This window comes from Larimichthys crocea, chromosome XXIII (assembly GCF_000972845.2).
Source record: "Larimichthys crocea isolate SSNF chromosome XXIII, L_crocea_2.0, whole genome shotgun sequence".
NCBI classification, from domain to species: Eukaryota; Metazoa; Chordata; class Actinopteri; family Sciaenidae; genus Larimichthys; species Larimichthys crocea.
In genome coordinates this window covers 14417395-14488333 of record NC_040033.1, presented here as the reverse complement: position 1 = coordinate 14488333, position 70939 = coordinate 14417395, and the positions used below count along the sequence as shown (strand labels likewise).

The 70939-nt window shown below is 40.8% G+C and overlaps 4 protein-coding genes across 17 annotated transcripts; 2 read left to right on the top strand and 2 right to left on the bottom strand.

Moving 5' to 3' along the window:
- Positions 1-29608: 29608 nt before the first annotated feature.
- tfap2a (transcription factor AP-2 alpha) lies at positions 29609-42919 on the bottom strand. 5 transcript variants are annotated; one of them, XM_019253036.2, is made up of 7 exons: positions 42776-42919; positions 37702-38121; positions 36404-36455; positions 34563-34788; positions 33644-33762; positions 31775-31916; positions 29609-30409 (listed from the first exon to the last, which is right to left on the bottom strand). In XM_019253036.2, the coding sequence occupies exons 1-7, from the start codon at positions 42806-42808 to the stop codon at positions 30121-30123; spliced, it is 1281 nt and encodes a 426-aa protein (XP_019108581.1). In that variant the 5' UTR covers positions 42809-42919; the 3' UTR covers positions 29609-30120. The 5 variants fall into 5 exon arrangements, with proteins under 5 accessions (XP_019108581.1, XP_010734452.1, XP_019108580.1 ...); XM_010736150.3 differs by lacking the exon at positions 42776-42919 and adding an exon at positions 40961-42473; XM_019253035.2 differs by lacking the exon at positions 42776-42919 and adding an exon at positions 39680-40221 and having other exon boundaries at positions 34563-34782.
- Positions 42920-46574: 3655 nt separating this feature from the next.
- Positions 46575-48876, top strand: tmem14ca (transmembrane protein 14Ca). 2 transcript variants are annotated; one of them, XM_027274481.1, is made up of 5 exons: positions 46575-46683; positions 47139-47223; positions 47803-47904; positions 48023-48110; positions 48389-48876. In XM_027274481.1, exons 2-5 carry the CDS (start codon positions 47148-47150, stop codon positions 48444-48446), a joined length of 324 nt encoding a protein of 107 aa, XP_027130282.1. In that variant the 5' UTR covers positions 46575-46683; positions 47139-47147; the 3' UTR covers positions 48447-48876. The 2 variants fall into 2 exon arrangements, with proteins under 2 accessions (XP_027130282.1, XP_027130281.1); XM_027274480.1 differs by lacking the exon at positions 46575-46683 and adding an exon at positions 46910-47057.
- A 222-nt stretch (positions 48877-49098) lies between these two features.
- mak (male germ cell-associated kinase) lies at positions 49099-61679 on the bottom strand. Of its 9 annotated transcripts, none has more exons than XM_027274471.1 (16): positions 61220-61679; positions 58840-59259; positions 57236-57290; positions 56708-56829; positions 55835-55917; positions 55522-55654; positions 55166-55337; positions 54271-54438; positions 53329-53592; positions 52954-53162; positions 52514-52653; positions 51792-51938; positions 50778-50864; positions 49975-50094; positions 49638-49736; positions 49099-49370 (listed from the first exon to the last, which is right to left on the bottom strand). In XM_027274471.1, exons 2-16 carry the CDS (start codon positions 58941-58943, stop codon positions 49210-49212), a joined length of 2064 nt encoding a protein of 687 aa, XP_027130272.1. In that variant the 5' UTR covers positions 58944-59259; positions 61220-61679; the 3' UTR covers positions 49099-49209. The 9 variants fall into 9 exon arrangements, with proteins under 9 accessions (XP_027130272.1, XP_027130273.1, XP_027130275.1 ...); XM_027274472.1 differs by lacking the exon at positions 55835-55917 and adding an exon at positions 56379-56458 and having other exon boundaries at positions 61220-61678; XM_027274474.1 differs by lacking the exon at positions 49638-49736 and having other exon boundaries at positions 61220-61678.
- Positions 61680-62516: 837 nt separating this feature from the next.
- Positions 62517-69812, top strand: plcxd2 (phosphatidylinositol-specific phospholipase C, X domain containing 2). The gene is made up of 8 exons (XM_027274016.1): positions 62517-63006; positions 63344-63480; positions 63636-63755; positions 64483-64536; positions 64679-64834; positions 65910-66020; positions 66347-66477; positions 68494-69812. Exons 1-8 carry the CDS (start codon positions 62904-62906, stop codon positions 68651-68653), a joined length of 972 nt encoding a protein of 323 aa, XP_027129817.1. The 5' UTR covers positions 62517-62903; the 3' UTR covers positions 68654-69812.
- Positions 69813-70939: the final 1127 nt, after the last annotated feature.

Below are 70939 nucleotides of genomic sequence, written 5' to 3'. Positions count from 1 at the left end.
ATTAGCTGATAAAACATGTGTGTAACTGTGTGGTTTTGTTGTTGGAGGCCTGAAAATTTACAGCACTCACTCAATTTACATTATGCGCTCCCACACCGGGCCTTTAACCCCCGCCTCATGTAAGCGATGTCTCCATCACAAAAGACAAAGAATCACATGACTGATGGTAATTTCTCTCATTAGACTGTTGTGAGATTTATGTTGATGTATCTGGTATTATTCTGATGGAAGATCTTTAACTTTGATTTTCCATTTGAATGTTGGTTACAGATATAATTTACCCTCAGGGGATATTTTGCGGTGGTGATTCTGGGGTCATTGCTGGAGGCAGACATGCATCGCCCCAGGCCATCTTCTGTGTTCACCTCTTTAGCTGTATAAGCCTCAGAGGCTCACAGCGTTGTGACATTATGAATTCTCATTTATGAATGAATGGGTTTTTGTCAATTTTAGGCTCATATTCCTGCTGAAAATAGTGAATACTTCCAAGAAAAAATATAATTCCAATTATTATTTCATCATCAAATCAAACATACGGCAGCTGAAAACAACTCAGATATTTTTATGGAAAAAGTTTCTCATTCTTCATCACCCAAATGTTACACCAACTTACTTGACCCCCTCGCTGAGCAACTCTCCCATGCATGTGTTTCAAGTTGCCGTCACGTTGGACCCACTAATGGGTCCTCTCTCTTTCTCTCTCTCTTTTTCTCTCCTCACGCTGTGCTCTCACTAATGGACAGATGGCATCCCATTGTTTACTGGGCCAAGGTACAATGCCTTATCGGCCATAGCAGCGGAAACTGGGCTAGCGTTTCTGCTTGACCCAGCTCAAATCTGCCTCCAAAAAAAAAAAAAAGAAAGAAAGAAATGGAAGGGAGGGAGGGCTGGACGAAAAAGGAAGGGAGGGAGGAAGGGTGGAGGGAGGGCTGGACGAAAAAGGAAGGGAGGGAGGAAGGGTAGAAGAGTGGTCAGCCAATGAAGATTCAAGAAACAAACAAAAAAAAAACTCCCTGTGCAGTATGATTTCTGGCCTTCTCTTTACACCTCTTTGACCCTGGGTAGTGTGTGTGTGTGTATTATGATGGTCAAACCTAACCTTCCCCCCGCTACTCCTCTCCTCACCACCCAGTAATCGAGTGAGCTGTGACAACCCCCATCATAAACTCTCACACAAACACACACACACACACACACACATGCCTTGGGGCTAGAGGTGATTTCTTGATGATGGGATCCAATCAGCTCAGAGCCAATCAGTAATGAGAGTTAATCAGCTGATCGATCAGAGAGGGGAGGTGCTATGACTTTACTGTGATGATTGGGTGGGTGAAGTTATGTGTTGGGGGTTTTGTTGAAAAAATAACAGATATGTAAGCATGAAACTTATTTTAGAAAAACCTGTGAGGGGACCTTTGTATGTCGCATTATTAAGGCACAAAAAATAAAACATAGGGGCGGTCGGTATCGTAGTGGGTTAAGTGGCCGCCCCGTGTGTGGAGGCTATAGTCCTCGCTGCAGCTGGCCCCGGTTCGAATCCCGTATTGGACGGCTAATTTACTGCGTGTCAGTCCCCCTCTCTCTGCCCCCTGCTTCCTGTCTATCTTCAGCTGTACTATCAATAAAGGCATAAAAGGCCAAAAAAATAATCTTTAAAAACAAAAAAAAAACATACAAAAGGAAACACATAGAGATACAAAGCTCAGATTAAAAACAATTTACAATTTTCCAAAAACATTTAATTTTCATATTAGAGCCACAGCCAGATTAACAATATCAGGGAGTAAGAGATAAGTGATACGCACATTAGCCCAAAGCTGACAAGAACCAGAGGGTTTCAGGTGCAACACTGATAATCCATGAGATCTGTAATATTTGCTTTGTTTTTGTTTTGTTTTTTCATTTTTGTTTTGTGCATATCTTTGATGCGAACATAACAGCTGTGTTGTTTCAGTGTGCCTATGACATCTATTTCCTTAAATCTTCTGCTAAATGTTCCATATGTAGGGTAGTGGTAATCACTACTCATGCTATTTATTCTAATATATAAACTGTACATTAAACTTATCTTATTTTCAATTCATGGTTGGGTGTACTGTTTTTGTGGGGCTTCATAAACTAATCAGATCCATTCTCAGATCTGTCGTGCTGGTGTTGATACCCAAAAGAGCGATCTGTACATCACTACCACTGAGGGCCACTGTCTCAGCCCCTCAAACTCCCAGTTCCTCCCCTCCTTTTAACCCCTGAGGGTCTGAGACCTAGGGAACTTTTAATTATCCACAGCCCCAGCTCTCTTCTCCACTGGCCACTGAATGGTCAACAGGCTTTTTACTACTTACCGAGGCATCAGTGCCTGAATAATAATAGAAAACAATGTCAGCGTGCAGGGAGAAGTGTCTAAGGGGGGGCCAGGCTGAGAGAGAGAGACAGAAAGAGAGAGATAGGGGTATCATTAGATAAGCCTGTCGGTTAATTAGCCCTGCTTCAGGAGGAGGGGACCCCCCTCCTGATGCCAAGAATGGCCATCAGGCGTTATCCGTGGTCGCCTATTCTTTATGGTCCTTTGCAGACTCCACTGACGAGGCTGTTAAGCAGCATGGAGGGCATATGGTGCCAGGATGGAAACACACTGTTGTCAGTCAGTTGCACATTGACAGAGGGAAAAATAAAGTTTTATGTTGTTGCAGAGGCGGGACTGAAGATGTTTCGCTCCAGCTGCTTGTTAGCCATGGACTTTAAGACAGCAACACCGTCAGTGATGGAGGTGTTTGGACTGTTCATCAGGTTAGCCGAGTCCTTAGAGATGACGACACAGCCTGTTCCTACCAATGTCTGGATTCACAAGACCTACAACACATTAGCAGGGGAAATATTTCCCAAAGAAAACTACCAGAAACTGCACTGTGGGAGATGTTGAATATGTCATGAGGTTTATTTAGATAGAATTATCTCTTATTAAAAGGATGACTTGAAATACCAAAAAGCATATTTTCCCACTTACTCTTATAGTCGTATGTGGCAGAGTTTTATTTGGCAGAGTTTTCAGATCTACATTGGCAGCTGTACTAAAAACTTCTTCTACTCCCAAGCAGAAGTGTATTCATTGTATATTAGCCAGGAGGTCTTATCACATGTAATGACATCATTTTTTTCTGGAAGGAGATGTAAAAGTGTGAGATGTAAGTTTTTCAAATGTAATTTTTGGATGTTTCAATCACCAAAAACTAAATATTCAGCTTCATTGTATTCTACTGACAGCGTAAGTCTATGTGACCCTTTAAGAATCCAATAAACGCTTCACTTTAAAGGGTTTTTTTTTTTTTTACAAAGAGTTGAGTTGAGTTGTAGTTCTGATTCATATTAGGCTACGTAAAGACTTACGGTCAATATTTATCAATATTTAGTTTGTAAAAAATATGTTTCCCACGCCAGAATTTGGTCCAAATTATTTTCCAAAACCAAAAGTTGACCCATGCACTCAACCATATTATAGGCACAAGAAAAGAATTACAGAACTCACTCCCAAAGAGGAAGTGAAAGAACAATCCATAATGCATTAATTCAGTTGAATACATATTAAGAGCTGTGGACACTCCTACCTTGTTTTTCACTCCCTCGCCAGCTATTTGCATTGCATCGTGTGGTGCTCATTTAGTATTTGTATTAATGAATACACTGGCTTTTGTGCAGTCGGTTCATAATAGTCCACTTTTTTCCAATTAATCACAAAAGATTTTGGTTTGGCCTGCAGCAAATTCAGGGAGACTCACAATAGTAAGCAAGAGCCCATCTATCAAGCACAACTTCTAATTTCTTTCTTTCTTTCTTTCTTTCTTTCTTTCTTTCTTTCTTTCTTTCTTTCTTTCTTTCTTTCTTACACTCATATCATCTATATAATTCTTTATCCTTTATTCTTACCTTCTGTCCAGCAGTCTTCACACACTCTTTCCTTCTACCCTTCCAATCACCCCTACATTTTCCTCTTCTCTACCTCCCTCTGTGAGCTTTACAATCTTTTGCCCCTTGCTATCACCTTCTCCCCTGTTCACGTCATTCAGTCCCTCATCTATACATCCATGCCCCGAACCCTCTCTAATTTTTTTTGCCATCACCTCTTCATCCCTCTTCTCTTACACCCCTCCTCTCCTCCCCTCTCTCACAGTGGTGGCTGGGCAGGCCGAGCCCTGGGGCAAGAGAAACAGCGCCCAGATCTGCTCTGTGTCGTGTGACTAGTTATTTTTATCTCAAGTCACTTTCTAGGCCCAAACAGCTCCCTCTCCATCCCTTTCTCCTCACCCTCTCTCTCTCTCTCAAATGCACTTTATTTTCATCCTTGTCTTTATTTTGTTGTTATTTTTTTCACGTTTTTGGCAAGGGTCCTGGTTTACTCACTGTACTCTATTTACTTCTACCAAGCAATGTAAGATAAGACGAGTGGGCAGTGTTTATGTGCATACAAGCCTGTGTGAGTATGTGCATGAGCATGTGTGTGGGGTAAGATGATTCAACTTCCTCTTTGTCATTCACGTTGACAAGCATAAACACAAACCTGCTTTCTCTGCTGGTAAATGGGTAAGTGTTCCTTAAAATCACAGAAAATAAAAACATACAAATATATTTCAAATGAAGAAATCCCTCATGTGTCTACATATACAATTTCAGTACAAAAAGCATATCAGCATGTTAGTACAACTTTCATACCGTAGCAACATTTTGAACACTAGAATCAGCCTTTCTGGAAAACACCTTGGAGACTTGTCCTGGAGAGTTCTGGGCATGTTGGTTAGAACAAAATATGTTGTCAGGAAAGAGGACACACACAGAGACGCACACACACACACACACACACACACACGGTCTGCTCTTCAGGAGGAAGCCCATTGTGTGGAGAGGAGATCGATGGAGGGGTCAGGCCATGTCAGAAGAGGTAAAGCAGAAACAAGCAGAAGATTGTTTTCTGCGTCTCCCGCTCCTCCGCTGTCTAGAGACCCCGCTGGTCAGTGCTCTGCACCAGGGTACAACCTTTCAGCTCAGGGAGGAGACACTGTTCACTTGCAACAGCAAGTTCTTTTTGTGCAAATGTACAAAAATAAATATCGGCAGATTACTTCAACAAGCATTTGAAAGCACCCTGGTGCATAAACATACGGTATGTTTTGAGCACACAGATCGGTTTACCTGTTGTACAGAATTTTCACCTGTTTTCTCCTATATATCTGTTTTTAGATTAAAGCAATGTGGCAAATAAATGTTCAGTATAGTATGATTTTGTCAAACATGAACTTCACTACATGTTCATATTTATGTAAGTTTTGATACTGCTATACAAGTGAAGGCTATTTATAGTGCTAATATTCCATGAGCCGAAAAAGATGGAGTAAAAACTAAAAGTTAAAAACCACTGTTTGCCTGTTTTTCTATTTCTCTGAATCCTTCGCCCCTCAGAAATAAGTGACTGTGACAGTAAGTACATATTTTAAACAAATTATAGGGTTGAATCTTGTTTTATAGCAGATGGAATCGTTTAGACAATCATCATTCATATCGATCGCACTATCCATCTCAATAAGGACTTTGAAGGAATGAGTTGAATAAAAACAAAAAAAGTGGCATTTGGTATCAAACCATAAAAATAAGTGACTCCATTAACTTTCATGAATCTGTGACAAGTTGCAGAATGATAATGAAGTCAGTTTAGAAGAATGTAAAAAAGTAAAGTAGTAAAAATAGATCCAAACAGACCAAAAAAATATTATACTGTCTTTATCAAAACTGATAATTCCTGCTGTCTCTTGCTGTTGTTATCCATCAGCTGTTATTTTCGGATGCTGGCCCCAACTGATAAGTGTGGGAAAGGAGCATGTGGTTCTCCACAGCAGTCCTCCAACCTCACCCACAATGGTCTGCTTTGTCCACCTCACTTCCCTCCTGCCCTGTCTTGGGCGCTACATAGGGTTGGCATTGTGCTTAATAAAGTTACAGTGGCCCTAGGACGTCTGACTTCCCTTGATAGCAAAAGCCGGCACATCGGGGGCGTAACAAGCTGGGACAAAAGACCACAACTGCCGCTTTGCCACAGCCAGGCCAAGTGTAGCTCAGCAGGACTATGGCCAGAACTGCCAAGTGAGTAGCAATAGCAAGCCATGAAATGCAATTATCTTTTTAAAAACCTAGCTGCATGGTGAATTTCTGATGTATTTAAAATAGAAGAGATTTTATCTGGAGGGCAGATCATTGACGTTGCTAATGAGTTAGCCCTGGCTGGCACCAAACCAAGCTAATGATTCACTGTGGCTTTCTTATGACCCTACAGTTCTCACATGTCCCGTGTCACATCTTTTTATGGCTGGGGGTAGAGGGGATAGGAAGATGCAAGCAGAGCCCTCCATGTCAGACAAGGTGTTGAAGGTTTGTTTAACTAAACAAGGTAAAAGAGTCTAAAAGCAAGGGCGATCAGCATTATTAAATTCATTGTCGTTTTGTTGTCTCGTTGACGCTCATGATTAAGGTGTGACACGTGGAGCACTGATGATGATGGATAGGCTGGGGGTTAGTTAGGGTGGGCAGATTGTTTCAAGACCAACCTGTGGATCATTTGCCAAAATTTGCTGAAGAAAAAAGTCTTTGTTATCAGCATAGGTTTTTTTGTTACACAAAAAGTAATTAATCGCTATTTCTCCAAATAGCGGATTTCAGTGTTATTATGATATTCGGAAAGAAGTTATTGCAAAAAGGTTTCTGTATTTAAAAAAAAAACTTTTTTCATATTTTACCATTTCAATGTTCATCATCCAGTTCATTAAACTTTTCAGTGTTATCCGCCAAAAAAACCCCAACACTTTTTATAGATATCATATCATATAATCTTTAATATTCTCACAACACTTTTTATAGATATCATATCATATAATCTTTAATATTCTCATTACTAGTTAAACTGAATTGCTGAACTGCTTACTTAATCTTACCTTATCCTAACAAAAAACATAATTAAGCTATGTAAAACTATATCCTCTCTTTGTATAGAAAACTCCAATTTATCCGAAAATTACCTGATGGAAATGACTTTCTTTCTTTTTTTTTCAGTTCTCTTTTAAATTGCTTAGGAATTGCTTTTTTTTTTCTTATTGCTACCGTTATCCTTGTGGCTCATACGCATTGCTCATTACTGGCAAAGTATTCCCACATGAATCACCCTAAGACATAGTTTGTTTGCTGCCTATACAACTATCTTGCTCATGTCACAGCCAGCACATGGCCAGCCTCTGACTGATGGCATGCTCTCTTTCCCCAGAGCTGCTGAGTCCCCTGGTAGTCTCATTCCCCCCTGCCACAACGCTCCCTCAGGGTGTCACCACCAGTGTGTGTACGTACGGGCGTTAATGTGTGTGTGTGCTGTATCTCCCCTGTGCAGGTAGCTAACTGTGACAGCTCAGTCCACAGGTAATAGTCAGGTGGCTGAATGAAGGACCCCCTTGGGAAGATCTCCATCCACCAGACCCCAAGGGACAGAGAGAGAGAGAGAGAGAGAGAGAGAGAGAGAGAGAGAGGGGGGGGCTAAAAGATACACTAGAAGAGGGAGGTGGAAAGGTCAGCCAGCGAGGGGTTTCAGAGCTGAGGTGAGTGTTCCCCCGTGACTTGCCCACAACCACCATACCCAGGCTCTGTCCCCACCGACATACAAATGCTGTGTGTTTATGTGTGTGTGTGTGTGTGTGTGTCCATATTCAAACTGAGTGGTGGTCCTGCCTTATTCTTAATGCACAGACAAAGAGTGTGTATGGCTGGCCGACATCTGCCTGTTAATGGTAAGGAGGTCAAGATCTGACAAGAGCATGATAAATTGCTGCTTGATCCTCTATTTCCCGCTTCCACTTGGGCCGTATGTATGAAGCTCTGGATCAGGGTGGCAGGCACCACGGTCATTTATTCTACGAGTCTGGGAACATTTGCACTCCAAATTTTTGAATAAAGTATTTAATAAAATATTATCTTAAATCTTAACATGTTATGCAGAGCTGTGTACAGTAAACATTAATGCACTATGACAACCATGCAGTCTGATCAAACGCAAATACACAAATGCTTGGATTATACTTACCTCACTCAGAGTTCACAGGCCATTCAATGGTAACTCACAACTGCCAATAACCATATTGCCAGACAAGACCAATCAATACTGGATGATTGATTACGTTCACTGACAATGTTTACATCGGGTGCCAACATTTTTCAAATTCTTGTTTTCTACTCTACATGGCAACAACGGTATGGTTACAGTTAAGCAACTAAAATGCCCATTTGAGGGTAGGGAGAAATGGTTTTGGTAAATAAGGCCGGTGTCCTGCATGAAAGATGCTACATGTCGAACAGGATGTCCATACCCTTACTTGTTACATATAGGTTAGGCTACTTCCTCCATTACTGCTGAACCTTGGTACTGGATGTAAACTATGATGTGCAGAATCATTCAATATGGATGCAACTCAAGGTTCAATGTTTAAAGCACAAAAAAGACAGTCCCAGTAGCAATACCAGACATATCTTTATATAATTTAATAATTCTATAATGATACTTAATTGCTTCCTGTAGAACACAAGATTTTTTTTTCTGACATCTTCTTATCCTGCTGCTTAATAACAGGTACAGACATTTTTATCATACACTTAAAGACGTTCATGAAATGAGGTCTTATCTTCCCTGATACCTGTGCACGGACAGGTGGTGATTTGAAATTGCAGAGCATTATAGCAGCAGGTGTTTGCAGGATTCTTAATAGCTCCCGTGTCTGAACATGTCTTGGCCTAACTGACAGTAAGTGTGCATTCAGGATACGGATCAAGGTGGATTTGCACGTATGCTCTTCAAAACTTTTTTTTATCTCTCCAGACAGACATACTTGGTGTGGATGTTGAAGGGAATGGGAGGGGAAGAAACTATTGTGTTGTCTGTTCCCCGAGCCAACCACACAATTTGAGTCAGACAGTTTACTTGGTCATGGAAACATTCCTACTCATGTGTCACGAGATGGCAAGACCTCCCTAATCTTGCACTGCATTACCAACGAACCCCATTAAGAAAACTCTTCAACAAGGCAACACAAACAAGATTCTCTTCCTCTTGACTCTTCTTGTCAGGGCTGCCCTTTATTACCCTCTCCAGTTTTTATGAAGGGAGGCCTATCTTTGGACTATCATTTGACATCATGTACACATTCCTCCTACCAGATGCTCCCTTGTGATATGCTGTGTGTGTTCTCCCCCTTGCTATGTAACTCAATGGGCTGCTTTCTTTCTTTGTAGCTTCCCCCTTCCATCCACACACAAACATATAGACCATGTCAGCCACAAAGTCCATTCAGCTGATGGAGACTGCTGGCTGAGGGGGTAAAAGCCACCACATGATAGTGGGTACGGCCCCTTGCAGAAAACCACCTTTTCTGTCCAAGGGGGGAAACAGACAATGCTTTGTGGACCATATAGAGGGAGTCTACCCCTTCTATTAAAGGCACTGACGCCCAGCTGCTTAAGCACGTCAGCCAAACTATGGTCCATTGTTCCACGCATGCCTGCTTTAGTCACATCCCTTCCCTGATAGGCCCCCAGTGATGATCAATGGCCAAGCCCTGCTGGAGTGGCCGAGGGTCTGTGGCACCCCACAGGTCTCAATACTGGGCCCACTCATCTTGTGACTGATCGCCCATCACTCTCCACCCTCTCCACACCCCTGGCCTGGAAGAGGCACTCGTCCAGTCTCGTCAATTAAACCCAAACAGCAGGTCATGGACTCCTTGTTACTGGTTGCTTCCTTTGTCAGACCACATAGAAACAACAAGCTGCATTTGTTTCCTCTGTGGTGAGCTACAGTTTTTATTGGCTGAGTTTGCAGGAGATAGGTGTATCAGTTCTTATGTTTTTCATCCTGTTCCCATTTTACGACGGCCTTTAAAAAGCTAATGTCTGTCATCTCATCTGTTTGGTGCAATTAAATTCTTCTTTTAGTGGTATTGAGAGGAGGCCTCAGCTAACACGTCCATCAGAAAAGGAGCTGCGTACAGGAGACATGCTCAGTTAGACCGCATGGTCATAAAGGTTATATTAATGGTTTATGTACCCCACTGCAGCATTGTTAATGGCAAATGGCATTTACTGGGTGCTGCAGAGGAAGGCCATTCAATCCACTGTATGGTTTATCTATCATGTCAAGAGCTCAATAAAAACCCTTCAGTAATATCAAAGAAGACTCAACACAAAGGCTCTACCCCTGGGCTAGGTTTAAACCTTCTCTTGTGTTCTATGTAACAAAATGAATAGTTTATATTTTCAAAATCCGTCTGAAATTAATCAAATTTAATTCCTCTTTGCGCCGTGCCTAAGTACATGCACCCGGACACACAGAGACAAACACACACATTGCAACAAAGCGATCCGTACACAGTGAAACAAACCCTATTAAAAGAATTTCAGGGGTCGTTTCAAATCTGGCTCTGTGAAATAGCTCACGCCTGAACCAGCGACTGATTTCATGTGCCCATTTGATTGTTTAGTGTCCCTTTATCGGCGATGATGTCATCAAAGCCAGTCCCCTACACTACAGGCAGGACCTCACTGGCTTTACAGTTAAGCAATCCCCACTATGCTGGCTGAATGCTGGAGAGGATAACGATAATGATGATGGAGGTTATCGTGGAGTAATTACTGTGCATGGAGGATTCCGCGTAGTGTGAATGAGTAAAACACCCAAGCGAGAGAGAGATTGAAAGAGGGGAATGAGGAAGAAACATTGAAGGGGAGGGGGTGTGGGGGAGTCGTATCTCTTAATGTGTCGCTTGATTGAAGTGCGTAAGGTTCTGAGCTAATTACATCCAGAACCGCAGCCTAGGAACAGATGCCACACTTGTGCATCAATAAATGCTTATAAGTAACTTATTTAGGGCTGCCTGCCATGCAAGGAAATGGCATGACTTAAAGCACAAGCGCCTGGGGGCTATTCCCCAGCTCTTTGTCTTGTCATCCTGCATCTTTTAAATCTATTCACCGCTTCAAAACAACGCAGTCAGACAGCAGGGCAGGCAGAAAAAAAAAAGAGAAGAGGAAGAAAAAAAGAAGATACAAATATTCACACTTTGCAGACAGTATTATGTTTGCCGTTTGAGTTGTCTGGCATCAAAGAAATGCTGTCTTCTCTTAGATTTGTGTGAATCGCTGTTTTTAAGGCCAAGCTCCTGTTTGATGTAATGCAGCTGTTCTTTAAAGTTTTAAGATAAATATGTTTTGACTTGAGTGTAAGAGACATACATATAGCTTGACAAGTCATTGCTATGTTTTATTTAGCTGTTGGTGTAATAAACAGTATTAGGCCGAAATGCCTGGAAGTTATGTGCCGTCGAAATTTCAAGGTGCATTCCTGCTTTATGATTTTGTGTGGTGTGAACACAAGAAATATTTTTGTTGTTATTCTGGTGGAGCATACATCAACATGCTGTCATCTTTACTGGCCGCCATGAGTGACAGATTCAAACAGACAAGTTGACTGCTTCGACAATTTCACAGTAGAGCACATATAGTGTAGAACAGAGTATGTAATCAAAGCCAGACCTTAGCTTTCTGCAAAGATAACATGCAATTAGTGTTGCCACAGCTATAGAGAGCTGTTGTTCAGTACATGCATTTGACTGACACAATACATGTCAGCATCAGTTCTGAATTGTTTGAAGGTTTATCCTTGGATCAGCATTTGAGTCATTAGCGTTGTGCTGAAGGTAACTTGTTTTTGTGTTCTGGATTTATCTTTCATTGCTGTGTCACCTGTTTTTATGTCTTCACTGTGTTCCTAAACATTTTCAGCTGATACTTTATGCAATGTCTCGTAACTTTTTGGGTGTGTGAGTTCACTCATGCTCAGCACTGTGTGTGTGTAAAATGCTCCTTGGCATACTCACAAAACTATTTAAAGCAGCAAAGCTGGAAAATCAACTGCGTGTAACATTAAAGGCCTCTGCACATTCTCAAGGATTTGCATACAGAAAGAAAGAACGTCTTCACCTCTTACTGTCTCTGCTACATGATGTAAGAGGGCGGGTCCCTTGAAATTCTGGTTGGTTTCGATCAGCTTGCACGACTGACCAGTGCTGGAAACGCTGCAGTGCCTGACAAAAATGCTAATGAAAACGGGAAGCCAGCATTTCCCCCTCAACTATTTGTTCTCTCTTTCTGAATGCAAGAAGCTGTTTTGCAATTGATGATTGTCCCAAAGAATAATTAGACAGGCTTGCATTTTTCATGAGATTAATTCATGGCTTTCTAATGTGCGTTTTGTAACCTCACACTGCATATATTCTGGGCCATATTAACATATTTGAAATATGTATGATCTTTAAGGAATATGCCATATGTTAGTAGCAGGCTCCGTACCATGGGTTTAACCATGTGAAAGCAGAATGCAAATGGCCTAGTTTGTTTTGTAACATTTCGTATAATAAGCTTGGAAATAAGTTTGCAGTGGAATTCGCACATTGACTTGCCTGTTCATGCACGTCATAGTCAAGCCGTATCTTTACAGTTTCAATTTATATGTACATTTGTATGCATTTGCATGTGAGCATACATTCCTGTTTGCATTAGTGTGCATGTATATTTGCACACAAACATATACTGTGTGCAATTAGTGAGTGTATTTGTGAACTGTCCCCTGCGTGGACAAACAAGCGGGCGATGGCAAAAGCAACAAAACTAACTTTTCCATGACATCACTCATCTGGTATTAACAGTGTTAACACGTCGTCCTGCTTTTCCTCTCCTCTCCAGTGCCACCCAAATTGGAGGAATATAGCAGAGAGTATGCATGCATGTTGCCGTTTTATAGGGGTACCAAGTGGCCTGCTGCCAGAACCTCTGCTTTGCATTTCCTCCCAGGGCTAATTTATCACATCCTTTTCTCACTCATACTTCTCCAGGGGTGCAAGTTCTCCTGAGAGAGGCCACTGCTGGGACAGACGAATGCAGTTGTGTCCAGCGGGACACAGCACTGCTCTTTACCGTGTCTTTGTTTTTAGGCTTCTTTTTGACTAAAGGCAGCAAAAAGTGAGTGGAAAGCTGGACCCTTTGCGTTCATCTGCAAGATTTGCAGGAATTAATTCAGAACACCGGTAACACAGGATGCACAGTCTAGAGAAACAGCATCTGTATTTTCATTAACACTCTATTAAGTCAATCTATGAAATGAAAAATCGGTGTATAAATACCTTCAAACTGTCAAGTAATCAGACTAGAGGCGTTGTTAGTGCCAAAGCAGCTGGAACATACTTTCTCACAATGTGGAGTGAGACTTTAAAACCAAGCGCAGTATGTGACGAATATGAAAAGACTGTAATCCAAGGTGTCTGATTTCACCTCCGGGGCAGGAGGTGGGGGTGCGCAGCCCTGTAGAGGTACAATATTTAAATGCCTCAGAAATTACCGCTCACTGTTTGTCAACTTGTTTGGGCAGTGAACAAACACTCGTGGCATATATACCTCCTTAGCCCCACCTCTCTCCTGCACCCACAGCTGCAACCACCACCCCCGATCGTTTTGATCTAATTTCCTCTCTTTTTTTTTTTTCTTCCTTTACCTTTCCTGCTGAAATTGATTTCTGCTTGTTTGGTTTGGCAGTAATAAGATCAACAGTAGGATCATGTTTCAATGGCACACTACCTTGAACCCCAGGCAAATGATTTGTCCAAACTTAATAATGGAAATACTTAGGATGTATTGGGAGATGTAAACAGTAGTTGTAATAAAACAGTGCCGGAAGGTAAGGGCTCCTTTAAGTTGCAAAGCCTTTCCACTTATGTTGGCCGTACACACCTCAGGCTCTCCCCAAACACTACGAATAAAATGTATCCCCATTTAGCCTGGCGAAAAGTCACCCAATAAAAGCTATTTAACTGGAGTGCAGTCTAGAGCGTGGCATGTTCAGCCCTCTGCAAAGTTTGACCGGCCAATGACAAAGCTGTCAACAGAACAGGAAACAGCTAATGCTTCACTACGCAGACAATTCATTTAGGCCGGCCACATACACATACACACAAGGTCCCAATGTATACTTGCTGTAATACTAAAGTGATGTTTATCCTCCACTAAGAGGAATTAACAAGAAAATCCCACAGCAGCACCGTGGTGAAGGATGATTTTCACCTTTGCCTCACTGTTTACAACTTCAGCATATATTTTTCTCTGACATGAGCCATATATAAGAAAGAACTATTTACTAGTAGCATATGCTGCTAGTCCCAGGCTAGTTTTGTTTAGTCCTAGAGCAAAGGTTTTCTCTATTGCCTCAGTATAAATTAGTATTTCATGACTTATTGTATTTAAAACCTTCATACAGCACCACATTACAGGAAAACCTCAGAGATTTGCTAAAGTAGCAAAGGTGGCAATTTGAAGTTATATTTAGCTTTTTCAAAAGGTATATTGTGCGTGCGTCAGTTTCTAATTAAACCCTTCAAGACTTTTGTTTACAGGCCGTCGCCTCACACCTTGTATGCATTGGCCCACTTACATTCCTCAAAGTGAATTAGATTAGTTTCACTGCATGCAGGATGGCAGAGTTACTCCCTGTCTTCTGCCGTAACCTGAAAATGTATCCATGCAGGAAACGCTTCACATCCTCTCGCCCCTTTCCCACGGATTTTGTCCTCCATTTTACAAAAATTGATACCCTAATGAAAACGCTTATGTTTAAAACTACACAACGAAGTTACGGACATAGGAGTTTCTCTTGTGTATTTCGTGTAAACCATGCTTTTTACACTTGTTCTACTCATTATGGCCTGTAAGCTTCTTTTTTTTTCCCCTAAGTCTGCCGCACTCAGTCACTGCAGTCACTCGAGCATAGCTGAAGGCCTGATATATAAATGTACCTTGAATCTTGAAGTCTAACCTCAAATTAATGACAACACCCTACTAACTGTGCAGAGTGTGAGTGGATGTGATTGAGGAGAGTTCAGGGCCCCAGAAAGTTTCTGCAGCTGCACTCTGTGGCACTTTTGACCCAAAAATAGACAGATTCATGGTGTGTTTAGTTCTGTATCATAACCACTGTTTTCTGCCACATGAAGTCCTTGTGACCAGGCCACAGAATTAAGATAAAAGATTTACGACTGCTGAGAGTTCTTAATAAGCTTTCTCGCTAAAAAAAAAAACACAATCTGTTCCACTCAGAGAAGCAAAAAATTCCAACATGGACGCGTTGAAAATTTGCAAATGAAAGCACACAAGACTCAAACACATGCACAAGCATGAATGTTGAAACAGACACACACAAAAAATACATATGCAAAACTCCACTTTCAGATATACTGTTGAAGTACTGTACAAATTTATTCTCCCAAGTTATTTTACAGCTGTCTGTCCACATTCACAAAGACCCCATTAAACCAGGAGCCAAAAGTCTCTCCTGCCTGTGAAGAATTAAACACGTTAAACAAATTGAATCTCTGTCTGTCCAAATCCAATTTGTTATCATGATGTTTTTATTTTCTTGTTACTCGCCACGAGTGACTCGAGTGAATCTGACACGAAAGATAACAGAGGAGAAAAAAACAGCCAACGACATCGGGTGGCTTTGTTGGTGGCATAACTGGTGTGATGATGATTGTGAGCCTGACGTGTTTATACTTAAATCAATTTGTGCTCTTGAAATTGAGGCATTGTCATGGCTGTTTTTTAATGTTCTTGCAGCACTAATTCTTCTACTTCTGTGGTAAGGACCCAATAAAAAGAGGCTTAGTAAGTGATCAGTCATAACAAGGCGAATATTCATCATTCAGATGCAAAGGGACCTGTGTTTCTTCTCAAGACTTGTTTTTCTCTTACTCGGTCAAATATGGGACCGAACAGGAAGAAAGTATATACCATGTGATTTGAAGCTGTCATCCACTGAGCTGTTTAGTTTTTTTAACCCTTGGTCGGGAGTAGAAATGGAAACTCCGAAAGTTGGTGGAAATAAACAGCAGGCGGACTCATAAAACACCTGTTTGTAGTATGAGGGCCTGAAAGTGGGAGTTGTTAATAGCCAGCCATAAATCGCTCACTCCATTGTTCTGTCACCAAGTTGCAGGCCTGTATTTCTCTGTGGGATTCATGAGGTAAAACTTTGTTGAAAGTATAACACCCCCCCCCCTTTGCTGCTTTGACATCAAACATTTGAAAGCATCAATCGCCAGGCGCACCTTTGAAACTGGAAAATGAACTTCTGAGCTGTGACACAAATCGCAAATCATGCAAATCGGCTTTTGAATTTCAACTTCTTTGTGAGTCATTAGCCTCTCTTCACATAATCTACAACAACAACAAAAAAAAAACGTTTCATAAAATTTGAATAAAATTTTGCTGTCTTCTTTTGTGGCACACATTTTGACTATATTGTAGATTAGTCACAGCCGTTTAATAGAAGCTTTTTGGTGGAATGCTGATATTGAGAATAATGTTTGCACAAAAAAACACACTGATTTATCAGAATTAAGCTGCTGTTGACCTTTTGTGAGGGCTTGGGAGCGCCAGCAGAGTGGGGTCTTTTTCCTAATCAGTCTTTTGACAACAAACACAAGCTGTTTGGGCCACAGAAAGCACTGAAGGTGTGTGAAGAGTGCATTCATGTCTGTGTCACCTGGACGGCCTGAGTTAAATCCCCCACCCCTTTTATTTTTTTCAAATAGACCTGTGGACGTCTCAGCCGTCTCATTGATACCAACCACAAGTCTGACAAACAAAGGAGGAGGCAGGGAAATTGCAGGCAGGGAGGGGGGAGAGCAGTCGCCACAGACAAGCCTGGACGGGACGGGAGAGAGACCTCTGGCCTTCCACCAGTCGTCCCTCAGAGTCTCTTTTTGGATGAGGGGATCGGCTCACTGTAACAAGCCGCACAAAGACAGCAGGAGGAGCAGAGGGAGGAGAGCTGAACACCTGAGATCAGACCTGCTGATCACTTGCCTGCAGTAAAGGGTCATCTCTGCATTCATCCTCCTTTTAAAGAGCCAGGCCTCCATTGTGAGGGAAAAACATCAAGGGGTTAAAGAAAAAAGAGAAAGACATATTGTGTCTCTGATTTGGAGTAGGCCCTAATGGCTTTTTGAAATCTTTGTTGCTTTTTGTAAGCTTGAAACATCGAGTATAATTGATAAGTTGTTGTTCCTTTGCTGTTTGTTTTTTTAAAGAAGTTCCCAGTTCATTTGATGTAATTTTATTCATTCTAAAACATATTTTAAAAGTGACCACTATGGCCCCTGCTAAATGAAGAATGCTAATACTTCTGCTTTAAAAGGTAGAGTAAAACAGGAAAGACGAGGGCCGCAGCTTTTCTACATTCTCTGTCTAGTTAATGTTGGGAGGCTCTAATAAAAAGCCACCATGTGCCAATTGAGCGCCTACAATTAACAGATTAGAGTGATAAAGAGGTTGCATGGCTGCGAGGCACGGGGCCGCCTCCCCGGGCCCTCGGGGCTCCGCGATGGGCAGGAGCAGAAGGAGGAGGAGGAGGAGGGCGGCGGTGGTGGTGGTGGTGGGGGGACTACTGATGAAGGGCCCAGATAATCTCTTCCTCCCTCCTTCTCTCTCCCTCTTTCTCCCTTTCCCTCCTCCCACTACCCTCCCCTCTCACTTCTCTTCCCCTCTTCCCCGCCGCCGCACCCCACCCAATCCCTCGCACTCTGTGCCCTGGAGCACCTTTTCGCAAATACCTGCTCAATATTCTAGTTGGGGGTGCAGCAGTGATGGTGGTGGTGGTGGTGGTGGGGCATGTGGTGTGTCTGCAGAGGGGAGATACAACACACAAGAAAGCCGCTTGAAACAAAAAGCGGAACATCTGCTAAAGCGATTGCGAGGTAAATATGTTTGACAATTATTGTTTACAGTGACAGTGGTAACAGTTTCAACACCCAAATCAAAACCCCAACCATTTCTCTATTTGCAGTGAAACAGATGGGCCTACAGCGATCCATTAGCAACCTGTCAAAAGCTTTATTCTCAACTTACTTTTATGTCTTTGCTTCTTTGCTGTGTGACTGAGCAGCGGCTCTATTTGGGCATAATGATTATTATCTATTAGCCCAGCATAAATCAGATACCTACTGCTCATTGTGTATATGATTTTTTTTTTTTGTCTTTTTGTTTTGCTCTTTCTTTACTTTCTTCTCCTGCCAGTGTTTACGGTTCAAGGAGAGCTGCTTGAATCCACGTTTGTTTCTCCCTCTTCACATATTATTGTATTATTGATGGCGATACACTCCATGTTGCACTTGAAAGAACCTGCGTAACGATTTTTTTTTTTCGCTGGCTGTTGTTTTTGTTTGTTTGCTTCAGCTGTGTAAAATCTAATACATTTGGGGCATTTCTTATTATTCAGCAGTGAGTGAGATTATTCAACAATACAAATTATTAACAAGTTGCCTCTTTTATCCCGCTGTCTATATTCTCACGCTACCTTGAGAGATCAACCCAAGCCGTTCCGAGCGAGCATGCCGACTTTGAATACCATGATGTGAGGATCCTAAACAAATCAATTGGCACTGGTGTTGGAACAAGGGAGCTGCAACCGTGAGACCTCTTCCTCCATTTTTATATTGTTTGACACGAGCCGTATAGCATGAAACACAACGCAGAATACTTCATGCTTCAGGAAGAGGAAGCAAGTTCCATCAGCTGCTCGTGGAAGAAGATTTGGAAGCATGTGCACGTCACCATGCGTGTGTCTGTCACCGTCTGCCAAGCGTACATCAGCAGAGACCGAGGCGTTATCTACCGTTACCCCTGTCACCATTTTTCCCCAGCACTGTACTGCTCTAAATACGCTCAATCAAATAATGTGTTGGGAATAATTAACCCCAGAGCCCCCATTGGTTCTAATTGGCACCTATTAGAGGGCTGTATGATTCCTTGATAAACACTGAGGAGAGTGAGCAAATGGCAGCAGTGGTGGGCGGAGGTTTGATTGGTAAGCAAAGTGCGGGAGCGATGCATACCGGGGGTAACCAACATTTAATTATCAATGAGGTTTTCGCAACACTTTAGAGAGGCCCCGGGCATCGTTTCCTTCAGTAGTAGTAATGGGCTCTTTTTAATGGAACTTGTGTTAAACACGGTGCTGCCACTGCAAAGCTTTGGCGTTCAGCCCCAACCCTTAGTTGTGGCTGCTTTAATTTAGGTGACTACTGAAAGAAGACGGAGCTCATTTGGGTTACACACTTTGAAAGTGTGTACCAGGGAGAAAGATGAAGAGGATGCCCATAGTCAATTCACACAGGCTTCTCGTTTGTATTTACTTCTTTAGGACAAGAGAAATGATTCATCTATTCAGTTTGTGTCCATGACGCTCGGAGAAGTCTGCTAGTTAACTATACATTTCCTTGTAATCAATGAAATACCATGTTCTGGTCTCTTTTCAAAACACTACAAATTGTACAACAACAATTTTAACTTTTGAGCCCAAGCAGTGTAGCCACACTGTTTTAAATCATGTGTGGTTGAGTGTCACTCTAATGTCAAACTCCGCCCGCTGTCACCACAGGTCGTTAAAGTGGTTTCCCAATAAGACCAGTGAGAACTTTATATATGTCGTTTGATTTTTCAACCAATGCGAGCTCGACCTCTATTCTATATTTCACCCATTCGTTTACACTGTAGTGTCAGAAAGGGTGTTTTCTCTTTTTTCTTCTTTTGAACGTGTGTTTTATAAACATCTTGGCGGGTCATGAACCGTTGTCATGAGGGCTCAACATGTTACCAGACTCGCTATGTTCTTTGAACATTGTGAGTTCAAAGCAAATAAACATCCTCTATTACAGCTCATTTGTGCCCTTTTTTGTCACATTCAATAACGCACGATCTGAGGAGAGCCTAATAAGCTATTTTTTAATAAAGGATTGGAAACAGAATTCAGAGTATGTGAATTTTATTGTGAAGTTTTTTTTGCTGTGTGCTTATGCAGACAAGATTTAACCAATAAACACCCTAACAGTTAATTGTGTCTTTGTAAAATCATGCACAGTTTGTTTGAAACAAATGTGGAACTGTGGAGAACCAGGAGAAACCACAGCCGACTGAATGTCAAGCAACTGAAAAAAGACAAAGCAACCACCACTAATAATCAAAGGTGTTATCAATTATCTTATTTTACTTTGAATGAATGCTATTTTAAGAAGGCTATGTGTGATTCTGAGTTTGGACATGAGTACCCTTGGAATGGTTGAGGTACTGGCTTGGGCTATGGCCTTCATCCGTGGCCTAAGGCTCGATCCTCCTCTTCCACGATAGCACTTGCACTGGGACTAACATTGGGGGCAAAGGGGCTCGGGGGCTGAGCCAAGCCTAAATCTGACCCAGTTTTTCAGGGGGTTCCTGATAGCAGACGGCTGGAAGTCTCAGGGTAACCCTCCATCAACACCAGCTCCTGTAATCTGGCCTAGCATGTGCCAATCAAGCCGAAACACGATGACAAGCTTGTGATGACATGGCCAACGTCCTTTCTTCTCTCTTTGCTGCCTGGACATCTCAAATGCAAGAAAACATCCCAGTGATTATGGCATTTCAGTGTCAACTGGCAGGTTGAGTTTGGCCGGAATCTTGAGATTGACAGTGGAGCGACAACATGTTTGTGAGCTCTGCAAAGTTTATTGGGAAAGGTTGAGGTTTTTGGCACACAAGTGTTCGGTGGTATTAGACGAAACTTGTTTGTGGAAGTGAACTATCAGATCGCATTTACATCCATGAAGCTTCCAAAAAACCATGAACCACGAGAGAAAAATATATTCTAAAATATAATCACACTCAAGTAAACACACGACAGCTTCAATGCAAACTTCAGCTAGATTCAAACATTGGCATAAAATGTGTTTCTTATGAATGAAGCCTTGTGAAAGTTCACACTTTTTTCCCCTCCATCTTGAAATTGGTCTTTTCCATTTTCCAGCTGTCAGGAAGGAATCCTTTTTCTGGACACTCACATATAAGCATACAGGAAAAATGAGAGAGCGAGAGAGATAGTGAATGTGAGGCAGAGAGGGAGAGAGAGAGAGAGAGCTGCACATCTGACAATCCACTGGCATGAAAGTGAGCCCCTGAAGCTAACAAATTCAGAGAGAAAATTACAGTTTTGCGCGTTTGTGTCAATATGCATGTCAAAAGGTAATTGGGAAATTGTTCTGCAATGTCAAGTCCTGTTGGCAGTGTTTAGCCTGTGGTAAGATCAAAACCATTTCTTCACAGGCTCCGAGAGGCCAGACCAAGCTCTCTAACTCTCTCAACCATACAAGACTCTCCTTAAAGCTAATAATGTGGCTGTTTATCGTAAAGTTATTACGTTATTATCAGCCCGCTCACAGGATCTACTGAAGATGACAGAAAAACTTTATAGTACTTCTGCACTGTCGCGAACAATTACATTTTCCTGTGAAGTAGTAGTGCGAGTAACGAGTCAAACTAACATTCATTAGGACGGACACAGAGCAAAATGAGCCTTTTCCTTTGGAGACGTTTGTGAGTGTTTGACTGGTCACATATAACTGTGGAAAGAGACAGAATGAAGATTAAACTATCAGAAATCCTTTCATATTATTTGAAGTGTTTTGTTTTCTGCTGATGATTGTAAATCTGAAGGTTTTGATGCATTTTAGTTTGTGTTTTCTACCCAGCATAACTCAATTATTTGACCCTAACCGAAGTCATCTTTATCTGCCAAAATAGTGGCTCAAAATGTAACTATAGATGTTATGTCATAATTACAAAAAATAGGAATATTACACAGAAGTCTTTATATAATACAGTAACACCACCATGAGAATACAGCAATAGTTATTTTAGCACATTTTATTTCCAGGTACTGACTTGCAGTAAGTTAATCAAAGGTTTCCTCTTATGTTAAATGTGTGCACAAGGGTCACCTCGCCTTAAGGTGATGTTAAACTACCAGAGAAAAGTTCCATTAGTTTTGGTTTTAATGGACACTTTCACTTTTTAACAATAGGCTGAATGTTACTTTGCAGGGTTTTCCACTGTGTGATGTGTGGAATTCTTAAACAATTAAAGCTTGCGATTATTTAGCGTGGCAGAAAGTAGAAAGATGTTGGAGAAATACAGCTCAGTGACAAAATTATGAAGATATATAATATATATAATACATTACACGGCTTTTGAATTCTATTAAAAGCCCAAACCCCAAAGTGAACTTTGTGAACTCCCCCTTTTTTCATTTGAAATGTTTCAATGCTATAGTTAGATTTGCAATAATTTCCCATTAACAGGTTCAGTCTTTACACTCCTCTTTATGCATGTGCAAAATAATTATTCTTCCTTGTCATACAAATAAGTAATCACGTAGAAGAAAATCCTGCAGAAGAAAACAGCGCCACAAACTTGTGGTAGCCCCAGTGGCTTGAAATTAGCTCATGACCTTTCTCTTTGTCTCACTCTTCTTCTGTATACAGTTGAAACAAAATGACAATCAATAGTGTGACAGATTAAATCTTAAAAAAGAAAAAAAAGGCCATATTCATGATCATGGGTCTACTCTTCCTTTCGATCTAAAAATGAATATTGTGGTCACTACATGAGTGTTGGATGACATTAAAACTGGTTGACCTGAAGGCAAAAGCAAACCCATGTGGACAGAATGGGCCCTATCGCCTGGGATTAGAGTTTTAGGTCCCTATCAACCTGGAAGCTTCAGGGGAAGAAGTCCACGGTATGTGTCCCATTTCTTTCTACATTTGTTTCTTGAAAAGGGAAACAAATAGATGATTTTTTTTTTAGGAACAAAAAAATATGTCATCATTCCCGTTGACAGCATGAATCTGGATTGTAAAATGTGATTGTTGAGCAAAAAGTGCACGTCCAACAAAAATGTGTAGTAAAAAGTGAGTAACTTTATGAGGAGAAAATGGGTTTGATTCTAAATAATAACTTCAGGTGAGTTTAAATGTAGCTTAAACCTTTCACAACTATGATCCTATAATATCATGTGTTGTATTTATTATATTCTTCCATTTATTTTGTAGTGCTTATGTAAATACACATATAGATTTATATTATATTTAAGTGTTTGTTTTGATCAATATTGACTTTGTCTCGCTATTATTATCATCATCATTATTATTATTATTATTATTGTTGTTGTTGTTGTTGTTGTTGTTATTGTTATTACTATTATTATTAATGTATTATTGTTATTATTATTATTACATTTTGTCTGCGGGCTAAGGATACATAAATAACTGCCCTGCAAAATGTACAGTAACTCAGAGAAAGAGACACAGAAAGAGAAAAAAGAGAGAGGGATGGAGAAGGAGAGACAGAGGCGGAGGGGGGGTGTACCAATCGTTAAAGGGCCAAGCCAGTGAGTTGATTAGGTTCGGGAGAGAGAGAAGCTGCTGCGGCTTTCTTTGCGCACAGACAGAGTATAAGTCCTTTATCATGGGGAGGCACCGGCGTGGCCCCGAGCTATTGCTGGCCTGAAGCAAAGTACCAGAGAGAAGAAAAAGAGAGAGAGAGAGAGAGAGGAGGAGAGAGAGGGGAAAAAAAAAAGAAGTGGGGTGGGGGGGGGTCTATCATCAAAACTTCATAATAACGCTTGGGGTTTGCCACAGCTGCGCAGTACCCTTTTATTTTTGCTGTGATGTGAACAGATAGCTCACTATGAAATAGTGTGAAATTATCATGTCTATAATTCAGTCAGACATCCACGGTCTACGCTGCTGCCCCCACCTCTCTCTCTGCAACCCCCCCACCACCCCACCCCTGTCTCTGCTTATCCTCTCCGTGGAAATATGTGATTTCCTGCAAATGCTACATTTTAATGGAGTGATTTTTCATCGTTGATTCACAGAATAATAAGACAAAGGTACACGGCCCTGTTAGAGCACCGGGTGTGGGGGGCGAACACGACACGGGGCGATGTGCACTTTCATCTACTTTCTACACTGGAAGGAGAAACTGTGTGTGTGTGTTCTGTGTGTGTGTGTGTGTGTGGATTCATCACAGGGACGGAGACTTTTTGTCCCCTTATCGAATCACCTTTGTCATGAATCCAGTTATTTCTAGTCAGACAGCAAACTTGGCACAGTGGACGAACTGTTTGTCCACTGCTGTTCGCCGCTTGTCTTAACGGAACAAAATTATTTTTTCACAACAAATTTGTTCAAGTTAGTAAGTTCAGTTAAGTTTATTCGGGAAATGTCCTAAGAAAGTGCTATTAGTCTTATATTATTATTTTAATATGTATTTATTGTCTGTGTTTTATATTATTATTATTGTTATTATTGTTGTTGTTTTATTGTTTACTTATTATGTATTATTATTATTATTATTACTTATTATTATTATTATTAATTCTTATTATTATTAAACTGGTTCGAGGTTAAGGCTGTGAGACTGATCCTGTGATTTGTCACTTCATTGTTGTCCTCCTCTTTTCTGCAGGTTATGATCGGTTATGTCAACTTTCTGCTCGGATGACCAACTTGATTTTCCCTTCTCGACTTCTTTGAATAAATGTTTGTTGCTTTGAATCCGTGAATAAAATGATACCTAAAAAAAAAAAAGAAAGTCACCAAAAAGTCATTTTCATTTGTAGTCATTGCTCACGCGACCGTTCGGCCAATAAAGTCTGCCAACGTGCTGCACTGTCAATACTAATGAGGATGATGCTCCGAATATGATGACCTGACAGCAACAACAACAACACGAGGGGGAGAAACATTAGAGGGAAGAGAAAAAAAAAAGCTTTCTAAAGGATGTGGCTGTGTGCTTATGAAGCGTGAGGGTCTGGTTTGATAAAAGGTCTGGGGTTTGATACAGAGAGAGAGAGAGAGAGAGAGAGAGAGAGAGAGAGAGAGAGAGAGAGAGAGAGAGTTGATTGAAATGGCGTGTGCCTGGCTGACGGGAGCCAGTGAGGGACAAAGCCCCTGCGAAGCCACGGCCACTCGAGCAATTATTCCTCCACGCTGCATTTGGATTAGTGCAATGGAAAGAAGCATATGTTTGGCCCGGGGCGACACTCCCCCCCTGGCTGACTCCAGAGGATGCAGGGAGAGACACAGAGAGGGAGAGAGAGAGAGAGAGAGACAGGCAGAGAGAGAAAATGACTAAAACTAGAATATAAACTGCATTAACCAAGTGGGGAAACATTAACACAATTTTAATCCGCTCTTTTTCATATTTGGAGATACACACAAACCCAGGAAATATATATATATATATATAATATATATATATCGTTCACACGCACACTATTTTTGTGAATGAAAGTGTGTGTGGATGGAATAATCGAAACTCCAGTGCCTATCCGGAGTCCCTTTGTTTATTCAAAGTCACTTAATGTTTTCTAATCGATTACCTAATGTCTCGAGTAATCAAGGCTGATTTGATGATTTGGTGGAGTCATTGACCTCTCTTGGCTTCTGAGCCCTGGCTCGCAGAGTGGGCAAGGGGCCCATAGGGAGGAGGAGGGGGGTCAGAGCCAGGCGGGATGGGGTTGTGGGATAGAGAGAAGAGGCAAAAAGCCCCCCAAATGACGGCTGATGTCAGAGTTGAGGACAATTAGCCATTTCGCGCTCCATTGCAAACTTTAAAAGTCAACTTAATTCGATTGCACCGATAACCGTATCAAATGTCATTTAGAGGAACCCTGCGTCTTGTCCAAGGCACTTATTATTAAGCCCTCAGTTTGAAAAGAAATTAAAAAAAAAAAAAAAACACTACACATTTGAGACAAGAAGCTCTAATTGACGGCACCGTGTTTGCAGAAATTCTATCGATAAATGGGACCATCTGCTCTCTATCGTTTAAGACTTTGTCTCTCGAAGTATTTCTGGAACATCTTTAGTCCATCAGAATCAAAACAGCTCTGTTCCACCAATACGAAAAAAAAACTTTCCAGCATCGTGTGGACACTAATCCTGCAAGATATTATGATTTTTTTTTCTCCCCCTAAAGTGCTGCGCAATAACTGATCATCTTTAAACAATCACTTCAATCTCCAGCAGGCTCACATCCCTCTGTTTAAATGTCAGGAGGACAGCTGGACTTAAATCAAATTCCAATCATACCAATCTAACATTTGTTGCAGTGCACAGAGAAACAGATCTAGGGGGCCTTTGTAGGCTTGTTGCCCTATATCTTCCCCAAGCACAGCTCCAAAAGCATTGCCTGCAAGCGTTACAGCGTGACTGTTGTAGTGATGGTGCTAGAGGGGTAATCAGGCCATGCAGACACAGACACACACTGTCACCAAGCAGCATTAAACTAAATACTTTCTGACCACAAACATGGCTGCTAGCGTGTAAAGTGGATGGGACACATTTGTACAGGACTGATGAGAGCAGCTAGTGATGTGCAGCTGGTTGGAGATGAAAAAGTTGCGTTATATGCCCGACAGACAGTGATCAATATGAGGGCGAGCAGCATGAAAAAATAAATATGTCTGCAGTATTAGCACACAAACATTAATCTATCTTCTTAAAAGCATCACATGCATTGTTTCTTTAAATTTAAAGATTTGTGTCAGACACACACTCTCTACCCACAGAGGTGGTTTCAACTGAGTCTGTCTGTGTTTGTCCTTCATTACATCTCTGCTACAAACTATAAATATCAACAGAGCTCCAGCCCACTGAACCTCAGCAGCAGACAGATACTGTATGAAATAAATAGATATAAAGCACACTGCGCACACACACACCTCATCGTGTGGCTGCAGAAGACGCTTAATCACATCAAATGTATCACTTTTAACCCCCTGGTATATATATTTATTTCACATATTCTCCAGAATATTTGATAACAACAGGCCTCACACTTATTAATTACTAGACGGGGATCAGATGTAATTGGTTTAGTTGAGACAAGCAGCAGTTATGGATTGAATTAACCAAATTCAGCTGGGTATTCATGACTGGCTCTTCAAATTTCAGTTTTCAGAACATCCATGTTATTTTTTCTTTCTTTCTTTGTTTTTACTTTTTTTTTGTGCGTGCGTGTGTGCGCGCCAAAGACTTTCGCTGTGAGGCATCATGACAAACTGGCTCTACCTGTTTGAGGTCAAATTAAAAATTACAATTTTGGTATTAAAAAAGCTATGCAAATCACAGGCTGGTATCGGTGTAAACAAACGACACACAATGGGATTTGGAGTTTCTTTAACACTTCCAATTCCATTACGCAGGAAGACACAATATACAGGCCTTGCGATCCTCCTCATCTTAGACTAATAATACGCACAAATATACACCATTGTCACAGATACCACTATTTCTAATGCGTTCGTTTCACCCTCAAAAACCTGTTTTCATTCAACCAAGCCCCGATAAATTTATTAAATAACATTAGCATTAATGACACACGTGAGGGGGCTTCCCCTTTTCCCCGCTAATGCCAATGAATGCTGTTTTAATACGATTGTTTTCCCTTAAAGTGACTATTTATGCTTTTTTTTTTTTGCGCCCCTCACATCCACCATAGCAGGAGCAGCCGGATAGTCTCTCCCCTTTATGAGTGAGCTATTGTGCCTGAGGACAGGATCCCACACACAATCTGAAGACTGAGCCAACAAAAACAGGGCCTGACAGACAATGCCTCGCTTCACCTGCTCCAGCACTGTGCATCGCAATTATGCCAAGGACATGTACAGTTAGGCTTCATTCACCATCCTGCAAAAAGAAAAAAAAAAAAACAACTGCCTCAGAATTAAACCAGGGCCCCGAAAATCATGCAGATAATAAATATGGCTGCAGAGAAGATTGGAGAGAGATGGAGTAAAAAAAAAAAAAAAAAGAGGAGGAGGAGGAGGGGGGGTCGCCCAGTGCTCTCTCCCAGTGTTACAATATTTTAAACTGCATGGTTACCAGACAGTGAAATGGGGAAAGCAAGAAACAATACCAAGATGCATATATCACCAGACTGATTCATGCTCCAGACGAGATTGATTTCGAGCTATAGGTGCCACGCCATCAATATACAATCAAACTCAAATGTTATGCAACGGCCTGCTCTGTTGCAGCTCTGCGCGCAAAATAAAAGCAAAGGCCAGCATCAGATTTTGTTATTACAGCCAGCGTGATAGCCATATTTATAGCACCCACACTCAGGCACAACACAGCGAAGAAAGAGACTAAATACCAGATAGAGCAGGAGATTCGTTATGAAAGTATTGTAATTAGATCAGCAGATATACATAAAAAGCCAGCATACTGAGCGCTGATTGTTCATTGATTACACTCAGAGGCAAACAACATAGCAAATATTTGATGCATGTCTTTGAATAAGGCTCCAGCACAGAATAAACCGGGGAGCGCCAAATATAGCTTATAACAACCAAACATTGCACACCAGGCCTATATACATCTCAGAGGGTTTTAGCTGGAGGGGTGGCGCTGCACACTTCAAAAGCGAATCTATCCATTGTTGTGAGCCATTTGGCCTGCATAAGATCCTGTGCTCTGAACTAGGGACTTTAAAGTAAGATTTTTTTTTTTATTATACTTGAGGGAAACAATGAGTTCAGCTGCTTATTGCAAGGAGCAATCGTCAGGGGAGACTTAAACTCAATTACTGTAGCCGTTCAGAATGGGAGAAAAAAAAAAATACTAAGACCAAAAAAAAAAAAAAAAAAAAAAACAGAAATAAAGAAAAAAAACATCCGGGCATATCAAGCAGTGAATAAAAAAAATAAAAAAAAGATATGAATAAAAATCGAGATGAAGCGTATCAAATATTTATTTTTTTTTCTGGGCAACAAAGGACTATAATACATTGACAGGCATGGGAACTATTGCCAGCACATGTCTATACAATACAGCTAAAACCGCCTCCAATTTTGGACATTATCGGACATAACAAGATATCAGGTGGTCCCAAAAAATGTTTTTTTGAATGTCTTCAAACATTTAAAAAAAAGACAATATTCCATTTATTGCTTTTATGGTGCTTCAAGGAGAGAACAAGAGGTGAAACGTATTCTGATTGGCACAACACATAAAAGCTTGTATAAAAACGAAAATAGAAACACAAAAAAAAAACAAAAAAAAAAACAGTTCTCCTCAGGGTCTCGTTTATGCTCTGTTTCAAATTTTTTAAAAAAACTGAATAAGGATGATATATATAGAGAGAAATGGAAGTTTATTTCTATTAAATTTGTTCACTTGCTTCAATGTCGCCTCAACATGCTACAAGAGGGCTGAATTGAAATATCCCAGAGAAATAAAAAATACCCCAAACTTCTGTTTTTCTAAGAACCATAAAATCACATGAAGAACTAACCGAATATTCAAACCCACTAAAACAGGAGGCACCAGATAAATAAAAAAAAGAAGTTTCAACAGACGCACCATATTTACAATTCCCATTAAATTACACATAAATAAATATATACATACATGAACACTGATTCCCTTATATAACCGCGAATCGTGTTGAAATTCAAAAAGTTCAAGTTGGTCGCTTGGAGAGAGAGAGAGAGAGAGAGAGTGAGAGAGTCTACAACTGAAGTCATGACATGGAGCTCTGTGGAATTTCTCTTTGTTTTTCAAGTTTATTATTCACAATACTGATAAGAATTCATCCTCTTTTAGCTTCGTTGTTTTTTTTTTCTTTCTTTTTTTTTGTGTCACAATCGTAAAATTGAGATAGAGAGGGGTCGCTGGATTTCAGTCCATTCGTTGCAGCTCATAAAAAATAAGGGGAGTACATAAAAAGTCCTCTGGCTGAGGCAATACACCTTTTTCCTCGCCCTGGAGCTGTTCCTCTGCAGCTTTTTTCTCTTTTCTTTTTTTTCTCTTTTTTTTTTTTAAATAACATTTCGTATGGTTCAGGTGTTGGAAGAAGAAGAAGAAGAAGAAGAAGAAGAAGAAGAAGGTTCTTGCGTCGTTTTTCCCCGTGAATCCAAAGTTGGGATGTAAAAACAAAAAACATGTAAAACCGCGCGCAAGATCAAGGAAGTGGCACGTTTAACTTTATCAATAGTATTTATAAGGTATTTATAATATTTATATTGGATGGGTGGGGGGCCGGGGCGAGGCGGAGGGGTGTGGGTCGGTGTAGAAGAAAGGGCCCTGGGGTTTGGCCCTCGGTGAAGGTAGGATGGAAACATCACTTTCTGTGCTTCTCGTCTTTGTCTCCGCCTTTAGTGCCGTTATCTGAGTGACTGTTGGGGTTGTTGTTGAGGTACATTTTGTCCATGGCTTTGATAGCCTCGGTCAGATAGTTCTGCAGGGCCGTGACGGCCGCGCACAGCGCTGGGGTCCCGAAACCATGCGAGATTAGACTGAAGTGGGTCAAACAGCTCTGGATTCCCGGTTCAAGAATGGGCTGCGGCCGTGAGTTTCCCAGCGGTGAGCGGTCCTGGGACAGCAGGTCTGTGAACTCTTTGCAGACTTGCCTAAAACAGAGAGCGACGTGTTAATGGCCAAGTCAGAACATCTCAAATCCCTGCGTGTATTTTAATGTCGCGGTAAAAATAAATCAGAGTGGACACACTGTAAAAAATAGACATAAAAATCAGTCAGCTCTGCAGGAAGGGGAGCTGGAGTTTACATTCTAAATGAGTTTAAAAGCAAGAGAAGAGTGATCAGCCACTGAGGTGGGACAAGTTTCTCTTTGCAAGACAACTTATTCCAATCAGTTTTACAACATTTATTAGTGGAATGAAACTGTTCCTCGATCTGCTTTTGTTTTCACAAATGAACACATGGCTAAAGAAAAAATGTCCCGAAGCTACAAACAGGTGGAAATTAATCTCTGAGCTCAGTGGCAGAATATTTTCACTTTGATTAAAAAATACAATTTCAAAACGCCAAATCAATTAATGATTTCTTTTTTTTAACAGTTTAAACTTTGAACTTCAGTCGCTGAATATCAAATATGAAACACCAATAGAAAAATAAAAATAAAGATATATGCCTCCACAAAAACAACAACAACAAAAAAAACTATCTCCATCCTCATCCAACCTACATCTTACTTATATCCAGCAGAATGTAAATTTATGTAAAATATTTTATAACGTTTAGAAAAATGCACTCTACCATTAAAAGCTGAGTTTACTCTACATTGCATGCTATTGGCATTTTAATGAGAGTCAAAGGGGGGAAAAAAGAGGCTGTAATAAGCGGTTATAGCTGACAGCTGTTTGATTATAGCGGCCCATCATCAATATTAAAAGCAGCCTTGCGCGTTTAAAGGGAATGCCCATGTTTCAGTTAACGCATAGTAAAAACACCAAGGGTAGCGCTGGATGAGAACCAGCAATGTGTCAGTGTCACTGAAATCAAAAGGCAAACTAAATAAACACAGCAGCCAGTCAACATACCAAGAGCACAACATTTAACTGTTTTTAATTATTAATTCATATTATTGTGGAGAATCAGGTGTTTCAATGAAAAGAAAAGTCTGATTAAATGCTATAATTAGCAGAGGTGCTCAGTAACATCTGAAAGTGTGTTTGTATAAAAAAAAAAAAATATATTAATTAATATTAGCCTGGCTGATGTTGGCATGGAGCAGTGGTGACTTTGATAAAGAGTGTAACATTTTTTTACTTGGAAAAAAAAAACGCATTTTAATAAAGTTATTTGTGTGTGTGTGTGTGTGTGTGTGTGTGTGTGTGTGTGTGTGTGTGTGTGTGTGTGTGTGTGTGTGTGTGTGAGCTGTCAGACAAACACACACACACACACACACACACACAGTGGCACAGACTGGGATGCATTTGGTGTGACACACAGTGAAATGTGATAATAGCACTTACTTCGTGGCCAATAGCATGTTTTTTCTTTGGACTTGTTCGTTTGGGTCGGAATGCTGACGGTTTACATATTCAGCTACTGCCTTGGCTGGAAACTCGGTCTCGCATACATAACCAAAATCCCTGGCAAGATGTACCGCCTCGCCTGGGAAAAAAAAAAAAAGGAGGAGAAGAGAGAGAGAGAAAAATGAAGCTGAATGTGTTTGCTTATTAAATATGGTTACATCAAATTCAGAGCAGCTTGGACCCCAACACATGATTAATCTGATCTGAACACAAGCGTCCAGTCTGTTTACGCGCACAGACAGCATGGGTTATAGCACCTGTGCCTTCCCAAACAGCACTAATGATGATGATCACAACAATAACAGCCTCGATATAAAGAATAAAAAAGCTGTCAATACACGTCAAGCCTCCCTCCTTCAGACCGTGAGAACGGTTAAATATGGAAGGGAGAAACAATAAGTGGATATGAAATATAGACGGAGCGTCATGCTTAACACCATGTCATTGATTACCAATGCCTGCGCGTTATTGAAAGTCCAGCAGATCACACAGGCATGGGGAAGCAATTTTAAAGGGCTATACCCAAATCTCACTTTCTCTCTGCATCTCTCAGCTACGGCTTTCATTCCGTCCGTGTCTGACCTCTCTACTCTTGTTGGTTGACTTTTTTTTTTTAAACACCAAGTCTTGGTTTTAATTCCTGAAGCCTGAAGCAGTTTTTTTTTTTTTTTTTTACTGCGGGGCTTCCTGCCCATAAGCCTCTGCTCCGGAAGAACGCATGCGCCAATTAGCATCAAAGCTCAAGTCCAGTAAACTCGTTTCCATAAAATGGAGCGGATCATAAACAATGACAGCACTTCAGAAAACGCAGTGTCCCTTCACTAAATAACCGGCTGCCATCCACCACCCCTTCTCCCCCACCGTGCCACCACCTCCTCCTTGTATTACTCGGAATCATACATTTCTCCAGGCTCATTACAATACAGCACCAAATTTCTCCGAAGCGCACACTGAACGTTGCATTCGGCCCCTCTTCTTGCAATAATGATTAACAGGGACCAATGAACCATCGCAGGCTTTCACCTTTGGAAACCCACTGCACACCAAATACCACTGCACTGAATAATAAGGTTCAACTCTGAAAGCAAAATGGATTTATCCGCGTAAAAGGCATCTTTTTTTTTTCCAGCGCACCATAATTGACTCATTTATTCTCTAATAGGCCCAAAACATATAGCTCCCAATAGGTCAGCGCCATGCCATTTGCATGCAACAAAAAAAATCTTCAGTGTAAAACCAAACGCATAGGAAGCTATTAACGAAAAAAAATTAAAAATCAGACCATGTGCTGCCATATCCAGGCCCGTATTAATGCTTGAAACAATGCAGGGTTAATAAATCAATCGACTTCTCATCCATGAGGTGAAACAGCTCAGCGGTGCCCAATAAACAAGCAGCACTCAATAATTAACTGGACTTCAACACAAATTCATCCAGTGTATAAACTAGGCCAGCCGTGGACCTGCAAGTGTGCTCCTGAAAGCGAAGGCCAACGCTGCAAAGCCACTAGAATTACCAGCACCATTCTCTGTCCCTCCTCTCTCCTCACACACACACACACACACACACACACACACACACACACATCCTTCATGCTTTATTACTTGCGAGGCAAAGTCGGTCCACATTACACGGATGAGCGCATATGCTGATTTCCAACACAGAGAGAGAGAGAGAGAGAGAGAAAGAAAGAAGAGGAGAGAGAGAGAGAGAGAGAGAGAGAGAGAGAGAGAGCTCCCAGTTTGCAAGCACCTGATATCGCGGGATAACAAGAGTGGGAACGTGATTTACGGGCACCAGACTTACCTTCGACTAGTGACGTCAGCAAGGTGACGTTGGCTGCCTTGCGTCTGCCCGCAGGTAGATTCAAGCCGATTTTATCCAGCTTCTCCCTTAAGGATCTTCCTCCATTCTTAGACTTGGCCCTGTGGCAGCAAAACAAAGCAGGAATTCAAATATCTCAAATATGTGAAGCTTACGAGCAATAAGTCACCAACACACTGTGAAATATTTTTTAATTATTGTTCTGTCATTTAGGGCTTTTGGAGATACTTTCTCTGACGCATACTCTGATGTTTTGGAGCACTGCTTAAACACGTGTCAGAAAGTAAATGTGCTCCAGCTCTTTCTTTTTTTTTTACTCACTAATTAAAAGGTGAATGGGCTGAGTTTGGCTGCCTCTACCCTCCACTGCATCCCTAAGACAAGCTATAAATAATACTAAAAGAGCCCAGCCTTTTCTCCAGCAGACAAATACTGTACAAAATGAATAAATAAAGCCCTACTTAATAGGCAGTACTATTACTGGCTGCGTGTCTGCAGCACTTCAGTAGACAGTTCACTGGAGACCAATGTTTTCATGTGTAATGCCTTCACTGGGCCTATAGAGCTGGGGTTGAAACAGACTAGGCCTACATTAATTTGAGAGAGAGAGAGAGAGAGAGAGAGAGAGAGAGAGAGAGAGAGATCCAGTGCGCTGGGGAAGTTAATATGGAATTTAACAGACCCCTCCTGCTTTAAATGCAGGAGCTAGGTGTCATGGTTGGTCGATTTTAATTATTCTTGGTACAGAGGAGAGAGAGAGAGAGAGAGAGAGAGAGAGAGAATGGATTGGAGTAGAGTGAGAGAGTTCATACACACTCACACAAACACACACTCACACACTCACACACTCACACACAGGTACATAGAGGGATGTTTGCAGCCTTCCTCCAGTCAGACTCACCTCCTCAGTACCCCTCCCAGCAGAGAGGCGTTCAGGCACTCGGGCGGCGAGAGGCGTCTCTGCACCTCTGCCACCGTGACCTTGTACTTTGATGTGGAGCTGAGGAGGGACAGGCGACCCGGAACTGAGCAGAACACCTCGTTGGGGTTTACCACCCCTCCGAAAAGACCGTCCTTATTTACGGGGATGGCGGAGATGTTGTTGTTCTTGGATAAAGACACTGGACCTAGCAATGGAGGGAGACAGAGAGGGGGGGGTAGAAAGAGGGAGAGTGGGTGGGGTGGAGGGAGGGAGCGAGGGAGGGGGGAGAGAGGAGAGAGGTGACGAGACCGGCCCTTCATGGAATTTCATGCACTGCCAGAGCCTTAATAACATGAGAAGGGGGGATTTAGCCCGGATCTATCTAGAGTTAAGGCACCACAGTGTACACTTGAGCCACAAGGACATGCAAGACGAGACACAGTGGACTGATAGCGGCCTAAATAATACATAATAATAATAATAATAATAATCATAATAATCATAATAATAATCATAACAATAATGTTTGTGTGTGTGTGTGTGTGTGTGTGCGTAAAATCAGTACCACCAGGACTAATACGCATAATTTTCACTCTTCAACACGTGTACAACGTTCAGAATATTTCCACTCGTCTGTTCTTTATCTAAAGAGTCAACATTTCTGTGTACAGGACTCAGCAGCAGAGACAGCGACAATCTCCAGGATCTGTGCGCTCACATTCAGCCTATTTTTGTGCGCTCGCCACACCATGCATGGATCGACTCTGCACAAAGCAAACCACACCAACCGAGATTTTGGTAAAGTCGACTTATTTTGACATATCCTCGGTATCCAGCAAAAAAAAACAAAAAAAAAACAAACAAACACCGTCGCCCGTGTGTGATTTCACACCGAGGAGTGGTGTTGTTGGTGGTGGGGTGCTTAGCACTACTGGGCTTTACACCGTTTTTGGTGTGTAGTAACCGGAGACAAAGGGGACTGTGCGCCTTTGGATAGATCACTTGTGACATTAATGGCTCAGGGGAGCCTAATAGAGACAATAGGAGTTAAACGAACTCTTGAGATTACTAATATAAGAAGCCAATTATCATGTTGATACGCAGATAGACAGACTCAAAAAAAAGAAAGAAAGAAAAAGACAGAAAAAGGAAAAAAAAAAAAGAAAAATCGCTCCATATCTTATCTAGTGAGCTCTGATTTGACCTGACAAAAACGCTGTAAAAACCTGACCACGAGAGAGGCCTCATCACGATGCATCTTTAACAACATCAATCAACCTTTTCGCAGCCAATAAACAAAAATTATTCAAACTTCTCCAACAACGTGCCTCATATCAGGTCGTGATTGTCGCCGACTTTTTGATTCTCTCTCTGTCACCCTGCACACTGTCAAGGCCTGTGCTCCATCCAGCAACTTCGATTTGAAAAATTTTAGACCATGCAATGTGATTGCAGCTATTGGCTTTCACCACTGAAGTGTCAGGACCGTCTATAGGCCTGTATCTTTGACCATCAATACCACGGGCCTACAAAGCCCACCAGCTCGACTCATCATCTCCCCGCTGCTCTGAAACGCTGACAGTAAATTCCATCAGCCAGAGAGGGAGAGAGAGAGAAAGGTGCAGCCAGTTTGATGCACTTGGAAACCATGTAATGAAAAATAGGCTACTGCGTATTAGGATCAGTCAGGCATTACCGCATTGCATCGAGTTCTCTCGAGCAGAATGGTGTGTGTGTGTGTGCGTAAGGGTGTGTGTGTGTGTGCGTGTGTGCGCGCAGCTTGCAGAAACATGCATGATATCTCGGAGGAAATTGCTTACCTTTTTTAATTACAGTCTGGTCGGGAATGTGAATTCCTTGCTCCTCAACAGGCTGTGGCACAAATGCAAAAAAAAAAAAAAAAAAAAAGCGACATTTTTAGCACAAAGGAACAAAAAAAATATATATATCAGACTGAGTGTGTGAGTGAATGCAACTCCAGGACGCTGTGCACGAACAAAAGCCTGACACAATTAGCCACAATCACCCAACATGGAGGCTCTCGAGGCCCATACCTGTTATTATTGTCCACGAGTGTTTTCAGCGGGACTGCACTGATGGATGCATTACACCAGATCACAAACTCAGACTTAAATAACGAAGCTGTGTCGCCCCATAATCCTGACCTAATTTCGCCCTCAGATTGGCTCTACTCACAAGGAAACGTCTAATCTAGATTGGATAGTAATTACGGCAGCGCAGCCTATTAAAGGCCTATGAACTAATTAGAGGATTATTGGTGTTTGTTTCTGATTAAAAACTGAGAAGAATACTCCAAATAAGAATGAGGGTTATTGACAATTTTAGCGCTCCTTCAACCATGCATCTCCAATAATAGCAGCTATAACCTAAACCCAAATCCAGCAAAACTCAATTCTGCTGTTAGTGTGCATGCAGTGTTATTGTTCGCAAAGCACGACGGGATTCATCTCTCTCTTTTTTTTTTTTAAGAAAAAAAAAATCAAATAAAGTCAGAGGACATGAAGAAAACCTTGTGGAAATACAGGCGCTTCATTTAATTTCATTTTTTTTTAAAAAAATCGGTTTCATTTAATTAGATTGAGGTGGAAAAAATAGAAGAAAAAAAAACATGAAGTTGTCTTCTGTTGGGCACTAACATCATTTTTAAAAAGTATATTTCATAAATGGGATTAAAGGTGTAAAATGGTGCTGTTTTATTCAAAACACTCTCGACAACACTGGAAACATTTCACCCTATTTTTTCCAGGCAGTAAAAAATGTCTACACGAAGAGATGAACTAATTTAATACGTGTCATCCTCCTGACATTTATTACCAATAATAAGCAATAATAAAAACACTTTTACTAATACCTTAATAATATTAAAAACAAATATCAATTCATGCTATTAAAGGTAGAGTGCTTGACTATATTCTAATCATAATTCTGGTCAAATAAAAATGACACTATTCTCGTTGTTAATGATAATATTAGTTTAAAATATAGTTGGAGCAAAAGTGCATCAGTGCCAACAATTAATAGGCCTAACAACAGCAATAATACGCTTTCATTTTTCATCAGCCCTCAGAGAGAGAAACGCAGGTAAACACTGCCTCACCTGAACGTCTTCTAAAGAGTGAGGTATTCCATGGATAGGGATAGAGTCCGACAGTCCCGTATCGATGCCGTGGCCGGACGGTAGGAGCACTTCCCTGCGGTACTCCCGGCACAGCTGGTGGGGCAGGCTGCGGTGCTGGTGCAGCAGGCCGCTCTCCTGACCCTGCCTCTGGCCCGGCCAGCCCGGGTGCTGCGGCTGCGGTTGGGCGTGCAGGGAGTTGAGGGAGTACGGGTCGTTGACGTGCGAGTAAGGGTCCTGAGACTGCGGGTAGATGGGCTGGTAGGGCGGGGGGAAGTAGGGGGGCTGGAAGTCCGAGTTCGGTGTGTGGGAGAGCGGAGGGGCGCTCGTGTAGGGACTCTGGCCCACGCCGCCCAGCTGAGGTAGCCTGGCTGTCCCATTGCTGGTTCCGTCGTGACGGTCCTGGCAGGGAAGGACAAGAGAGGAAAGTGTATTTTAGTCTGAATGCATTTTAAAACGACACAAGCGTAAATGGACGTATTCTCCCTCTTTGTTTTAACTGCAGGATGCTCTGCGGGCTTACGAGGGGGGCATTATCAAATATAGCCTGAGTGGATGACAGGAATTAGATCAAGTGTGGAGTCTTTAGGCTAAATTAAAATCATTTGTACTCATTCATCTCAAAGGATAAAAACAACAATTCAAGAAAGCCGCTACTTGTGCGTAAAGTTTGAGAAATAAAATAACATGATAACAATTTGCCAAAAGTAAATAGTAAAATCAAACATCGAAATTCCGGAGGTGGAAATGGCCTCAAATACTGAACCGAGCCTCGTATTATTTCAGCTTTTTCCCCCAAAGTGCTCCACAGTTTTTACGCACGCAAGCCTTACAAAACATAATTGAGCGACAAAAAAAAAAAAAAAAAAAAAAAAAAAAAAAAAAAAAAAAAAAAAAAAAAAAAAAAAAAAAAAAAAAAAAAAAAAAAAAAAAAAAAAAAAAAAAAAAAAAAAAAAAAAAAAAAAAAAAAAAAAAAAAAAAAAAAAAAAAAAAAAAAAAAAAAAAAAAAAAAAAAAAAAAAAAAAAAAAAAAAAAAAATCATGACAAATTTTGATATGCAAACAAATTCTAAGTATCTGACACGGTGAGGCTCCAGCAACTTACCATCGCGGAAAAACTGTGCACTAACATCGGAAAGGATATTTGCTGCGACTCAAGAATAGAATCGGTTTTTAAAAAAAACACTTCGAGCGTTTGAGGGGCGAGCGAAAAAGAGAATTAACCAGCAAAAAACAAAAAAAATTGAGCCCCTCAAGAAAATACTCTTCTCTCCTGCAAGATCACGATGGCCCCGGCGATCAGATATGTGCCACAGCAGCAGGACGATAATCCATCAGAAATAAATGGTTAGATCCCCGCTGCCCTTCATTTGGGTCTAAAAATGCAGATATTCGGCGGTGCTGGCGGATTTGGGTCGAAAAGTTTCTCTTGGTAAACCCTCTTTTCTCCCTGCTCTCCTGGCTTCTATCACAGTGCTGCCGTCCCCTCGCTTGAGCTCATATTAGCAAAAGAGCCGCTTCTTCGTCTCCCTCTTGGACTCCTAATAGAACGCATTCATGACTATTAATATTACAGGAATACTTAATAATAAGGAAAGAATGGTCGGAAATCGGGCGTGAAGCGGAGGACGCAACTCAAGGCAAGAGTCTGCGCTTAAATGACGTCCATTGAAAGGAGGAATCAGTATATCTAATCAGAGATGGGGAGAGAGAGAGAGCGAAAGAGAGAGAGAGGGAGAGAGAGAGGGAGTGAGAGACTGTGGAGGGAGTGGAGAGAGAGAGACAAAAAAAGAGGGACATTCACTCCCGTCTGACGAATCAGAGAGAGAGGGAGGAGGGGGGGCATTTTAAAAGGGTCCCAGGGCCAAAGCGCAAAAGTGAAAGAAAGACATAGGAATGAAGGGAGGTGGACCACAGACAGGGGAAGAAGAAGAAGAAGCATGGAAGGAAACAATGTGCACCTCTGAACTGGGTGAAAATCCAGCAGACGACGCTATGGGCATTCCGACCGGCTCATTTCTACCACTCGTCCCTTTGTTTTCCACCTCAGACTCCGACAGCGAGCTGTCCTCCATGGGTCTCCTTTCTCTCCTCTGTCTCCGCCGAATTTAATCCACCGGTTCTTCCTCGACTCCAAACCCAGAGTCACACCGGCTAAACTTTTAACTTTGACCCGGAAAGACGGAGAAAAATAAAAATCCCCAAAGTCTATGATAGGGCCGCTCGGATCCAGCGCTCTAACCAACTTTTACGCGCGGCTGAAAGAGCTCCACTCCCCTTCCTGCCTAATCACGCATTTTCAAATTACGAAACAACGGGCTGTGACCGGATTTCGATTGCAAATTTCTTTTCTTTTTTTTTTTTTTTGAAGCGATACCACCGGGAAAACATTTGACTTGTAAAAAAATAAAAAATAATCACCACAACATGAACACCGAGGTGACAAGCTTTTGTTTTTCCTGTTCCCGGCCGTCCCTATCCTCCCAGGACGCGGGTGAAAACACGTTCGACTGGCTTCTCCACTCCTAAAACAAGTCTCTGAAATTACTGCCAAACTTTGTCTATGCCCATAACAACAAGCACTCCGTGTATGCACTCCACACATACATGCACACACGCAGAATAACGGCTCAAATTGCAGAAATATTAAAACTGTAGGATAAATGTCAGTTAAGCAGCTGAATCAAACTGTTCGAGCTTACGCCTGCTGTTTAGTTCAAATTATTATTTTTAATAAAATGTATGGTTAGTGTATATTATTAATGTAATGTCTGCACATGTTATTTCATATCTGAATACATTTTTTAATGTGAATTTATAGTAAAAAAATAAAATAAATCACAGGTGTGATTATACTCATGCAACTGCCACAGGAATATATTCAAACTCAAATATTAATACTGACACTATAATTCCATATGATCATGATAACACGTGTAAAAAAAATAATATTGTTGTTATTATTGTGATAATTATTAGAATTATTATTAGGCCATGCTCTAATTTTGCTCTACACAAATACACACACACAAAAACAGAAGAAGCTCTGAAATGAATAAAAACACATGGATGAATTCATGCTGCACTTGAATTAAATGTGTCCACTGACAGTTGTCAGACGGATGACATATTTGGATCAAAACAATACATCACAACCCTAAAATAATTATCTCAATAGATTTTTTTTAATACTCCTTTTAATTAAATTAAATTCAACCAAAAATCAAAGATTTGCCCCTTACCTCGCAATCTTCATATTTAATGTTATCAGTTAATTTCCAGAGCATTTTCATGGGTTGCTGAGGTGGATATTGAGTATAGGTATCGCCTTAGTCTTGTTTTCACTCAGTGAATTGTGCTCCCCGCTCAGAAAAAAAACTACTTTTTATTGAAGCTGTGGGTTTGCTGTCTGTCTTGCGCTCTGAGGTCTCCCTCTAATGGTGGAAGTGAAGGGCTGGAGCAGCTCTGTAATAACACTGGCACAGGGCCTCATTAGCATATCAACAGCCGTTTGATTCCCCCCATCTGCTCACACACAACACCAATGGACAGCGCACAGGTAAAAACTAAAGCAGCAAGACGCTACACATGCTTATTATTTCTACTGTTCAGTGAGGTGTGTGTTTGTAGAGGGGAGGGTATAGTCATGCATGGGGACCTGCATGCACCTGGGACGGTTTCTACTATAATTTTACGTGTATTTCCCGATGCTGAGAGAAAAAGCACAGCAGAAATGCTTTTTTAAAGAGTTTATGTGATGAAAAGAATGAGCACGTTTTTTCATGGAGTAACTTTTTTTTTTTTTGCTGAAGTGTAGTGACTACAAGCCAGAGTCTTATTGATTTCTTTACCAGGGTTTGATGTGAAAACAGCATGTCTATGCAAATACAACCCTGTCACACACTTTGTTGCCACCCTTGATTTTTTTCTTTTTTTTTTTAAACTCCCAAACTGTTATTTTAATCCCATTGAGAGTGGAGACCTTGAGAGGCCATTCTCTCAATGTTATGTTAAAAAGGTGAGCCATTCGGTGCGGCTCTACAGGTCCATTGACTACCTGTAAGGGCGCATGGGTTTGGAGGGGGGGAATGTAAATAATTAACACAACAACATGGCCTTGTTTCATTTGAATGACCGGCCAGGAGAGCCTGGCTCTGCCCTGTCGCCGGCCGAGCCTTCACCTCAGCAGGTCGTGGGTCAGCAGACAGGTCGCCAGCTCTTTAAGGCGTTGGCCCCTCTCGTTTTAAAACCCGGATTACCATTTTTGGTGGAGCAGGCCTGCCTTTTTTTTTTTTTTTTAAACGAGTAGTTGTTTTTCATGAGAATGGACCGATGAAACTGTCTGACAATGACAGCTATGCATGCGAGACCTGGCCTTGCTGTCTGTGCTGGTGATCGGTTCTTTAACGAGTGGAACTAAAGTGTTTTGTTTCAGCAAAGATCGTCTCTTAAATCCTGCACACCTCACAAAATAAGGCCAGGTTTACAGTGAAGCCTGTAGAGTACAGACTCTATAGAAAGTCTATTAGGGGATGCTTAAAACACACTTTAAAACATGTATTCCGAATATGGCACAACTATGACTATATGCGTAAAAGTACATGTAGGAGAGGTTAGATTTAACATCAAAGACGCAACGATATGATTTAGAATAAGAGCTGCGTTTTGTCACCTCATATCTAATTTATGATCAAACACATCTGTGTATCATACAGTGTATCTAAAATGCGCATATAACCCACAACAGCATGCGATTATCGTCCTCAGTTTTCACAGCAAAACACTGAGGTGTACATTTGGACATGTAAAGGCTGCATCACCGCAAAAGAGAGTTTCCAAAATAAAACATCTTTAACTTTCTTCGTATGATCTGCTGACGGGAAGAAGAGAGAAAAAGCCACGAGCTTCTAGATTACACAGCAGTACTGTACCACCTCCTTTTACAAAAGATTTTTTTTACGGTGCCTGTGCAGCTTCATCCTACAACAAGTCGACACTTTGACAGTTTTCATGGATTTTCACAGCCGTCTCTTTGTCTTAAAGTAAGCAGCACATACCTGCCATTCCCCCATTTTGCCCATAATTGACATTCTTTGTCTTCTGCTGCCTTTGGTGGTGTATTTTGTGTGTGTGTGTGTTCCCGATCCGATGCCGTGTCTATCTTATTGAGCCTTCGGTCCCAAAGTAAACCTTTACTTTTTACCTGGACCGGATCGCCTCACCTGGAGATAAAAAAACGGTGCAGGGCAACCTTGTGACGCATGCGCAGTACAGCGGGTGTGGACGAAAAAGGAGCCAAAAGTGAAATAGCCTATTAGTCTGGGTGCTGGATATGCTGTCTTTGCGATTTAATGACAATTACATGAGTTTTCTTAAATCAATAGTGAGAAAAATGTAACCCCCCTAAAATTATTTTAATACAGGAAAACTGTGAGATACAATCACAGTATCAATCACTGCCACTGCCATAAATACAAACATTAAATATATTTACAAGTGTCATATAAAATCTATATTCATGTTCATTTCTTTGTATCACATCAAAATGTATTTTTTGTATTGTATTGTATGTTTTTTGTAAGACAGATACTCTCTAATGTGGTGTTACCCACTTCTGGTAAAACTATGAATATTAATAATAAATCAAATAAGGATGACTTATTAGAGAATATTCCAGGGAAGAAAAAAAAACTTCCACTTGAGCAAAACAAAAAATATGTTAAATTATATGTTTGTCTTCGACATAAAAGTAAATAATAAAAACATATGTGTGAATCCTGTGTGCCAATTAACCTTTCCATTTTATTTTATTTTATTTTTTTTTGCTTTGACTCTTTTGTCTTAGAAAACATGAATTCTCACTGCAAATGAAAGTGTGTCAAGTTAAAAACTTGAAGGTTAACTGCCAACATCATTACTTCTACACAGAATGCTACCCTGCTATCGTGGGGCTCATTATTTATTTATCCACTGTTTATTTCTAATACATACTTATGTAGACCCCTCCGGCCAAGAGCGAATGAGCTCTCCCTCTCTCTGTCTTACACACGCACGCACACCACCAACACACACAGAGACACGCGTGCACACACACACACACGCACACACACACACACACACAGAGGGAAAGCAACACGTGCGCTCACATAGGTGATAATGGTCAGAGCTTCAAGTCCAACACAAAACATCTTTTAAGCCTCTGACGGAGTGCACACATGCAGACGGGACGCACAGAGTAAAGACAGCTGTATGGATGGTGCGCTACATCAAACACTTAGATTCTACATTTTCACTGAGTTGCAATATTGGGCAAATATTTTTTTGCGGAAAAATACTCTTTATTTTTTCATTTTCTTCAATAAATCCTCTATAGATGTGGCTTTTATTTTTTCATTTTCTTCAATAAATCCTCTATAGATGTGGCTTTTTTTTCTTCTTTTTTTTTTGCAATTGCATAATTCCACATAGAATCTATAGATTTGTTTTGTGTGGTGTTAATATTTAAAACAAGCCTTTATGTTTGACTTCAAAGGCGAACAAATTTTAACTGCACACACAATACCTGCAGCTATATAGACCTCACCAGGACTGGACAAAAGGGGGGGAGGAGTGGGGGTGGAGGTGGAGGTGCAGAGGGGGGGTAGGGGGGGGATCAGAAATATTGTTTGGGGCTCTGCGCACACTAAGGGAGGAGTAAGTTTTAAAGCAGAGCTGTCTGAGAGTGGGTTACTCTCAGACAAGAGCGAGGTCCCGTTTGAATATCCAGCCTGTTTGTCTAAGGCTTGGTTTCAACCACTTCCACCATCGCACCGGGCCTCCGGCAACGTTCAGCTTCCTAAAACTGCGAGCTGTGTTTAATAGGCGTCGGCAACGGCTGCACCTCAGGCACTTTGTGCAGCCATTCTTATTTAGACAAATTACAGGGATTATTATTATAATTATAATAATAATTATTATTATTATTATTATTTACTGTATTTATTTAGTGTTGCTGTGGAAGTGTATGTGCTTGGTTCGTTTTTTATTTAAAAAATGAAAATTGCTGAGACACAAACAGATCTTCGTGCGTAATTTACGCATTTACTTTTTAGCGCCAAAAATGTTGCCAAACATCCAGGGAAGCTCTTCTCTTCGTTGTTTTGTAATAGTGAGCGACGAAGGAACTAATTCCTTCACCCCTCAAGTTATAGAGAAGTTGGAAAATCATCATAGAAATGTCCGGTTTGATTTGAAACAAAGATTTTTTGGCTGCAGACTCGCACCAAGCTGGATGTGCCTGACTTCTGAACTATCCCTTCACCAGCACTCAAGGTACATAAACCCATTGAAGCCTGGTGATATTCATGACTGGTGTCTGTTGAGTGAGAAGGTTTCAGGCTCATTGTAAGAAACTGCTGCTCTCCATGGAAGATAAATTGTATTCTAGCGCCACCTTGCTTCAGCAGAAGAGCGAGGACGCGCCGCCGGTGGATTTAAGACAATATTACAAGTAATTGAAACCAAATGAGAATGTGTGCGCAGTGAGCATTCCAGTAAGTGAAACTGCCAAACCGATGCCAGTCAAAAAAAAAAAAAGCAGGTGTTCAAGAAGAACATGTGGAAAATAGTGAAATATAAAACCAAATCAAATCAGGCAAATGTGAGTTTGTTTATCACTCGGCCATAACTTCCATAGAAGTTATTCTGGAGCCATCTTTTTGACTTTCATACACCTGTCTTTCTTCATGAACTTTAATCACACCTCCAGAACTAAAGCGGTCCATTTATATGGTAATCGCCCAACAGGGTTGTGTGTGTTGACTCTCAACACACAATCCGATGTAGTGAGAGGTGATTGTATGTGTGTGTGTGTGTTTTGTCTGCTTCTGTGCAGACATTTCTTTTCCAGGATGTAAAGCAACATTTGGAAAAGCACTGAAAATAAAAAATAAAAAAACACCCCCAGTTAAAGTTTGAAGCTGAGACGCTGGGATATGAACATAATCTAATCCTGTGGTGCCATCTTGTGGTGGTAAAAATAAACCCAGCTCCTAATCTGAGCACCATCAACTGCTCCTCTCCTACAGCATAGACATTTCAATGAAGTCCTCATAGAGGAGATCATTTGAGGCAAATAACTTTTTAAAAAGTTGCTTGTTGTTTAATGCACATCAGTGTGGAAACAGATGTGAACCTAATCAGTTTTAGGAGGTGGCAGTTTGAAATTATAGGCAACAAAAAAATTGAATGATAATTTCGAACATGTTAATTAATCATTAATTGCATGGCATTACTGTCTGTTATTTTATTAGATGGACTATGCATAATATACACTGTTGCCATAAAGTTGGAATCATTTTGTTTTCAGACACATTCCTCTTTTTATTCCTATATAGACACACATCAGATTAATTGTGGTTTCACTACTACTGTGCTATGTTTGAAAGATATTGGTCAATAAGGTTTTTACAGAAGATCCACTTTATCTATCAAGAATAAATCGTCACAATCATGTCATGAGAAGAAGTAAAAACTATTTATTCCAACTGTCTGGGCAACGTTTCATAAAAATAAATAGTGTTTAAAGATGATACATATGCTATAATGTGTAAATATGCTCCCCACGGAGCAGGTTCAACAGCCACTTAGAGGCGTGCTTTAAATTTTTTGCTGTGTTCAGGCACAGTGGGAAGTTCTGATATCTACATTTGGAGACAATGTGCACATATTTGTATTTTTGTTTTATTATAAAAAAACAAACAATTAAACATATTTTAAATAATCTATTTTAACTATATTTTATATATGGGACAATATGTATTTTAAATATTATTGTTATATATTGAAGGTAGCACCTTGCTCCCCATGCACTGAAGCCTACATTTCCCATCGGGCACCACGCCTCGTGTTATGTGTGCCAATGATTTGTGCTCGGTGAAGAACAAGCTGCGGCTCATAGCGACAGAGGACGAACTGAAGGAACAAGGTTGTATGCAGCTGTATTTGCTTTTTAAAGTGTTTTTTTAAAAAGCTCACAGCTTAAAGCTGCACCTCATATTCAAAATGACGCATATTTAATAAACAGTGTATTTAGTTTAGCTTTCCTGTTAAAACAGCTGTGTGTGCTCGTGCTAAAGCTCGTGCATCAGTTAGCCTTATCTCATAAAACACACACACACACACACACACACACACACACACACACACACCCTTCAGTGAGGCCACAATGTAACGATATTTGATGAAAAAACAAGACAAGACCAGCTGGAGCGGGAACTTTTTTTTCCCTCCGACGCTATAATGTTTCTGTATCTTGTGTTGCCTCAGCTGGTTTTCTGTAACAGCACCGTGTCACAGCCTGTATGTCATGTCTGAAGTGAATAGTTACTGTGACATGTTGAGTTTGTTCGCTCACTCTCTCCCTCTCTCTCTCTGTGACAGGTGTCAAACATGTCTGTGGACTGGGTAGGATACGGATACGCAGCCCTGGTCGCGTCAGGAGGAGTGGTTGGTTATGTGAAAGCAGGTATGTGCTGTGCTGGAAGTGACAGAGGAGATAGATCATGCTCATGTTGTTCCATAAATATTAAAAAAAAAAACATTATAACAATATTCAGGGTTCCCACGGGTGCTTGAATTCCTTGAAAATGCTTGAATTTCAATTCAGTGTTTTCAAGGTTGTGAAAATGCTTGAAATTTGTGTGGTTGTGTGGTCACTGTTATTGCGCTATGGTAGTTACACAATACACCGCTCACAAGCTGAGAATACAAGCCAATTCACAATTAGTTAAAGATCAAAACAGTCAATCTACCACCATATGAAATAATGCTAATTAGACCCATATTATTATGCCATACAGTGGCACCGCTGTATGACCATCATGGCAAACACAACTAGTAGGCTACCTATTTAAAGGTGCTGGAAAACTGGAAAAACTGGTGCTTGAAGGTGCTTGAAAAGTGCTTGAATTTGTTCATGAAAAAGGTGTGGGAACCCTGAATATTTCTGTGGTGTTTGCTTGCTTGTTTATGTCACTCCCATAACACACCAGTGTGTACATGCTCTTCAGTCCTGTGGTAACCTGCTGTGTCCTCTCTCTTCCAGGCAGCGTCCCATCCCTCGCTGCTGGTCTTCTCTTCGGCGGCCTCGCAGGTTTCGGTGCCTATCAGATCTCCAATGACCCCACTAATGTTTGGGTGTCCCTCGGTTGGTATATTATATCAGCTAATAATGTATTTTGCTGTGTAGATGTTTGCATGATCTGAATAAGAACAGCAATGTGTCCACATGGTCAGCATTTTCCCCATTACGTGGTGTCTTCCAGCTACATCAGGAGCTCTAACTGGTGTGATGGGAAAGAGGTTCTACGGATCCAGGAAGTTCATGCCAGCAGGTTTGATGGCTGGAGCAAGGTATCCGTCTCCTTCTGTGGCTGAAGTGATTTTACACGTGCAAACATGAGAACAATGATTTCTGTTAATAAGAGCGATCGTAACAGTCTGACGATGACTACATTTGACTCGAGGTGAATCGAGTGAATACTGCTATACTGAACAGCTTTATAAATGTACGATTTAGAAACTGTACCTTCCTGAGCTAAAAGTGAAAGATTAGGGATGTGATAGTCGGCTCATTATTCTTTTTTTAGTCAGTTTAGTGTGTGGAGTCTCATGTTCTCCTCTTGTTCCAGTCTTCTGATGGTGGCAAAGCTTGGCGTGACATTGCTTCAGAAACCCCAGCAGTCCTAACGGAGTGAAGATTTTCACGTGTGCTCCATCTTCTGTTTCAGGAGCGGCCTCTGTCAGCATTTGTCATTTACTGTTGAACAATAATATCATTTTGTAGATAAAACAATAATGTATATTTGAGGATTAAAACCGATTACATTGTTTATAAAATAGACTGGTTGTCTTGTCCTTTTTTAATGAATGCGACGTGAAGTTTCATAGATTTATTTGTATAAAATGTTTACAAAATGTTCAGTGAATTATTTGCATAATACAAAGAGGTGTGCAGTTGTTTTACAGTATGCAGAATTAATTGAAGTGATGATTTGTGTTGGAGCTGTTACTAAGTTGTACAGAGGGATTAGCATTTCTGGAACCGTTAATAAAAGACTGTTTATGTTTTATGATCCGTAGTAAAACAATACTTGACAATCAAAACTAGAGTAAAAAAGAAAATCTACTATACTACATTTAAATCTTACCTAACACTAACAGTACAATTGGCTCACACTGGATCCTTCGAGAATACAGTGGGATTGTCTTGCAGACGTATTAGTACTGGTTCAACAACATGGCATCAAAACATGTATATTTACAGTCATATCTCAGGCTTTCTGGAAACAAACTTATACCACTGTGGCATAAAACATGTCTCCTAAAAAGAATGTGGGACTTTTGTAAGATTAAGAGTTTTAGTATGGTTAACCTCCTTAGCCAAAGATGTGTACCATTAGCCAACACTGTCCAGCAAACAGTAGCAGCTGTACCACCTTCTCGCTCTGAACTATCGATTTCCACCATATTTGGATGTCCAGTCCACCCTGCCGTGGACCGGCTGCACGGCGGGAGCTCTGGTCATGAGATTCCCAGAGGTTTTCCCCAAGGCTGAGTAGCTGCTCCCCTTCAACTGAGTCCTGTCTGCCCTCCTCTTCCAGCCCTCGTAATCTGGAGGATCATGCCGGTTAGTCAGTTAATCCATCTCCAATACATACTGTATACTGTACATATATAATCCAGCTAGGTATCTGTCTTCATTAACAGCCTTTTCATATGCAAGCCAAGACACAATTTATACCAGCCTCAAAAGTACATAGAAAACTAGTCATGTAAGCAGCAAAACCAATGAGCCAACACAAAGACAGCACAGAAGAAATATGAAAACAATGACTCAAGCATGATCTATAAATAACAACTATTAGAAAATGGCAGTACCTTCATTAGTCTCACTCAAAGATGAGTTGGATATGGGCTTGGCCTTTGCATGTTTTGATTTGTCTTTTTTATTGTCAGGAGAAGAAGAAGAAAGATTGACTGAAAGAGTGAAGAAAGAAAATTAACAGTCCCAGTGAGTGAGTTTAGATGGGAATATTGCAAGTGAGAAACTAGAAACTGAACAGAGAAAAGGAAAAAAAACTTCAATACAACAGTATTTATTTCAAATTTAAATTTGATGGCGAGTGCAGCTGTTTGAGACCGACAAGTAGGGAGGTCATCTAATCTAAAAGTATGAATCATTTGTTAGTTTAACATTGATGGGATAAAATCTTACTTGTGTGCTGGCCAGCCAAAGGGGCAAGTTGGATTCTCTGTCCCACTGAGCCCACCTCTTTCTTTTGGAATGAAGGCATATAAGCACCAGACAGGTTGTATTTGGTGCTTACAAAGTTCCCTAAAGGAGAACACAAACATAGTTCATGGCTCTTTATTTCATGTGTTTTATTCTTACACCCTCCAGGTACCCAACCAGCATGGGGCTCTAGTCAAAGTCATATACGCTAAAATAATGTGCACCTTTTTAAAACAAAAGCATCCAAACTTTAGTAAACACCCCTAACAGATATTTTCACACATGGCTTTACTGACACTAATGATTTCCGTGAACGTAAAGTCAAGTAGCTACTCCATATGCAACGGCTACTGAGGACTAAGTGACTAAGATCAAATGATTGAAGTCATTCAGCTTTTCCGGCAGCACCATCAGTCTGCGTCACCAGCAGTCACAGATGGTTATCAGTATAATTAGTGAAAAGCCTCATTGTTCCCTTATGAAGATGTTGTGGTTGTAGTGCAATTTACCATCTATTTAGCAACAGGAGTTTTTAGTTCTCTGCTTAAACTGTGTATTTGTACCCTTGTCTCCTGCGGAGCCTTTAGCAGCGGGTTCCTTTCACATGTTAAGTCGCTGGCTGAATACCCGAGGCTGCCATACCAACAACAACCATAACGTTTGTACACAAAAGAGCTTTAGCATGACAAGTAACTCAGAGTGAGTGAGTAAGGAGAGAGTATCAGAAATATCTAAATGTACAATCATTGCAAAATAGTTCACATGAAGTCATCTCAATGAAATACCTTTGGAGAGATCAATTTTCTCCAGTATTCTTTCTTTAACAACAGTTTTCTCTGGTGGGCTATCCACAGACTTAGAGGCATTCTCTTCTAGTCTCACGGCAAAAGGTAGAATTGAAGGAGACATGCATGCGACCAGCGAGAGAGAAGAATGAGAAAAATAGAAATGAAAAAAGTTGAGAGAAATATCACATGAGCGCTGATGCTGAAGTTAAGAGAAAGAGACAAAGTAAAAATAAAGATACTTTTTTTCTTGATTTTAGCATGAAATTATATTCATGAGCGGCAAGTGAGTAGTATCAAAACAAACGTTGGTGTGTGTGTGTGTGTGAGTGAGTGCAGGGAGGTGGGACAAATGAGCAGGGGGTGCAGTTTGAAGGCCATTTAAGGAACACTTGATCTTACACCGACAGTCTTAATCTCATGAATAAGCAATGGAAAGGGAGAGACAGGGTGAAAGAAAAGAGATAGAAAGAAGAGAGGTAGGGAGGGAGCACACAGCGGGGGGGGGACTCATATTGTGTGTCGGTCTTACATGACAAATGATTTATAGAGGTCTCCCTTCTCTAAAGTCGCAGACGCTTAGGCTAACTCCTTAACAAGGCTCTGGTCAACGGCCCAATAACTACTGATCAGGAGACATTAGATGCATCATTAGCATTTAGAGCCTTTGTGTCACAAAGAGGACAGGTCATATGATGTAACAGTAGGTGACACTGACAGTCGCCAGGTTTCCACTGCACGGTAAAATGAGGCGAGTCATGGTGCATCATCATTATTTATATCTCTGAATAAATAGGTTTGTAGCCAAACATAATGTCTGCATATTGTATGAGGTACACGACATACAATATGCATATTCGTTTCATGAACATCCTGCAGTCATTCAATTCCTTTCTATGTTATGGGCATTTTGTTAGATATGATTTTTTTAACACGTTAGTGAAACTGGAAACCCAAGCCCCGTCCACTACACACTCCATCGAACCCTATTAACACCTCTGCATCAGCTCTTACCTGCGTTGGCTCTGGTGACAGATAATCCTCCTCCAATAGGAGCGAGTGGTTTATTTACAGTGTTGGAGGAGTTCTCCCACAGGTCACGCAGTGTCATACCACTCAGCTCCTTATCTCCGGAAGGAGTCTGATTCTTGCCGATCAACCCTTTAAGCCACAGAAATGATGTGATCAAGAGCATGAACACTAATCACCATGTTGCATTTTTATTAAACTGGTAGATCAGACTCTGAATGAATGCAATAATGCTGATTTATACACTGTATACACTGTATTTCTTGCATTACAAATCACCACACGGAGTCTCAAAATAGTAACAAGGCCCTTGATCACACAATCAGAGGACATCTGAAAGAAAACTAGGGAGCCATAAAAAAAAGAGTGTCTATGATCCAATTCCATGCATAGGCTACAAAACCTTTTAATTTAATTTAATTAGATTCAATTTAATTAGATTAGTGGACCAGCTGATATAAGTTGCTGAGGTTTTTTTGGAATAGTAACTGTCATTCGGGACTTCTGCAAACAGGATAGTTTTTCCCCTATGCTGTTTTTGAAACGGTAATCAGACCGCAGTCAAACTACCTGACACACATAAAACAAATCTTATGAATACATTTTACAAAGAGGAGAAGTGAAAACCTAATAAACAGAATGGGAAATTTGTTTGTATAACACCACATTAAGGTAAACCTGACTGGCTGTTAGTCATGCAGTCTTACCTGGTAAGTATCGTGACTGGCTCAGATAGTGCTGCCGTGCGGCAGATCCTGGGAGATTTGAGTCGATTTGGCCAATCTTAACATTGTTGGGTAACTTAGTAACTGTGCTGAAAGAATACAGAGGTTTCGGCTCCTTGGGCCTGAAAACAGAAACCAGATACTTAAAGATCTGCGGCCAAAAAGCAACTCATTCTCATACAAAGTCTTGAGTCGTACTTCTCTGGGTGTTATACATTCAGAAATTTATTCAATCATTTATAAAGATTGGACAGAAAATATTGCATGTACAATTTTATATGCCATTCGACAACTTAGACAACCTAATACATTGTTACATAACACACACAACTACTAGTATGCTGCAATGCAGTGAAAAGTGTCCATGCTTAAATTTTTGTCAAACTGCCAATCCAGTTCTGTGCAGACATTACAGCACTTACTGTAGGCGGTGCTCCTTAGGGATCCTCTCCTCCTCTACGTTCCCCAGGCTGGGTTTCTTGGAGTTGGAGGCGGCGGTTTCTGAAGGGTCAGATTCCTCCCAGCTGTCTGAGGTCTTGGCCACTGTCTGGCCCCAGCGACGACGGCCACTCTTCAGCACCGCCAACCCACCACCACCAACGGTGTTCTCACTGCCCAGCGATGCTGCTTTCTGCAGTAGAAGGCAAAACAATAGGCGTCCATGCAAGTCGTGTTCTAATTCAGAAAATCCATCTTACTAACACAACTACAGGTTTCTGCATAATCTTTGGCACTTTCATTCTTACACTTTATTGAACAGGAAATAAAATAAATAAAGTTTGCATAAAGACACTCACTGCATGGCTGAAGCCACCCAGTTTACTCTCAGTTTGGGGAAGGGGGATCTGCTGAAGAGGCTGATGATGCTGCTGCTGCTGCTGCTGTTGATTTCTGGAGGACGATGTGGAGGCTTTGGACTCAGAAGAAGACTGCTGGGGATCAGATTTGGGCTCTGAGGTCTGCTTCTGGGCCGGTGGCCTGGCCTGGACCTTCTTAACCTCTTGGCTCTGAGGACGAGGCCCTAAGATTTGGCCAACCTGGAAGTACGGATACCGTAGGGCCTGGACAGTAAGAGGACAGGAATACAGATAGTTATTCTGTCATTCTGAATATTCTGGGAACATTTTCTATAAACATATCTTCAACCTTGTGTACTCTAAAGCCAAGAACTTTAAATACTGTAGATGCAAACTGTAGATGTTAATTTGCACGCTCAAACCTTGTCATTTCATTGCATTCAAATAATCATGCATTTTTGCTGAGCACATTTAAAATGGTTATAATTTGTTTTCTTAAAATGGTCTAAAACTAGACATGCATCTCACCGCTGGGAACTGTGCAAGCGGAGAATGGAAAAGCATTGTCACTCCCTGGAAAGGTGTTTCCTACTAAAGCCCACATGGTAATTCACCTGTCTCACAGGAATGTAAATTACAGCTAACTGCATGATGACCACATGTTGTGCATAACATGTGACACAGAGCACACCACAGAGGTAGGAGTGGGAATGAATTATGGCTTAAGCACTACTTAAAATGACTGGGATTAGGATACCAGTGCAATCTCAGTAGTGGAACTATAGATAATCTGAATGTAGTCGTCAATGCTGTCATGGAAATTGCTTCTCTGAAGGTTATACACCAGGTTATACTCTGGTAACAGACACATCAAATAAGGCATTGACTTCTTACTGTATAACCAGACCTTTAGACTCCACTTTGAGGCTCAGCCTTGCCTACCTGTACAGCAGTGGGTCTTTTTTTTGGGTCCCACTGTAACAGGTCCCTCATCAGGGTGATGGCCTCATTGCTGGCATTGGGGATGAGGGTCTTCAGGTGGGTCGGCACACATTGGGGAAACCGAAAGTTCATAGCAGATGCTAGTTGGTAGCCTTCTGGCCAATCCGTCTAAGTGAGGAGACAATCAGAGTGTTATTTATTACTATATTTATCAATCAGATGTTCACAGATTGAGTCATGAGACGTTTGTTTCACTGTTGTTTATACACCATCAGAAATGTTTTCTAGAATTCATCACCTTGCTAAAGTTGGTTTTAAAATAAACATCATTTGACATTTTGTACAAATATGGGATCCTGAACTTTCTTTCTTTCTTCTCTCTGTAGATCATGTATAATGATGTAGCTGAAATCCAATGCTTCACAACGCACCACATCAGGTCAGCAGGTCTTGTACTTTTCTCGCCCTTGTACATTGATAAAGTTTTATAACCCACGCATCCCATGAATAATAACATACTACATCAGTACATCAGTGGCAGTAAATGCCTGCCCTTGTGGTTGAGGTCACAGACTCAGTTCTTGATCCGGTCACACCAAAATGGGCTCTGACTGCTCTATGCTTAGCAATCAGACTAAATAGAAATGGATTTGGGGAAAGCCTTTGAAATGAAGTGGGCATTCTGTTCAGCATGGAGCACACTTAAGCTGCTTTGCACTGCATAGAGGGGAACACTGCTCCTGGCCTAATTGCGTACTATTTATTTTATTTGGTAAACATATTTTGTCAAAATGATCATATTATTTCAATTAATTTTAGCCCCAAACAAGTTTTGGGTAATTACAGTAAACCCCTGAATAAAGGTCAGTTAGTTCCACCTCCAGTTTCTCCTCACCTTTTTGACGGTGCCTAGGACTTGGCAGATCTTAAAGATCTCATCCACTTCACTGTTCCCTGGGAAAAGAGGTCTAAGAGTGTAGAGTTCAGCCATGATGCAGCCCACAGCCCACAGGTCAATAGGAGAGCTGTAGGTAGATGACCTGAGTAGGACCTCGGGAGCTCGGTACCTGAACAGAAACCATAACTTAAACTAGCCAACAACTCGTACTGAACATTTCCATGAAGCAAAGCATAATGATTTCAGTGTGAATTTTGCAAAATATCTTTCGCTTGAACTCATAAGAACACTGTAATTGATGAATAGGCTTTCATCTGTCTTTGACATGTATTAAAGTACAGTAATACTCTCACCATCTAGTTGATACATAGTCTGTGTAGGGAGGTTTGGAGCGGATCTCTCTGGCCAGTCCAAAATCGGCTATTTTGACCAGTTCTGGACCCATACACAGCAGATTCTCTGGCTTCATGTCTCGATGAAAGAAACCTGTAGAAAGGTTAATATCCAGCTCAGACGCTGTGTATAGATTAAATGTCACAATGGCCATTCTAAATGGCCAAATTACAATCATATGCAACTATTCTACATTGGTATTTTACATTTATCTTAATATAGAACTGCATGAGAAAGGGAAAACCTTAGGAATGACAGAGTAAAGCTTCTTACCATGCTTATGTACAAAAACCAACCCAGATAGCACTTGAAACATGATGTTCCTAATTTCATTTTCTGAGAACATCTTATTCTCTCTAACAGCAGAGCAAAGGGACAGAAAAAAAGGAAAGAGGGGTAAAAAAGAAATGGAAAAAAAAGCTGTTAAAAGAGAGAGAAATCTTTCAAAGTACATGCATTCTGGATGTGTGGAGGAAGCATGGGCAGGCTCTGTATGTCAAATCTGTAAAGCATGTGTTTGCATTTAAAAGTTTGTATCACTGAGTTTCTGTATTATTTTTAAAACTTGCCTCCCTACTTATTAAGCATCCACACATCCTCATCATGAATCATAGAAATGCAGATGCAGAAGTTAAGGCCAGTTATGAAGGGTTCGCAAACTACAAGATTCTAATCAACTCATCACCAATTTGGAAATATAGGATCTGTTGCAATATTCCATGCAACACAGTTTTGTTTGTTTGCTATTTGATGAATCTTGCAGTATGCAACCTCTCTCATGCACTCGCAAGGCATGATGGGAACACGGTACACCTACCATGTTTGTGAATAAATGACAAGCCTTGTAAAATCTGAAAGCTTATGTTTCGTATCACTGATTCAGGGAACAGTTTTTTTCTGCAAACATAAAATTAATAGAAGTCTCATGAGCTTGTTAACGTTAGCATACTTACACGAACAGTAACATGTTTGTACAAACACACTAACGGGTAAAATATGCTGATGAACAGTATGGTAAGGTGACAAAAATATAAAAAGTTCCATTGTAAGCACTTAAAAAACGCTTGACCAGATGCTAACATTTAGAAAATTTAGACCACAATGTTATACACCAAACATCTACATTGTAAGTACTTCTCTTCTTACCTGTCCTTCATAAGCTGGTAGAGGTTCTCCTTCATATACTCAAAGACAAAGTAGAGGTGATCGTTCTCTCTGATCACCTCCTTCAGTTTCACTACATTCGCATGGTTCAGCTTCTTCAGTGACTGATGTGACAAATCAAGGAAGAGAGCACATAATGTAACAACAGGTTTATGATAGAGATAAAACACAGAATTATCCTACAATGACATTAAAAACCCATAGAGCATGGATCCTGTCAAACAGTTCAGAGTAATGTAAGAGCAGTTATGGTAATTAACTTCAGTTGTAAAAGGCACATTTGTAAGGTGCACAGTGAAAAGACAATGTTTACGACAAGAATTACGGTTCTTGAACCTTATTCCAGTTGTGGCATTTCAAAGCACTGGTTACATTGTTGATATATATTCCTAATGTAAAGGTACAGAAACCTGTTTGGGCAACTGTAACTGAAAACAGCTGTCTCTCGCTGTTGGCAGTTACTGGAAATCCCGCTGTCCCCAAACCTTTCCATAGTATCCCCATCCTTACCTTCACCTCTCTTAGGTTCATACACTCTTCCCATGAATAAAATTTCCTCTTCATTCTGTGAAAGAAATCACATGTTTATTTAGAGTAAATGTCAGGTATGCATCAACTAAAGAACAGAAGACAGCACATTTGTAGGCTGTATATACACATACAGTGTAGAGTCACTATCTTTAAAAAAAATCTTTTGTTTGTCTTCATCAATAATTCAGCTCTTTTGACGCATCTCTAATTTCAGCTCATTTCATGTCAGGAACAAAACCAGAAAAAGCTGTAGATTGCAGAGTGATATAAATGTATATTCTAAACTGTATAGGCTTTACATTGTTTCTTTCTACTTGGTGTTGACTTGGCTTCTATGTATGTTACAATCTCACACCAGCTGTTATACAAGACCCCTTTATGTTAGCTTTCCTTCTCTGATCATCATTATCTCTCCCTTCAAATGGACTTATGTAAGAGTTACAGAACATACAGATCTTTTTCCCCTCTCTGGGCAGTAGCCAGTTTCGGTCGTCTCTTTCACAATATCAGCAACCTGACACACACCCTGTACTTTCACTCCCTTTCACCGTCACCACATGTATTGTCTTGCATGGTAACCAAATGATCGACGAGTGGACGCATCTCCCCGGTTTCTCATCTATTATTGAACCCTGCTGCCACGCTGCTGGAACAAAGGCTTGTAAGCTAGTTTGTTTGTCTTGGTGATAGCCGGAAACTAGCAGCCCTTAGTCCAAGATTGTTTTATGTTTATCAAACTATAATTCATTAGGTATGACAGTTGTAGTTTTTGAATATTTTTGAAGTACATCTGCTTTGTAAAATTTCTACATTTGGATGTATATGAGCAATTAGTTGCTCAGAGTTTGGTTATATTGTCAAAATGAATTATAACAATATTTAAAAATTCATTTCATACTATTGATAGTGTGATAATATTTGAGGAGTGATTATTGGTGCTTTTATATAATATTTCATGTGCACAACATGGACTTGGAGACATGGAGAAAATTAACACCAAGTTTATTCATACCCCTCTGGGGCCCCGATAACCTCGTGGGGCTTTGGCTGGTGCCCAGATGTGCCAACTTCACTGTTGTTATACCCATTATCTGCTGCCCTCCCCCTCCCTTAATTTAAATGTATTCATTTATTTTAATTGTTTAATTATGTGTGTCATCATTTTCTCAGTCCTCCCTCTCTCCGTTGTCCTTTCTTTACACACCCTCATACACACTGACACGTGTGCCCTACATTACCACTCTTAGCAACAACAACTAATTTGGATATTTTTTATCTTTATTGTTATTTTTTATTGAATTCCTTTTATGTGCAGAAATATAAATGTACCTAGATAAGTGTTCTTTTTTCTTTGTCTTATATTTCCGCGCCTATCTTTATGTACTGCCACTTAAACTAGTAAGAAAATAAATAATTGTATAACTTTACAATAATGTAAATGAGTCTTTAAAGCAGGAAAAGCAACATTTAAATAGTATGTTATTAAAATAACTATTCTAAGATCACAATATCAACATGGTATCAATATAGTGTCATGATCTAACAAAGAGAGACAATATTTAAAGCTCGATCAACATCCTCACCTCTTGATAGCCACCAGTTCTCCAGACTCATTGCTTCTCCCCATCAGCACACTCCCGTAGGTGCCATCACCCAGCTGTCTCAGGGTGGTGTAGCGATTCATCATCTCTCAAGATGGTTTCATTAGCTTGTTAACTGTCCTTATTCATAAAACAAGTTGTGGAAACACAGCACTGACTCATTGATCAACTGTCTTCCCTGTTTCCTGTCCTCTTCTGCTAAAGAATTGCCTCTGATTCACCAGCCTCTTCAAGGAGGATTTAATCTGTCTCTTCCCAGGAGGAAGAACTTTCTGTTGGCCGGTACGTGACGATGATCGCCAATTCTTGAAGCTCAAAACTCATCTTGCAGTAACTGATCCATTGTTTAAAAAGCGGTGGTGATGTAGCTCAGCCAACAGTTGACACAGTCCCTATGTGATCCTTTAGTGACAGAAAAGAAATAAAGAGCATCAGCAGCAGATACATACCAATCAGCTACATGTTTAATAAACATTAAACACGATTTCTAAGAGATCTGAGGACAAAGAAAAAAAGCAAGGACCAGTTATTATTTTTCCATTAGTGAGGACGATTAGGTGTGTGTCTCACTAGTAGAAGGCTCCAACATGACCACCCAAGGGAGATGACACAGCGAGCCCTAGGCAGATTAGGCCAGCAGGGATGTAAATAGGATGTTACATCACCATCTTGCTTACCGGCATCCACTACCTTTCCCAAGCGCCTTGCCTGCCAAGAGGATTTGATTGCCGCCACAGGCCACAGTGATCACACTGTTATCTGTTTTCCTTCCTTTAATGCAAATGTATCATAACCATATGCGTGCTTACATCAGCCTTTATGTCTAATACCTTACAGACAATAAGGTAAACTGAGTAGCCTCCCTGAAACCCTTTAATCCTACTTGATCCTTTCGCATGGAGGATTAATGTGGGGTTTTCCACTGCGTGTTCAGTTTGCCAAATAGAAGAGCAGAGCAGAGAAAGTCTGGGCCGAATAGTGCCAAAGTATGTGTATCACGACATCCCAGTACTTAAACTTATTTGTATAGATTACAGCTTTTTAGGACATGGTGCTGCTTCAGAACAGGCTGCTGAAAGCACAAGAGGAGTTTCATAGGTCAAATCAACGCAATAACTGTACCCCAGTTTATTCCACAAATGTTGCTTAGGCTACTTAAATTATCCTTTAGGTATAAACTCACCAAAATGTTGCTAAAAATGGTTCCTTTCTTCATCGACAATAAAGTTTCTCTTGAGCAAGGCAGTTCATACATGCAGTGCTGGTTAAATAGCAGTCGCCCACAACGCAATATGTAACTCCAAGACTTGACTAAAAAAACAAATGTCAAGGAAAAACAGGTCTTTTTTTTATTAAATATATACAAATGTTAATGAATATATTGGTTGCAAATAATCAAATCCATACACATGATCAAAGAAATAAAGCTGAATCAGTTTGAAAATGAGGCTGTCGGGATTTAAATTGCATCTGTTAGCTATTTTCATGAAACTTAAGTTAAGTGTGGTGAGCGAGTAGAGCCAGTCTCATTGAGTACTGACCTGCTGTATAAAGGAAGGATAAAGGAAATCATGTTAAAGGCAAGCCAAGGGCAGCTAGACAAAATTAGATTAGTGTTTATTTCAATGAATGAGGCCGGAAAACTCCCATCCAAAGTGAATGTCCAAAGTGGATTTAGCTCTATGACTCCCAATAAGCATTTAATGAATGAATCATCAGTGCAGTCACAAATATGTAAATGTTTAAAGATTTGCCATCCCTTTTTCACACTATATGTAAGCTTATGAATTCATCTTTTTTATATATACTGTAAATGATTTCTCTAAACAAAAAGGGATGCCTGATATCCATGTCCTGCTGAAACAATAAGCAATAAGACAAGTGGAGAGGCCAGCCAGCGGACTGCTGGCCTGCACTCAGCTTTCACATATGGCAGTCTGTTGTGGAGGGATTTAAAGGGAATTAAGATGTATCCAAGCCACATGACATTAGGAAGCTATTCAAGGTCAGTTATACTGAGAACACACTAACCTGGCAGTGGAAAAACAAATGAGAATGATTTACATTTGATCATGCTTTTCTAAATATAAAGCCTTTTTTTATATATATAAGAAGCCCCAGAGTCATACACTTTCAGATTAATGCACAGAGCCGGTTATGCATAAAACAAAAATATGGAAACATAACAGTCTGGGTGAACTAACTTAGTTTCAGTTACGCAGACAGTAGTTTTTGAGAAACAGAGACAAAAAACAGTGAAACATTTGTTGTTGACATGTCAGCTTTGACAGTTCAGCTCAACCTCAACCCCCCTTTGTTCAGGCTCAGTCGCCCTTTCTTCTTCTCACAGGAATAAACTCACCATTTAGAGGTGCAGCTCCTCTCCTCCAGTGTCTGGCTCCACTGATAGCGACGTTTCCTCAGATAAAACTCGCGCAGTATCGAAACCTAGAACTTACGATAAAGCGCGCGCGCGTGTGTGTGTGTGTGCGCGCGCGACTGCTCCCCATGGAAACGTCCACACAAACGCTTGTTTAAGTTGCCAAGGTGACAAGAGGCGCGTGTGGGTGTTTCGGTTTAACGAGTGACCGTGTTAACTGGAGACTGTTGATAGCCGAATGTGTCTTTGGTTGTCGTAGTTACGCCAGGCGTTGAAAGAAGAAAATAATACGTAAATGTCAAACAAGACATGAATGTCTCGGTATTTTTTCACATTGTTAATGGCAAACGTTTAAGGTATTCACGAGGGAAGCTACAAGTGTCCTTGTTTCAACGCCTGTCGTAACTACGACAACCACAGACGTGTTTAGGTAACGGTAACCAGTTAACACGGTCACTCGTTAAACCGAAACACCTGCGCAATGTTTTGTGGGACTGCGGAAGTGTAACATTTTCATTTAACAAATTGAGGTTGTAATTTAATTTAATTTGAAGTTAAATTGATAGTTATACTCTAAATACTCCTAAAATAGTTTCCTGTAATCTTTCAACCCCAAATAGACGTATAAATGACACAAAGTGCAAATAGCAAATTGCAATAAAACTGAATGCAAATACCTAAACACAGCAAGTTTTACTCCATGATTACAAAGATTATTCATTTGCTTTAAAAAAAAATGCTGTCTGATAAAGTAGACGAGTCGCAACTCGCAACACGAATATTATGGCACCTCTCGACACAGTGGCAGTTCAAGTGCTGCACCAGTAGATGGAGCTGTAGCTCTGTAGTTTTTCATGTACACTAATTAAAAAACAGTGAGGACTCAAAGCGGTACTTTAAAGATTGTGAAATGATTATTTAAATTGTAATTCATATATATTCGTAGCCTAATAATTCAACCAAGCCCATATGACATTTCCTACAGGTCCAATAAAGGTAATGAATTCATGATTACAAAAGAATAGATCAAAACATCAAAACAACACCTGAGCACACAACAGAGGTTTTGAAATAACCCCTGAGAGTTGGTTGCGTCATTCCCACACCACCCATCATAGATTAGATGAGTCAGGAGAGCTGATTAATACTCTTTGGGTATTCGTCCATTTGGGTATTCATTTGCTGACTCTGAAATGCAACAAATTACAAATAAGACAACTCATCTGTCGCTTTTGCGCATGTGTGCAGGGGGTCTTCACACACACACACACACACACACACACACACACACACAGACACACACGCACGCACGCACACGAGGCGGAGGCAGGTTAAAGCATGAAGCAGAAGAAGGGGCGATAACAAGTGGAATTTTGCTCTAAGAGGATTATCACGGTCGTTAGTCACTCTTGTCAATGGATGACCGGTTCGCCGGTTGGACACAGCGGCCGACAGTAACTAAACCGGGCAAGGAAACCGATCACAATACACCTGGGAGTCTGATGCCGCTTTGAATCGGTGGTATATGCAGTATATGCACTTAGCAAAATGACCGATGAGAGTTTCTATCTGCTGGGAGCGCACAGGAATCCGTCAAACGGACTGCGATTGCACCGGAGAGCGGTTTCATGAAAGGGAGGGTGTTTGTTGACAGGCTGTTTCTGACATGAAGACCCGACCTGCGGGGATCGGCAATGTCAATGCCGACTGGATGGGTTCGCTCCCCTCTAAGCTCAGTGCCATGCCCCTCAAACACCTCGCTGTGCCAGGTGAGCCTGTCGTGCGTAAAGATGTTTGGACTCTCCTCTGCGTCTTCATCTTTCCACCACACCTGGATTTATACCACTGTAAACTCTGGAAGGCAGGAAAGCTACAAGTCTAAAAGGAATGTGATAGTAACGCGATGAGTAAAATACACATATCACCTTTTTAATACCGCTCATCTTTTTATTGATTGTATCCTAACCTTTCCTCTCTTGTTCTTGCACCATTCTGTCTTATACTTCCTCTCAAATTCTGTTAGTGAAGACTATTATTTCCCTTTGCTCATGCTATTTATATCTATTTGTACATTTTTCATTTTCATTACCACCATCTCTCTTACAGGGTCTCATGATTCTTTCACCTACTGGGTGGACGTGCATGCTCCTGTGGGTCCCGATCAGAAGGCATATGTGAAGTACCTGGCCACTATGTTCAGCGTCATAGCCAAGAAAGTCATGGTGAAGTGGTCCATGACCCAGGTATTGCGTTCAGATCAGTGCCAAGTGCCAGATGACATAAAAAACGACATATTTTGGGCAGATTTTGAAAGTGTGTGCGTTTTACAGCATATGAAATGGGTTGGGTTTTATAGCCAGTTGTCATGTATAATGTAAAATATGTCTGTATTTCCTAGAATCTGACATTTAAAGAGCAGCTGGATGCAGGAATTCGCTACTTTGATCTCAGGGTCTCCTCCAAACCAGGCGAGCCTGGAAATGAGATCTACTTCATCCATGGTCTGTTTGGCCACAAGGTGAGCAGTGGGGTGAATATTTACTGACATTCAAATGCTTATTGTGACTACTGTATATGCCACCTTGTTCCATCTTATTGTGTTATGCCACTTACATACATCATATTTTGTTATTTAATCTGTCACAGCCTGGTATCATCCTTCAATGTTACACTTTTTTTTGTCAAGTTTAAATGTCTCCGGTTTTGAAATGATCAAAATTCAATTTGAATCTTGTTTCAGATATTTCAGCTTGCTCTCAGAAGTTCATGTTTTTTTATACAACAGCATGAACAGTGATTTTGTTCTGTTAGTTTTGTGTTCTAGTTATCAGTCATGGATATGGCCTTGACCAGGGATCAAAGGTTGTGAGTTTAGTTGTAAACATCCCTATTTTAAAACAGGTCACTCTGTCCCAGGTATGACACTGTGTTTTGCCACAAGTAGCATGTCATGAGATAAAAATATACAGGCTTGGTTGAGAGATGGGACAACAACATAATGGACTGTAAAGGACTTTAAAGGACTGTAAAGCATGCACAGTTGTTATTTGACTTGTTCTCCATTATCTTTTATTTCATGCATTGTGATGGTGTTTTGTATTCTGCTACTCAGTGAGGCATTTGGGGCTTTAAAACTGTGACCGGAACTGTAAGGAGTAGCATTTTTGCACCAGTACATGACCGATAGACTTGTAGGCGTTATGCAGCAAGTGACCACAAATCTTTCACTGTGTTCTCCTCCAAAGGTGAAGGATGGCTTGTTAGAAATTAACTCCTTCTTAAGCAGACACAGAAAAGAGGTGAGAAGCACTTTTAATAGTATTATTTATGGTTGTTGTTTTGTTTTTTTAAACACACATGCATAAGGATAGAGGGACATAATTGCCCTGCTAACTAACTGATTGATTTGATTGGGACCACTTTGGTGTTTGATTGATTTAGGTAGTGTTTCTGGACTTCAACCACTACTATGCAATGGACGCAGAGCATCATGTTTACCTCATCACCATGCTCCAGGAAGTGTTTGGCAGCAAGCTTTGTAAAAACTGCGCAGTGGAGGGCATCACTCTGGACTACCTCTGGGAGAAGAAACACCAGGTGAGACTCCAGGGATCTCAGACTATTAAAAGCCCATTAATCATATTACAGAAAGCTATTTTCATTTGTTTCCATCTGAATTCACAAAATAGATTATTATCTTCATCAAAGGACTGATGGGTGTTCTCTGTTAACTGCACTTGTGCATGCCAGTGGTGGACACAGACTGTTTGAGGGGCAGAGGCAGGAAAAAAACGTACATGTGCACATGCAGGGAAAAGCAGTATGCAGGTGTGCATTTATTGGACGGCCCACTTAACCCCTGTGGTCAGGTAATCCCTGCTGCTTGTGACTCTCCTGAACAGGAATTAGCGGCGAGCGTCATCCCATTAACACTTCCTCCACCATCCAAACGTCCTTCCTTCTTTCATGGTGTTTAGCTTCTATCCTTTCTTCTCTCTCTTTCCATTTCTCTTTGTCTGTTTTGGAACCTTCCTACATTTTCTCTCTCTATCTCTGCCCTTCTTTTACATTTGTTACCATTCCTTTATTTCCTCATCATACACTGTTTTCATTTTTGCTTTGTGCATGTGTGTGTCTCATTCAAATACACTCAGTTGAATTCCTGTACCTATGACCCTAATCTGACTGGCTTAGTTGGCAAAGGAGAAGGACAGAGAGAGACAGCGCAGAGTACACTGAAACCCAATCAGTTCTCTCATTGTTTCACTGTTAAATCACTGTGATAAAGAGTGGACTAGTCAAATGTCTTTTTATAATTTTAAACAAAACTGTCACACCATTTCACTACAATATTCAGCACTGGTGAAATTAATTATCTGTCAAATTAGGGAAATGTATCTATTCAGATTAGATTACTGTAAATCTGTGTAGATATTACTGAAAATCTGGGAGATTGATTATCATACAGTACGTTTGAGATTAAGGTTGGAAGCCGATGTTAGAGTTACACTGTAGATGTAGATGCAGGAGAAAAAGACTAAGTCAAATTATTTTTATTGCCTGATTTACATGTGTGTCACTTTATATGAAGTAACACACGGGTGTAATCTGAGGGTAAGCCCCTCCTGTGCAGTTTTTAAATGCATCTACTCACTGTTTTTCATTTTTTCAGGTGATAGTGTTCTACCATCATCCATCAGCTCAGAACATCGCAGCCATGTGGCCAGGAAACAAGATTCCTGCTCCCTGGGCAAACACCACCGACCCAAGCAAGCTCATACAGGTCAGAAAACAACTTTCAAATCGTGGCTGTGATTATGGCTCATCAGCATGAGGTCTCCATACGTACCTCTTTTAACTTATTTAGTGGAATATCCATACAGATATCTGTGATTCGCTATTACTACAACATTGAGGATTTAAGCTAAACAAGCAGTTTATCTTGTCTCTTTCTGTATCTGCTGACTCCTTGTAGCCTTTTCTTCATCGTCATTCTCTTTTTTCAGACAGTCAATATCACAAGCTATGTCTCTAAAAACCTCACATTAAGCATGGATTTACTTCAGACCACTGTGTTTAAATCGGTTGTGTTTGACTTTCCCTGTGTAGTTCCTGGAAACTACACTGAACGAAAGAGCCAAGCAGGGCTCCTTCCATGTGTCTCAGGCCATCCTCACACCCAGACCTAACACTGTGGCCAAGGGCCTGGTCTGGGGGCTGCGTAACTACCTGGTGGAAAGGTCAGTGACTAAGTTTGGGTGTTTTTTGGTGGTTGTGGAAGAGAAGGGTGTAATGAAATATGGTGGATGTCATTGTCTCTGGTGGTTCTGATACATCAGTTTTCCATATAACTTGCTTTGAAACACATTCCAGCCCAAGACTGAAGTGTAGAAGTGTGTGTGTGTGTGGGTTTGAATCTTGTCCTCTTCTCTATTGCTGAACTGCTTTTATTTACTTTAATATGAGGCCAGTAGAGGGCAGTACAGTAAATGCTGCAATGCCTGCAACAGAGGATTGCCAGCTTTGCACATGCCCATTAAAGAGGGAAAGGGAAATGTAAGGCCATATATCCATAATTGATGACATTCCAACCAGTAGAGCTCTTTAAATGAGCATTCAACTTGGACATTTAATGTGGTTTAGGCAGGAACGCCAGAAAAGCAATATTCATTTATATAGGGGTAAAGTGTGCTATATTATATACTGCAGGAGAGATGTGCTGATAAATCAGAAGCCTCTAATTCAAGATATGTCGTGCCAGAGTGCAGTGCACTTACGCACAGCTGCCCACTGTGCAAATGAAACTAGCCTGCTACAGAATAGCTCCAGACACGTCTTTACATACAGTGTCAGACTGACTAACATCTGCAGATGCACAGTGGAGAGCTGAACTGTAGCTGAGTACACCCGTGCCATCTTGTAGAAGACACCAGACCATATAGTCACGACCAGCAGACTGAAGAACAGTTTTTTTCCCCAGGAGCTGTTATGCTTGTGACCCCCTACCCCTCACAACACTGACAATTGAGCTTGACTATAGACACAGATTGTGCAAACATGGGAATTTTTAATGGCACTGTGCAATAATTTCCATGATGTCTATGTAATACTACCCATGACCTAATGCTGCCATGGCAACTTGCACTTGTATTTTTGTGTCTAAAACTGGCAAACAAGACAAGTACAAGTCACACTGGACTGGTATAATGACATTAAATTGAATTGATGCGGTGTAGTAACAAAAGCCGTGTTGGTGAGTATGTTTCATCTACTTACAGCAGATCGACAACCTCCATAAAAAAAAATTAAAAATGTGTAAATGCACTCCTCTTTATGTCTAACATCTCTGCTACGATATTCTGTCACTTCGCTGGTTCATTTCACTAAGGATTAGCTGTAATCCTCTTCATCCATTTCCAAATAGAGGATAGAACAGAAACATATTTCATCTCTCAGATAAGAGATCTTATTTCCTAAGCAAGGACTGAATTATTTGCACAAACCTTAGCAGTCATCTAGTTTGCGGAGCCTAAGATTTAAGTGGAAATGACAGCGGAAATCCTGACTTAGAGAGTACGTACCCACCATAACCTTACATGTGAGAGAAACAGCTCCTGATGCTGGTGTATAAAACTCCTGAACAGACAATCTGGCGAGACAGGAGGTGGCCTAATTTTGCACTTCCGAGGAAATGGGATTGTTTATCACCACTGGGTAAACACTGAGACTTCCTGGTTTTGTTCTGCTGGCGGCTCACATAGCGGAGAATTTGAGGGTGTTAGAAATGATACAGCTACAGAGTCATAGCATGAGTGTGTTCATGTGTTTGTGTGTGTGTGTGTCTGCATCTATGCCAAGAGCAAACTCAAAAAGTGTTTCAATGCAAAGCAATGATTTTCAGACAATAGTGGCAAAGCAGTCTCTGGCTGACAGACGGACACAAACATCACTCCCTTTAACTTGTTTTCCCATTAGGTACACACATTGCTCACATTGCACACAACAAGATACTGTATCGCAAAACCTTATCAACAGCTTTTCATGAAAGTTGGTGGACAGATAGACGTTCAGCCAAGAAACTCATTACAGTTTGGCAGTGTTATTGCATAACTTTAAACCTTACCGACACAAAAACCTGGCACCAGTTATTATGAGTGTGCTTTCAAGGTCAGGGAATCGGTTTAAATAGAAATTCAAGTGACAGAGTGTTCATTTTTTTCCTTATTGTACAAACTTTCTTGTCTTCTTGGCTCTAGAAACCTGCCAACCATCATGTCCTGGGTTGAGGCTCAAAAGCCGGGGGCGAACGGGGTCAACATCATCACCTCTGACTTTGTGGAGCTCACAGACTTTGCCAACGTTGTCATCAAACTCAACAACTTGCTGTTGTCTGAAAAGGGCTACAAACCAAGATGACGCATGTCTGCATAACGGGACAAATGCGTGCTGACATGCTGACCCACCATATGGTGGATGCTGGAAGTCGGATTGCAGATTCCTTTTCCACTGTTGGAGTCCTGAGAATTTGTTTCTAAACAAATTCTATGACGGTAGTTTTAATAATTTATTATAATAAAGTAGTCATTTTAATCAGGAAGTTTTACCATCAGCAAGCAAATAGCCAACAAGGTTTCATCATCTTGCTCAAGGACACAGCAGTAAGATGCACAGGGATACTGTATGTGCCAGGTAGATACTTGAATGACCCTTAAAAACCTTTAAACCCTACAGGAATTTATCAACTAACTTCTGGAGTTTTGAACGTCACAGTTATGGTTGCAGCTGACTCTCTCAGCCACAGTATCAAGCAAAAGTCCAAAAGAGGGAAAGAAGATGGAACTCGGATCACAGACCACGGGCATGCCCAGTGGCATTTATTTTTCCACCATCGTGAGGTCAACCAAATCAGTCATACCACAGCTCTGGCTTCATTTCTGGATTCCTTTTTCCTACATTCCCTTCTGGGGTTAGGATTACTGGAAATATCACATTGCTACTCTCTAATGGCAATGCAGCACAGGTCACCATGCAGAAACAGACTCATAGCTACCTGTCACCTGGACAATGATCACACGAGTCAGTGCGGTTTCAACACCATTAAATGTTCCTATCACGTCACAGGTTTTTGAATTGATTTAATTTTTAAAGCCAGGATCACATATTGCACTTCTTTTTCCTTTTGTTTTTGAAATACCATATGTAAAGATGTATTTAAAGTATCAACTTGAATATTAGGTATAGGTATTTAAATGAATTGGAATGAATTTCATTAACAAACATTTTTAGGTTTGAAAGCAAATGCTTGATATGGAATTTGTTTACATTGATATAATAATTATAAACACTTTGCCGGTGAGCTAAAGTTGGATTTCTAACTATGCACTTGGTGTTTTTCCAATAATTAAATGAACTTAAATAAAAGTGGAGGCTGTATTTCTGTTTCTATGTTAAGCAAAGTCACAGCTTGTGAAAGAGGACTGTGCCAACATGTCTTGGTACTTATAGTGAGTCTGTATAGTTTAACTAGACATGTAAACAGTGGTCTTTAGGGGAGAATTGCAGAGGGAAAGCTAAATACGTGTGGAACCTGTACCACAATTCACATAAAATACCATATGTAAATATACACTTAAATGTTTATGTTTAAACTATTTTTGTGCAGTATTTTTTTACTTCCATTGTTTTACTAGACATGCAGAAATAGAAAGGACATTCACACTACAGTAATGGACCATATCCAACATATGTCAAGGTTGAACCGGGCTTCATAAAACAGATCATACTACATTAGAAATAGCAGTTGTAATCTGTAATGTTTTGTGTGTGTGTGTGTCCAGGTGTGTTACTTTGTTTGTGTGTGTTACTTTGTGTGTGTGTGTGCCTTGTGGGCCTGGTGATTACGGTGCAAATAGTGCAGTGACAGTCGCCTTGCATTCCTGTGGTTAGAGGAGGGAAAGAGAGCAGGAAAGAGAGATGCAAAAAACAGAAAGCAGAAGCTGTTAGAGAGCAGAGGCTATAGAAATAAAAAAGTTCAGCTGGAATCAGAGGAAATGGAGAATGCAGACGGAGTTATCTGAACAGCTGATTTCCCCTTCAGCAGCAGCAGCATCATCTAACAGGAAAGTGAAAATGTTTTCTTTTCATATCCACTCTGTCTTCTTCTCCTCGACTCACTTGTGTGAAATTGCCTGTTCTGTCCAGGCCACATTGTTGACACGGCTGAGTGTGGTCACCAAGCACTGCGATACACACACACACACACTTTAATTGTGCAGTAATTACACATACCACGGCAGGCAAGTGGGAGAGCGGAGAGCAGCAGCTCAAATGATGGAGAGCATTCCTTTGTTGTTTGAATTGGTCCTCTCTCTCTCTCTCTCTCTCTCTCTCTCTCTCTCTCTCTCTCTCCCCTCTGTATCCCCGTTGGCTTCCCAGGTTTCAAAGGAGAAGACAACAACTGAAGCATGCGCTTGCCTATGTCACCGAAGTCGTAAAGTAATACCACTGCATGTGTGCCAGTGAGTGTTTGCCAGCCAAGATTTTGTTATTCTACAAACACTCTCTGTATAAAGAGGTGCAAACATTGACACTAATCTCTCCAAAACTATTTTTGCTCCTGTTATAGGCACCACAGCCTAAGTAGATCTGCAACTACACTCAGAAAAATAAAGATGGTTCTTCCGGGCTTCAACCATTTTTAGT

Excerpts from the sequence above, each read along its gene's own strand:
- tfap2a (XM_019253034.2), bottom strand. The coding sequence starts at position 39,793 with ATGGAGGACAGCTCGCTGTCGGAGTCTGAGGTGGAAAACAAAGGGACG. Across the intron at positions 34,789-36,403 it reads CCAGACTGTAATTAAAAAAG|GTCCAGTGTCTTTATCCAAG; the intron begins GTAAGCAATTTC and ends CTCCATTGCTAG. Across the intron at positions 31,917-33,643 it reads GCTGACGTCACTAGTCGAAG|GCGAGGCGGTACATCTTGCC; the intron begins GTAAGTCTGGTG and ends TTTTTTTCCCAG.
- tmem14ca (XM_027274480.1), top strand. The coding sequence starts at position 46,998 with ATGTTTCTGTATCTTGTGTTGCCTCAGCTGGTTTTCTGTAACAGCACC. Across the intron at positions 47,058-47,138 it reads ACAGCACCGTGTCACAGCCT|GTGTCAAACATGTCTGTGGA; the intron begins GTATGTCATGTC and ends TCTCTGTGACAG. Across the intron at positions 47,905-48,022 it reads TAATGTTTGGGTGTCCCTCG|CTACATCAGGAGCTCTAACT; the intron begins GTTGGTATATTA and ends GGTGTCTTCCAG.
- mak (XM_027274471.1), bottom strand. The coding sequence starts at position 58,943 with ATGATGAATCGCTACACCACCCTGAGACAGCTGGGTGATGGCACCTAC. Across the intron at positions 55,918-56,707 it reads TACCAGCTTATGAAGGACAG|AGAGAATAAGATGTTCTCAG; the intron begins GTAAGAAGAGAA and ends CTCTGCTGTTAG. Across the intron at positions 51,939-52,513 it reads CCAGTCACGATACTTACCAG|GGTTGATCGGCAAGAATCAG; the intron begins GTAAGACTGCAT and ends TGTGGCTTAAAG.
- plcxd2 (XM_027274016.1), top strand. The coding sequence starts at position 62,904 with ATGAAGACCCGACCTGCGGGGATCGGCAATGTCAATGCCGACTGGATG. Across the intron at positions 64,537-64,678 it reads TAAGCAGACACAGAAAAGAG|GTAGTGTTTCTGGACTTCAA; the intron begins GTGAGAAGCACT and ends TGATTGATTTAG. Across the intron at positions 66,021-66,346 it reads ACCCAAGCAAGCTCATACAG|TTCCTGGAAACTACACTGAA; the intron begins GTCAGAAAACAA and ends TTCCCTGTGTAG.